This window comes from Trichoderma ghanense (assembly GCF_004382785.1).
Source record: "Trichoderma ghanense strain CCMA-1212 chromosome Unknown scaffold_0, whole genome shotgun sequence".
Lineage (NCBI taxonomy): Eukaryota > Fungi > Ascomycota > Sordariomycetes > Hypocreales > Hypocreaceae > Trichoderma > Trichoderma ghanense.
This window is the reverse complement of record NW_027395663.1, coordinates 863,089-928,048: the sequence shown is the minus strand read 5'-3', so window position 1 is coordinate 928,048 and position 64,960 is coordinate 863,089. Positions and strand designations below refer to the sequence as shown.

Genomic DNA, 64,960 nt, shown 5'->3' with positions numbered 1-64,960 from the left:
TACCATTTCCCTCTTTTTCCATCTTACCTTGAGGCCGCTTCTGCTTTGACGTCCCTCCTCCTACCAACATCACCTGATTCTCTCACGCACGATTTCTTGTATCCGGAAACAATTGGAAATACCATTTCTGGAGAGCTTCCATCTGACGAACTCCAACGCCGCCTTCTTACATCTACACCAAAACGAAACGAGCAACAAGAGACAACGCATTAAGAACGAGATACGCCTCGGCTGCCAACAGCAAACCACCGCCAACAAACATCCGTTCCTCCTCTCGGTTACATACCTCGTGACGCAAACATGGGCCAGAGTCTCTTTGAGCGCATCCAGGCCAAGCTGGAGCTCTTCCGCCTTGAGCAACGCTACACCCGTCGCCGTAACCGTCGATCCACCTTCGTGTCCAATGCCGTCTACGTCGACGGCGAGTATGTCTACCAAACCCCCAACAGCACTGGCTCCTCGGCAGAGTCCAGCGCATCTCGCAACGACGCACTGCATGGGGACCGCGCCTCGCCTATCCCTCGGACTCCCTCGTACTCCACGACACCTGAGCCTCAGACTCCCACCATGGAGACCCTGCCAGAGCGCAAGAAGCTGAACCGCTTCAGCTCAATGCCCGGCTTTGGAGGACCTCGAGTAGACCAGCAGAGGACAGTCCAGCGCCGAACCAGCATGATACGGTAGAGTGCCTCCGAACAGCCATACAAGAATAAAAACGGAAAGAAAAAAAAAGCCTATTTGGTTCATTTTGGATGGTGTACGGTTTGGATTACAAGACGACGAGAAAGCGGATGATACCATATCGGGGAGCTCTTGGTTACGACCTACCACGGCAACCCGACATACATGTACGGAACTACACCGCGCGTCGTTCTCACGACTATCATTTGTATCTCTCCAAAGGAGCATACTCTTGTCTCACGCTCGTTCTCTTCCCGAGGCACTTTTGCTGCTTCACCCTGGCGGTTCTGGGGATCTAACCACGGGCGTGCCTGTCTGTCTGGAAAGATGTCCTGGGCGCCACTTCATTGCCACGTTTGAGCATCTTCTATTTTCCTTACACATTTTATCTACTCGTTTTAGTTTACGCAGCTGGGCGCAGCACATGTCATGCCTGCTATGACTCTTTGGGTTGAACATATTTCCTCAATACAGTCTTGTACATAGATGCCGGAATCATGAGATGATTTTACTTATTCAAGAACGCTGGTTTCCCTGCCTGACTGTGGCAGAGTAATTTTTGCCCTCGATGAAACCCCCTCTTTCTTGGAAACCCGCAACGGCTCTTCCGGGCATGCAAAAGGTGCGCATGTTCACATGATGGGCCGTTTTCTGTGCGAATGTTTTATTTCTAATCCGAATGTTCCGTGCCCCAGAATCTCCGTATAAGTCAGATCTATTACTGGACATTCACTCCCCCCTCCCCTCTTGCGATCATTACTCGTAAGACGATGGATGGCAAAAAAAAAGCAGCAAAATCATCGCCAGCGTCTTCTTGCCCATTCAATTGGTCCGATAACTGAGGACTTACTGTACGCCTGCGTCATGCGCGTTACGTATGTGCCGCTGCCCACCTCGTGCGTTGCCATGACATGGAGAGCGCGTAGCCGCCCAGCGCCATTTCAAGCCATCTTACACCGAAAAATGCCATGGGGATCCAATGGGATGCGGTGTTTAACAGGACGCCTCGGAAACCGAGAATTGGTTGTTGTCTTCTGTGTGCCTTGTTTGGACGCCACGGATCCAGGCCCTCACACATGGGGCACTTCTTGCACTTTGGCTCATTAGTGGATGTAAGAGAGGAATATAGGAGATGGAAGAAGATGGAAGGGGGGGGGGGGGGCTGGGGCTTCTGTCGGACGATGTTCCGATTTAGCCGCCGTTGAATGTTTGGGACATGCAGAATGATTTTGGATTGAGAACGTTGGGGTGTGAGAGGCCGTGTTTTGGGGAGGGGGAGGTTGGGAGGGGATGATTGGACTTTTTTATGCTGCGTGAGGGTGAGACTGGCATAAGGTAGAAGAAAATGTTGAGCTGTGAGTTTTGACAGAAAAAAAAAAAAAGAAATGGCAAAAAAAGATGGTGCCCCTGCCAGGAATCGAACCTGGATCTACAGTGAATCGTGTGATCCACAAACTGTTGTACTGACCGTTATACTACAGAAGCTGTTATTGGATGATGGGAGATTAGGCAAACTATTGCACTACATAAGGGATAATGTTAGAACAAAAACCTGATACCTGAACGTTTGTTCTGTGAAGCTGAGTGTAGGGTATTCGGGATATCGTAGCGGGCATTTGCCCAACAACAATCAAATAAGAATCCAGTAATTCTAATGTTCATGATGTTTTTTCCATCGTTCTTCATCAACCTCATGCTGGCTTGATGAGAAATAACGCTTCAGTGGATCTGGACATCGTCTCGTTCGGATCTCAGGAAGTCTAACCAACACCATCAATCGAAGACAGAAAAGCTCGATTCGGCACTGATTGTATATACACTCTGTATTCCACCCACTTTGTAAGACAACTCGCCTTCACACCACATTATGAACAAGGGCAAAGGCAGAAACAAAAACCCAAAGATGGCTCCATTCCCCAGAATCAGGTATATACGCCACCTACTATATGTCACTAAAAAGATAAGACAACAAGCAGAGTAAGACAACGCTCGACAGTAGAGGCTGCATGAGAAGCCATGCAAGGGGAAGGATCAATTGGTTGACTGTCTCGCTCGCTGTAAATGCGTCTTCAGGCCAAGGGGCAACATCTATGCAAACACAGATGCGCTCCTCCTCTGCCAGCTGTGAAAACAACTCCCAACGCCATACAATGCTCGTGCGGCCGCTCTGTTCAGGCAGTCGCCTCTTTCTGGTATCCAAATGCATGATGATACATGCACACACTTTATACGAAAAAAAAAAAAAAAACGCCGTCCATGACTCTTATGCCTCCGCCGCCAGTCCCTCGTATGCGCGGTCTACGGTTCGCCCGCCCATGCCGGGAATCGTCCGCAGCTGGGAGAGCTTCTCAATGTCGCCGCCGCCTTCGGAGCTCGCATGCTCCAGATAGTTTACCAGGTCTTGCGCCTTCTTTACGCCAAACCCCACGAGCCCCCGAATCTGGGTCGCATCTCGTGAGTTGACCACGTCGAGAAGTCGCTGCGTGCGCGGCGTGTTGTCATCGTCGTCCTCCGCAAGGATCGTCTGGGGAGCTCTCCTAGCCTTGAGCTTGGTCGCCTTAATCTTGGGCGTAGGGGCCTCGCATTCTTCCTCGCAATCCGCCTCGGCATCATCGGCGTCCACGTCGCTGACGGTCTTGCGTCTTGGCTTACGTTCCCTCTTTCTCTCCTTCCTCTCGGGGGATGTGCCCCCTGACGCTTCCAACCGTGCCTTCAAGCGCTCAATCTTGCCCAAAAGCTTTGGTTGGTTCGGAAAATATGGCAGAGCCATCTCGTAGGCTTTGAGGGCGGCAAAAGGATCCCCTCGCTCCTTGTGATGCCGTGCTGCCAGCAGATGCCGCAGGCCCTCGGACTTGGCGTCCTCCCTCCATTCTTCGTTTTCAATGCGTCGCTCCAACGCTTCTAGCCGTCGTTGGACTGCATCACTAGCCTCGGGGGAAGACTGGGTCCGCCGAATCGATTCCTCTGCTGCTTCTCTTGCTGCTAGTATCTCGCTGACTTTCTTCTCCACCAAGGCTTCAATCTCTGCCGCTGTCACGGTAATGGCATTCTGCGATGCTATCGGGATCAGTGAGTTCCGTGACGACTTCGTAGCCTCTGATGGTTGCGATGGCTGTGGGAGTTGTGTTGCTTGCGGCAGTGAAGTCCGATACGTCTTCGTGGCGTCTGATGGCCGTGAAGATTGTGTTACTTGCGGCTGCGAAGCAGACTGCTGGTGAAGGATTGGCCGAGCAAGCTTGCTGGGTCGAGAAGCAGTCTCGTGATGGTCGGATGATCGCTTCAGCGAAGAGCGCCGGGTCTGAGAGGAGGAGCGAGGCTGGCCGGCTCCTATAGAAGGACGCGCAATAGCCGACGCCTTGGCCTTGTCGGTGTATACGCTGAACGCCTTGACGGGCTTGGCCGCGTCGGTTGCCTTTGCCGCAGCGTTTCCGCTGGCGGCAATGTGAGTATTCACGGCATTGGCCAGAGGCTTCAACGGCTGCCGCTGAGTAGCTTGTGCCGAGTTTGCTCTGGGGACTTGCTTGAACACAACCTCATTCTCAATCTCGCGGACCTCGATGCGCTTGGCTCGAGAGCTGACGTTCAGACTGCTGAGAGTGTCGAGGTGATAGTTGCGCAGCGGCGACAAGTTGAGAATCATGACGGTGATGCCGTTGTTTTGGCCTAGAGATAGGATTCGAGTCATCTTGGACTCTCGGTACGGTATTCTCTTGGCGCCCTGGGAAATGGCGTCGATGCACTGACTGAGCACAAACAGGCTCTTGTTGATGGCCGCCGACTCCACCATCCGCTCCTTGCCGTTGTCTGTCCGGCGGTTGTCCTCGGAGCCGGCCAGATCGATGGCGGAAGCCGTGCTTTCGCGAACCATGTTACCGGTTGTCTGCGTTAGCTTGACCCGCAAGATGGCGTGGCTTCGACTGCTGTGAGCGTTGAGCTTGGTGGCCGCCGTTACGCGGTTGTTGTTGGCCTCGATGTACAGCTTTTCAAAGTCCTTGAGGTCCTCGCAAGCCCGCTCCGTCAAGCCCACGACAACAGTCTTGCCGTTGGCCTCTGCTCGGAGAGGCAGCCCCGTAGGCGTCCGCTTCTCGGGAGGCTCCATCAGGTCGTACACCTTGTCGTTGTAGATCTCGTAGTAGGACAGCGCCACGTCCACCGTCGTTTCTCCGTCCGTCTCCTTCATAATCTTCTTTCCTCTGCGGAAGATGCCGCTCAGCAATCGCGGAATCACGCCTCGTTCAGCCAGCTTCATGCCTCCTCGCATCGTGTGCGTCTTTCCCGTGCCGGTGACTCCATATGCAAAGATGGTAACGTCGAGGCCCTGAAACAGTGACTTGATATGCGGTGCCACTGCTCAGGTTAACACAGCTAGTCCCGTAAGACGCGTTAGGTGCGGAGAATGGCGGAGAAGAAGAAGCAAAGATGGAGGAAAAAAGAAGAAGCTGTTTCCCACCTTCAGAAGTAAACAAGGTCTCCTGCGTAGTCTCGGAGCCGTAGACGCCATTGAATGTGAAGGAAAACTCTTCGGCCTCGTTGCGAGGATTCGGGATCTTGACGATGGTTGGCGGCTTGTCGGGCTCGACGCTGTCGGTGCGGACGATGATGTCCTTCTCTAGCTCCTGGGCTAGAAGGGGCCGCAGCCTGGCGACGACGCGAACCGACATTGGAGGTCAATTGAGGATCAGGGCGAAGACGAGCGAGAGGCAGCAGCTGCCGTCGGCTGGCGATGGGAATTCGGGGCTCCTAGGCCTGCTTAGTGAGCATCCGGTCGAAGTTCGTCCTCGGAGCGTGAGATTGGATGTTAATTAATCGATATTGGGCGTGCTGTCTCACGGGGCTGGGCTGGACTGGGCTGGGCTGGGGGGGAGGCGCAAGGGTTGGTTCGAGAGGTACGGAGTACGGAGCACGGGGAGGACGGCGTCGGTTCATGCAGGGGCTTGAGGGGGGAACCTCCAACAAGTTTGTGCCTTGAGCGTCCAAAACTAGATATGACGTTGGCCCGGCAACGGCACGTGCAGCCAGCAAAAGCCGGGAAAGGCCGCAAAAGAGCCTTGACGCAACAGGTAGCGAGAATTGCCGGGAATTTAGCGTCCAGACGGAAACTTCAAGCTCACACTGCAGAGAAGCTCTTGGGACAAGGCTCGCGAGAGCTCGACAATCCGGCGCAATGACGGGCCCTTCGCCGCTGCTTCGGACGGCGCGTGTGCTGCGCAGCCAGAGACGGGCGCAGTTTGTCTGCTGGCAATGCCGCGGCATCCAGATCAGCGCAACGCCCAGCACGACCGCCGGAGCGGGAGATGCTTTTGGCGCAATCGACAGCCTGAGGGACACGGCTGGTAGGAGCATCTCACAGTAACCACGATGACTTGTTTGAGGCTGACAGGCTGTGGATGGATGGACAGACGCCCGATTCGAAGTCATTGGCTCGCCGTATTCGCTGCTCTCGGTCTCACTATCCGCATCACAGCGGCTTTATACACGGCGTGGGACGCTGGTCGCCGTGGCGGGGAACCCAGACAATGTGAGAGGAGGCCGATGATGCGACTGCGGCGATGGACCTGGAATATTAATGTGTGGTGGCTTTGCAGGCACAATCGACTCTATCACTACTCAATCCCCTCCCACGGGCGCCATTGGGCGTCCCCTTCATCTACCAGCGCATCTCCGCCACCTCGCCGATTACGGCGCTCATCTCGACCAAATCCCCCACGACGACGTTTACGATCCTGCACCTGGATGGCACGACCGACTGGATGGTGACCCAGCGCAATGCTCTGCTGGCTTGGACGGGCCATACACTGTCCCTCTCGTCGCGGATTCAGAGAAGGCTCTCAACGGCGCATTGGGGCAGCACGTTCGTCACCGGCCGTGGCTTGGTGGCTCTATCAGCGCCTGGGCAGATTTACCAGCTGCACCTCTCCGAGGGCGAGGACTTTGTCGCCCACCCCGGCAGCGTCGTTGCCTACTCTGTGACGAAGCACCAGCCTTTACCGTTCCGGTTCAAGAGCACCAGTCTACGACTTCAGATCCCGTCGCTCACGTCCTGGATCCCCGAACCAGAGTTCATGAAGAAGGTCCGCGATTCGCAAGTCTACAAATACCTTGCTCGCACTCTCTACAGCCTCCGGACAATGACTCGCCGGACCATCTGGGGTGATCGACTGTTCCTACATTTCAAGGGCCCGAGCACCATTATCATGTCCAGCCGAGGCGTGCGCGTTGTCGATAGCCTCACCAACGAGCAGGTTAACGAAATCGCCGACGCACAAGCTGGTACGCTGGCGTCCGCTCTGGAGTTGGCCAATAAGCCGCATGATGCACAGCCCGTGCAAGCTGATGATGTCGCGCCCGGGATTGTCGTGGAACCGACGAACAAGGATGGAAAAGTAACGTTTGAAGACAAGAAGAACTTGAAAGAATTCATTCAATGATGGAAACCAGGATGAACCGAAAAGGAAGGATGGCGGATAGAGAAAAATAAAATGCTTGCGGATCAAGCATGCGTGATGTACATTACCCGAAACTACGAAGTTGCGCGGCTCATGACTCCTCGCACAACTTACACTAAAATCTTGGCTGCGGGAAGCGGCTAGCATTCGATTCTCTCTGATGGGCTTTCCAGGGGTTGAGACTGCGGACCTTATTGCGATCCATGCATTTGTGAGACAGTTGGTCCGACGACGGGCTTGCTCTGGCCGTGAAGCCGAATGGCGATGAGCACAGACGGCAGAGGAGAACAAGGACTGGAGAGGACTGAAGTAAAATCGCGGCGGATGTTCTTCTCAAGCTTACCTGCCATCATGCACTCCGATGGTATGTATATAGATGAAACGATGACCCAAGGAGGAGAGCTCTGAGGAGTAGCAATGTCCAAGCGTTGTCTCTCATCCATCACTACCACGGCCTTGATAAAGCCGTTGAACAACCACCGCTGCTCCCGAGTCCGTGCCCGTCGAGAACCATCACATCGTTTCCTCGCCTTCATTTGATCCGTGCCATCAGCTCGCGGCATCATGGGGGACTAACAGGGCAGCAGCCTTTGCTATTGTAGCCGAACGACCCGCGTATTGTCGACGCAGGGTACTTTATCTTTTCTTCTTTCCTTTTTCTATCTCTAAACCGTTTTTTCCGATGTTGTTGGACGCCAGCTGGACTAACGCGGGAATTGTGGTTATACAATGCCTTGGACGGATAGGACGGACAACGCAAAACGTTCGGGTGATGGTTGGAGGAGGAAGAGACAACGACTACATCGGACGATGCCATACGCCAACTCAGGAACGGGTGAGAATCCAGGGGGTTTTTGCGGTTGTGGCTCAGTGGTGTGCCTGGGAGTAGAATCGACGGATCTTGGCGGTTCGTCTCATCGAGTGTTGACGGAGGAGGCAATGTGCCGAACTTGGTCTGTGTTGGTGATGGGGTATCATACAACATCGCCGAGTGTTGATATACCGCCTGACGGAATCGATCCGTAGCTGGCTTGTATTTGATTCTAGTATATGCCATTGAGCCTGCTCCATTCGGTCTTGTCCCCCCTTTTGCCTCTGCGGAGAGAGAGCATAGAAGAGCACATCAGTCCTTTGGCCTCACCACCACATGACCATGACAACCATCTCCAAGCACACAATGACATCCTCCATCTCCTCGGCCACCACTGCCGTAGAAAACGACTTTTTCGACTCCAAAGAAGACCTCGTCTTCTACGCCGTCGAAAGCGAAACCTCGTCAGAAACAGCATCAACAGACAAGATCGTCTCGCTGCGGAACATCGACGTCGAAGCCGGCGGCGACAAGGCTCTTCCCCCTGCTTCCGCGGACGACTACCCCGATGGCGGACTGGAGGCCTGGCTCGCTGTTCTGGGAGGCTGGTGTGCCATGTTTTGCACTTTTGGCATGATTAACTGCGTGGGCGTGTTTGAGCAGTATTACGTGAATGGGCCGTTGAAGCAGTATGATGAGTCTGCCGTGAGCTGGGTTCTCTCGGTGCTCGTCTTTTTGATGATCTTTTGCGGGTCGATTGTGAGTTACGCATGATCTCAAGTCTTGGGACCCGGGCGTGTGAATATGTGTACCAAGGTGCTAATACATGGCTGTCCAGTTTGGCCTGTTATACGACAACTACGGACCGCGCTGGATCCTCATCGGAGGCTCCATCACCTACATCCTCGGCCTGATGATGATCTCCCTCTCCACGGAATACTACCAATTCTTCCTCGCCCAGTCCATCCTATCGTCCGTCGGCTCCAGCGCCGTCTTCAACGCCTGCATGTCCTCCATTGTCAGCTGGTTCTCCAAAAACCGCGCCGCCGCGTACGGCATCATGACCTCGGGCTCCTCCATCGCAGGCGTCGTCCTGCCCATCATGATGAACAAGCTGATCCTCAAGATTGGGTTCCCCTGGATGATGCGCACCGTGGCCTTCATCTTCACCGTGCTGCTGGCCATCTCGTGTCTGACGGTCAAGTCGAAGCTGCCACCGCGTCCGCGGACATTCGTGCTAAGGGAGTATGTGGACAATCTCAAGGACTTTCGGCTGCTTGCTACCGCCGTCGCGGCCTTCTTCTTCGTCATGGGCATGTTTCTGCCGTTCAACTACGTGATCCTCCAGGCCCAGCAGGCAGGCTTCTCGCCGGCCCTGGTGCCGTACCTGCTGCCCATCCTCAACGCCGCAGGGACCCTGGGGCGGATCCTGCCGGGCGTTGCGGCGGACAAGATTGGTAGGTTCAACGTCGTGGTCGTCATCACGTTCTTGTCCTCCCTCTTCTGTCTTGCCGTCTGGGTCCCCGTGAAGAACATGGCGGGCATCATAGCTTTCGTCGCCATGTTCGGCTTCTCTTCCGGAGGCGTCATATCCCTCGGGCCGACGCTGGTTGCCCAGATCTCGGACATGAGCCAGATTGGCACCCGAGTTGGGACGGTGTTTGCGCTGCAGTCGTTTGGGGCGCTGGTAGGGAGTCCGATTGGCGGCGCCATTGTGGCTGCTCAACGGGGTGAGTATGTGGGCTTGCAGGTGTTTTGTGGTTGTGCCATGATGATGGGATGTTTGACGTTTTTGCTGGCGAGAGCAACGCAGGTTGGTTTCAGATGGGCCAAGGTGTGATGTGTTCGCCTGCAGGCCATGATTATGATTCGGCATTGCATTCCTCCTGCTAGTTGCAAGGTTGAAATTTCTACACACGAGGCGTTGGAAGCGATTTGTTTCACTCTGAGGATTCACGACTGGATTAATCAATGAACATGTTGGAGCGTACTGTTTGGGCTCGTATATGAACCTGGACCTCGTCCATGAGTGACGGTATAGCGAGGTTGGGCCTGCTTTATACCGTAGAGCAGACGTATGCCTGTTCGATGTCATCTCAATGTATCTCCCTGATCGAACCTCGTTCTCATGTCGCAAACTTGCCCTGTGATCCAGCTTTTCTGCATTTCTGTTCGATCAGGGTATCCCAACGCTGCTGCTGCTGCAGGGCCTTCTTCAGGTAGTAGATTCTGAATCTGGACGCCTTGCGATCCATCTCTGAGCATGATTGTTGCCATCTCTCGTCCCTTGAGAGGGATGGAACCCATGATACATTTAGCTCAGAGGTCCAGGCAGATGACCTAAGAAAGGACTTACCTTATACTGAGGTCCAGAAGGACCAAAGCCCAGTTGTCAAGATTGTTCATACCACCGGCGACCAACAAGTTCTGCGTCATTCGGAGAAATATTGAGCAAAAAAGAAAAGGGCTTTCCTACTGCAGACTTTATCTTCTGTTATGTCCCCGGTGAGCCAAGCGGGGAGTTTTTGCCTTTTACATCTCCCCGAGTGTCACCAGGCACCATCGTTATTGCCTCTTTTATATCTCTCCGATTCACGCAAACTCTACCGGTGCCTTTATGTGTTGAGACTCGTTTTAGTTGAGTCCTCATCGTCAACCTCACGTTGATGAACCTTCTTGTGTACCTACATGTCGGTACCATAGCTTCTTTAGTGGGCAGGCGGCAGCGGCCAGTTGCTCTTGCCGCCGTCTTCGCGGCAACTTTATTCTGCCTCCTCCCAGTATATAATCTATTCGCAGGCCTCTCTCATTCTCCCTCTTCAACTCTTTCTCTTCTCTCTTCGACGTTCAAAGCTTGAGTCGAACACGATTCTCTCCAGAGTTTCATACCAGGACGGCTCTTCTCCAAGCTACAAATCAATCGCTCTTGTCAAAACCGCAGATTAATCTCTCGCCTCCCGTCCCTCTCCAACGCAACAATGATTGCTGTCGAGCAAATCGGCAATTTCGCGATTCCGCTTCTGGCGCTTCTTTATCCTTTGCTGCCACCGTACGCAGCCCATCGTATGATCTCCGGGCTCGGAGGCTTGTGCCACGTCATCTACATGTTGAAGTTCTGCCAATGGTTCGCAGGGCAGCCCTTCCCGCACCCATCCCTCTGGAATGTGGTCCTGAATTGTTTTGTCGAGAGAATTGGCTCTCTCGGAGGAAAGACGCCTTCATTCCGCCATTTGCAGCCAGAAGATGCATGGAAGGATGCTTCCTTGCTGATCGGTGAATGCCTTCTCGGCTGGGGGCCATATTTCGTCCTTTTCATACCCTGCCTCTCGGGCCTCGACTCTGAATTGAGGGAGTTCAGCATTTGGTGCTCCATATTCTGCTTCGTTTCGTTTGCGCTTTCGATACCGACCTACTCTCGGATCTTCACCAGGCCGCTCGCGGTTGTCTTGTCACGCCTGGCCGCGCGTCGCGTCCGCTGGCTCTTTCGATTTTGGCAAGAGGATATTGAAGCCAACGCGGAGCTTCAAGGGGATCTTTCTATGATAGTTGCATCTGAATCGGAACGAGTTGACGAAAATGAGGAGAGCGATGTACCAAGGTTGATGATGGAGGAGAAAGGCAATCTGTTGTGAACTTTGGAGGAGAGCTCTCCGATTCTGCTAGAGAAATCATGCATCAAACATACACTGGTTCACCTTTGCTGTTCTCTGCGTCTGCTCTCTGAATTGACCATGACAATGTGGGCAATCGCAGGCAGAGCCACTGCCAGAAGAATGCAATACATAGGGATCCGTTTCTGTGGAACAAGACGGGCGATGGTGCAAATACATCAGGCTGATTGATGGCTGGGCGTGCATCGATGCTGCCGGGACGAGATGTGACATGTATGAGGTGAGTCTCTCTATGGCCTCAGTTGGCTTCGGTTCGTTTCCCCAGTTAACAGATACAATAGATGATATCACCGTGAAGCTGTGCGAGTACTTTATCTTGGAACATGTCACCAACGGGTGTTGACACAAAGACGTCCGTCTATACCTACCTAACCCACACATACCCATACGGAGTGCCCGCCATCCTCCCGAATACACCGCCACATTTCGACAAACCAAATGAGGGGGTCACGCTCTCGGGATTGGCTGCTTGGGTGTTTTGTTTGCTCGGGAACCTAATATGTTCGAATATGGACATGACAATCGCATGGTGCCCCATACAGCAGAAGGGGCTGCATTCCTGCCGCATCCCGATGCCGCGACATCATAGGCCGCCAATCCCCCCTTCGCGGGCATACGTGGCAGTGCGATATTGGGGGCTGTGTTCCCCATGCTATAAGCCACTCTTGTCAACGCAGGGGAGTGGAGATGGATGGGCCAGCTACCGGTAGCTTGCTTCCGACTTGTGAGTGTCGTTCATCTTACAAAAGTGCGCCTCGTCCCGCCTGTGGTTTTCTAGAACTTGGGACAACTTCGAAACCGATTTTCCTCGTTCTTCCATCACGAACCGTCCTTTTGACTCTTTTCTCACTCTTCCAATTCATCATGAGCGGCTACGGCTACCAGGGCGGCGACTACGGTCACCACGGCGGTGACTACGGCCAGCACAACAACCAATATCCTCCTCAACACAACCAGCAGTACCCCCCTCAGCACAACGACCAATACCCTCCTCAGCAGGGCCACCAATATCCCCCTCAGCAGGGCCACCCCGGCGGCTCCGCCAGCGCCTACTACGAGAGCGCCTCGGCCGAGCAGCAGCAGCAGTACCACACGCTATACCAGCAGCCGCCGCCGCCGTACCCCAGCGATGGCCCGGGCTACGGAGCCCCCGGCGGCTACGGCGGCGGCGGACCGCAGGAGGGCGACCGAGGCCTGATGGGCGCTCTGGCCGGAGGTGCGGCGGGAGCCTTTGGCGGCGCCAAGCTGGGCGGTCAGGCGACGGGGCACGCGAAGACGAGCGGCGTCGTCGGGGCCATTGTCGGGGCCATTGCCGGGTCGAAGCTGCAGGACGGGGTGTCTGACTGGCGGCACGAGCGCAAGGAGGAGAAGCACGAGGCGCACATGTACAAGGAGGAGAAGTACAAGGAGGAGAAGAAGGAGAAGAAGCACAAGAAGCACAAGGACGAGCACCGCAGCCGCTCCCGCTCGAGCAGCAGCAGCTCCAGCAGTTCCAGCAGCAGCAGTGGCTCGTCCAAGCACCACCACCGGCGCCGCTCGCGCTCTCGGTCCGGATCTAGGTCGCGCGGGCACGGCGGCACGGTGACCGTGCAGCAGGGGGATACGCTGCGGGGGATTGCGGCGCGGTACGGCACTTCGTTTGAGGAGATTGCGAGGCATAACGGGATTCAGAACCCGGATATGATTTACCCGGGGCAGGTTCTGCGGGTTCCTGGTTGGCACTGAGGGGATTGACGTGACGGAGGCGGGGAGGAGAGATGCGCCTAATGAGCAACAAAGGATACGATTTCGAGGATTCGGGCTTCGACTTGTGAATGTGCTTGTGGGGTGCGAGAAGTCATCGAGCAGCAGGAAGGCCATGTGTAGGAATTCAAGCAAACGTTGATCATGTTTTCTGCGTCAGCAAAACCATTGTCATGCCAAATACGGGCGGATTATATACAGGTCAATTCGTGCGTGTATGATCAGGACACAATCCGATAATGTCAAACGAAAACGCTTCAATGACCTTTCTCCGTGACCTCATCTATTACATGTATAAGGTATGTTGCACTACATTACCCAATGCTACCTGATCCAGCTATGATCCTTGCGTTGTGATTAAGCCTAGATTTCGAGCAAATCAAGATCCGCAGTTTAGAACCGGGATTCACCGTCCCAAGACAGCGGTAGATCGGTGGATCGCCACATTAATGCTGAATGAGAGTCTCATGAAGCGATAAGTCAGATGTAATAGACAAACCGTTAACAAAACCTTGGAATCTTTGAATATATATCACTGTGTACAATTCCAGCACGACCACCGCCATTATTACCTGGGGCCTAAAAGACAGAAACATTTGCCATTCCAACTCCACATTGTCCAATTTCTCTCTCTATTGACCATCTCGCTTCCACGTCCACTTGGTCAGATACTCTGGGTCCATGCCATTCTCAAACGCCTCGTTGCGAGCTTCAATCTGGGCATTCAGCATGGCCTGTCGAGCAGCGGCGCCCTTGTTATGCAGATGCGGCATGCGGTCAATGGCATCAATGGCCAAGCTGAACCGATCCGTCTGGTTGCGGATGGCCAGCTCCAGAGGCGTGTCGATGTTGCCCTTCTCCTTGTATCCGCGGACGTGGATGTTGTGGTTTCCCGGTCGCTTGTACGTCAAGCGGTGCACCATCCAGGGGTAGCTGTGGAAGTTGAAGATGATGGGCGTGTCTGCCGTGAAGAGGCTGATCCACTCGTTGTCGCTCAGACCGTGCGGGTGCTCGCTTGGGTGGATCAGCTTGAACAGGTCCACGACGTTGACGTAGCGGATCTTGAGCTCTGGGAAGTGCTGGAGCAGCAGGTCGATGGCTGCAAGTGACTCGTGAGTGCTAATGTCACCGCACGAGGCCATGATGAGATCGGGCTCCTGTCCAATATCCGTGCAGAACTTTGGCCAGATGCCAATGCCCTTTGTGCAGTGAGCAATGGCGGCGTCCATGTCGAGATATTGAAGGTGCTCCTGCTTATCGGACACGACGACATTGACGTAGTTGGAGGAGCGGAGGCAGTGGTCCATGACTACAATGAGTTATTAGCAACGAACTAGCCTACCAGTGAGTTAGTTGACAATCCTTACCAGAGAGCAGACAGTTTCCATCGGGGGGAAGGTAGATTCGAACAACTTCGGGACTCTTGTTGGCAACAACATCCAGGAAACCAGGGTCTTGGTGAGTGAAGCCGTTGTGGTCCTGTCTCCACACAACGGATGTCAAGAGAATGTTGAGAGAGGCAATCCTGACACGCCACTCCACCTCGAGACACTTTTCCAGCCACTTGCAGTGCTATCCATTGTGTTAGTGATCATCATGCTGGTTATTGTGATGGTTCCAAACTCACCTGGTTGACCATGGAGTCGATAATGTGAATGAACGGTTCGTAGCTGTTCAGCAAGCCGTGACGGCCACTGAGAATGTAGCCCTCCAGCCACCCCTCGCAGGTGTGCTCTGAAAGCATCTCCATAACCCTGCCGGCTGGGGCAAGGTTGCCGCCATTTTCGTCCTCCTCAAAGTACTCGGCCATCCAGACTTTCTTGCCCGCTTGGTACACAGCAGCCAGTTTGTTTGATTCGGTCTCGTCGGGGCCAAAGAGTCGGAAGTTGCGCGGATTTCTAGCAACAACATCTCGCAAAAAGACTCCCAGCTTCTGCATGCTAGCATCCATGACAGCGCCAGGGTGCTCAACGGCGACGCCGTACTTCTTGAAGTCGGGCAGATGCAGGGGCTTTCTGAGAAGACCGCCGTTGGTGACGGGATTGGCACTCATGCGGCGGTTGCCCGTCGGGGGCAGCGCGGTCAATGAAGCAATAGGCTTTCCGCTCTCGTCAAAGAGCCTGTCGGGCTCGTAGCTGCGCATCCAGTTCTCGAGAATCTTGAGGTGCTCGAGGTTTGTGTTGGGGTCGGTGATGGGAACCTGGTGTGCCCTCCAGAAGCCTCCGAGATAGTTGCCGTCCACCTTGCGGGGTGCAGTCCAGCCCTTTGGTGTTCGCAGGACAATCATGGGCCACAATGGCCGGGTGGCCTTTCCGGATTCGCGAGCCTCTTTCTGGTAGCGCCTGATTTCATTGACGCAGTGCTCGAGCGTGGCGGCCATGGCCTGGTGCATGGTGTCGATATCATCTCCCTCGACAAAGTAAGGAGTCCATCCATAGCCGTGGAAGAGGGCCTCGAGCTCCTCGTGTGGGACTCTGGCGAGGATCGTGGGGTTGTTGATCTTGTAACCGTTGAGATGAAGCACAGGGAGGACAGCACCGTCGGTGATGGGGTTGAGGAACTTGTTGCTGTGCCAGGCAGTGGCTAGTGGTCCGGTCTCTGCCTCACCATCACCCACCATGGTCAGGGCGATGAGATCGGGGTAGTCATAGACGGAGCCGAAGGCATGTGACAGAGAGTATCCGAGCTCTCCTCCTTCATGGATGGAGCCGGGGGTTTCGGGAGTTGCATGGGATCCAACGCCGCCTGGGAAAGAAAAGTACTTGAAGAATCGTTGGAGGCCCTCAGCATCCTGTGACTTGTCGGGGTAGACTTCTGTGTAAACGCCCTCGAGGTAGGATTGCGAAAGGACGGCCGGAGCACCGTGGCCGGGGCCGGAGACGAAATAGGCATCCAGATCGTACTTTTTGATCAGACGGTTGAAGTGCATATATGTGAAGATTTGACCGGGAGCGGAACCAAAGTGGCCGAGCAGACGAGCCTTCAGATGCTCCTTCTTGAGGGGCTCGCGAAGGAGGGGGTTCTCTCGCAGGTAGATCATACCAAGAGCCAGGTAGCAGCTGGCCTTGAAGTAGTCATTGTACTGCTTGATTTCCTCGGGGGTCAGGGGATTGCCCTTGACGGTCGAGCGAGCCACGCCGAATGCCCGAAGAGATTGGACGTCGGCCATTATGGTATAGGTTGAATAACTGTGAGTGTTTGAAGGTGGGAGTTGTCCTGAGACAAAAGGGCCAGAAGGTCACTAATACGAAGCGTGCCTCTTCCGTTATATAACAAGACCAGAGCGGCAGCTAGTGAGACAGCGTCCGCCGACACGGAAGTCTGTTAAAGGGCCGGTGTCAGGGCGATCTGCAGACAATGCGATAGCTTGCCACTTGCTTGAAGCTCCGGTGGATGCTTCGGATGCCGTCTAGAGTGAGACGGGAGGCTCTTTTGCCCGCAGTCGACGAAGCTTGGGACCAAGTGCAAGGCAGGCCGAGCCCGATCCAGCTTAGCTATCGGCAAAACGAAGACGGCAGGGTACGATCAAAGGGCAGACAGCGTGTAGAGTCGAGCTGATCAGGCGATGTTGCAATCGAACGAGCTCAGCAGGACGGCACCAGGATGGATGCAGATGCAGATGCAGACGCAGCTTGCCAGACCCAGGCCCGGACCCGGGGACTCGACCCGGAACCTTGGACGCATAGCATGTGCGAGAATGGCTCTGGGGAACGCGGCAGGCAGCTCGGATTCCATGACGTCCCTGCGGGATCCTGCGAGATTGGCGACGCTGATTCGACGGGGAGCAGCTGCTGGAGAGGCCTGGTGCGAGGACGAGGTTGGCTGATGGTCGAGCTGGGCGCACCCTCGCATCACCGTCTGGCGTGATCGATACGTCACCGCTCGGACCACCGCGCCCAGAAAAGGCCCGGAAGCTGCAGCTGCAGCGCCTGCCAGCGGCGGGGGCGGGGTTCCGAACGGCGAGGGCTTACAGGGGGGCTTGAGGGGACTTTGAGGCGTCGCTGGGTGCAGGTGATGCTTCGCTAGCATGTGGCAGGCCTGTCGAGGTGTGAGTCTGTTAAGGTGGCATCGGCGATGGCACTCCATGTTCGGTCTATCTATCTAGTGCCGTATAGTCTGGATTGCTTGAGAAGGAATATAGTATGCGTCAAATCAATAACTATGTAGGTAGTTGTCGTGTGTTATTGACCGGTTCAGTTCACATGTGAGACCGGCCCGGTGGCAGCTACTAGCTACCTCTACTGTAGTAGGTAGGTATTGATAGCTTCACCAATACGAGCAGCCTAGCAAAACAGAGGCTGCCTCAGTTGCACGTTATATTTAGCTGACACCATCATGTCCGATGATACCCAGCATTCCTCGCTCAAATCCTCAAGCCGAGGCCGGCGACGTCACACAAGTAGCCTCGATGTACTGCACAGTAGGCAGTCCTCTCGGAAAGCCGTCACGGACCATCTTAGTAGAAAGGCAAAAGGCCATTGCTACTATAATAGTAGCTTTCAGTCTTCTCCCCGTCCTGTTGCTAACGCGAACTCAAGTGTCTGCTGCTAACCTGCGTGGCGTCTCTGTTGCCTCCCAAGCTAAGTATTCTCCCCCCCAATTGTCCTCTCACAGAGACGCGCGCACATGTTCCGTTTGGCTCATTGTCCACGGCTTGTCCAACCGGCTGCGGGCAGACGCACAGATGCTACACAAATGCTACTTCCTGACGTAACGATGCTCATCACGAGGACAGTCGCCTGTGCCACGGCAAATGTCCCGCGAAAGAGCTTGAAAAAGGCTTGATGGGGGCATTGTCAGTTCCCTCCTCTTCCGTTTCCATCCTGACGATAGCCATCAATCGTTGCCAACAATCACGTCTGCCTCATCTGCAGCAAGCCACCGATTCGATCGAAAAGTGTCCAGCAAGGACGGAAAAGGCAATACTCAAATTCCATATCGAAGCATCGACCCTCGGACTCGTAGAGCGCAAAGATGCCGCAGCACCGGCCAGAGACGCCACAGCCAGAAGCGCCTCGTCCCAGCGAGCCTGATACCACCGAGGGCGACGGCACCGCGGATTACTGAGGGGCAGTTCGAGCCAGATTCTGATGAACGGCAGAGCCGCTCGGGATGCGATGATGAGAATGAGTGAGTCTCGGTAGAACATGTGCGCGATCTCGACATGCTGATTGCCAAAGATGACGGTGGAACGATATCGAGTGAAGCTGAGTGATGACAACGCACGCTCAGGGACGATGCACTGAGGAAGGGTTATGCGACGACTTTTTTTTCTTTCTACCTACTATTCTTACGGACGATGACACGATGCGTCGACCAGTTCGAAGCACAATACTGTGGCAAGTTTTCTTCAGAATGAACAAGCACGTGGAATTTAGCATGCGATGTACAGTTATGGAATCTGTTTTCTAGATTGAGCATTTCAACTCTGTTTGAATCGGCTTTCCAGCCTCCTTTTCGATGTTTGTGGTACGTGATTGAGCTGCCGAGAGCTGTTCAGTTCAATGAGTGCAGGGTATCCCTGTGCTAAGCAACGGGCAAGGAGATGAACGTCCTTCAAGCTCGACAAGCATAAGATCCGTTGTTTCCAGTGCTGATGCATGTCTTGAAAGAAGTAGTCAACATTCGGTATTTGTTGCATTTAAAAGTTCTTCATGATTTTCATTTCGCCATCTCAGATTGCCGAGTCAACTCCAGCATTTGTCGTGAGAGAGGCTGTACAAAGTACATACCTCAGACGTCATCGCTCAACGTGCACCTTCGGAGCTCGGCATCTCAACTTGATTTGCGAAAGCTGAGCATCGCCAATACCCGAGTCTTCTTCATCTCTCTCTCCAGCTCTTCAAAAAGGACTCGATAATCCCAAACAACTGTCTCATTTCCTATTCATTCCTCCACAATTTGATACCACGCTCGTTAGCACACATCCTCCAAGAACATGGACGCCTCCCAGCAACCGTCAGGCAGTCGAGCTGCCGGAGTACCCCCGAGCATCACGCCGGAACTCATCGCATTTGCCGGCCAAATGTACGATTCTGCTAGAAAGGGAGAAATTGCCGTGTTTCAGCAGGCACTTCCAGCCGGCCTACCTCCAAACTTGACAAACGAAAAGGGAGATACATTGGTGAGGACCGACCGAAACAAGCACTGCTTTACCAACTGCGCCTCCGGCAGCTCCTCACTTATGTTTCTTATGACTTACATATCTGGTTCCTGAAGCTCATGCTCGCCGCATACCACGGACATGCAGATCTCGTCAGGCTGCTGATACAGCACGGCGCTGATCCGAACCGGCTCAACGACCGAGGACAGAGTCCCCTTGCTGGCGCCGTGTTTAAGAAGGAAGATGCCGTTATTGAGGTGGGCACATGATTCTCTCTTCCAACTATCCCTTCTCGTCTAAACGATCATCTACTAACGGGGTGTATCATAATAGGCGTTGTTGGAAGGTGGTGCAGACCCCGACTATGGCAGCCCGACGGCCATGGAGTGCGTCTCCATGTTTAAGCAGGAAGATACATGGAAGGCCAAGTTTGAATCTGCGCCTGGAAGAGGAAAGGCACGACCGCCGAGTCAGCAGTGAAATGGCGGTATTTTGCGTCAACTTATTCATAGTCGTATCATTGTTTATACCGTAAATTGTCATGTCGTCCGAGGTTGGTGCTTTGATAGGGCAACAGCTCAGTTGCAATGTGTATTGAAGCTATCTCGTTCATTGTTGATACCCAACTTCAAACTGCTATACATCGTTCACCACGACGTAAAGTCTCATCTATCATCAAGACTTGAATAAAGCATCAATCGTTTCAAAGAGCACAATATATTGCCCCAAGCTATCGATTCCTCCTTCTTGGTCAGCATGTAATCGACGTCTTCTTGTCTATGGCGGGGTCGTAGACGCTTCTAGTGCCCAAAGGGGTTCCAATGGAGGGGCTCTCTCTCTCTCTCAAGTCAACAGTCACAGTCCCTGAGAGCTGGTCCGTGCGCCCAAGCCCGTCGTCAAGGCTGCAACAATTTTCCGGAGCTCGAACAAGCAGCTTCGCACGCAGACGAAAAGACGTCCGCAGTGCCCCCTTTTGCATCTGCAATCCGCCCCGCGAAAACAAAGCCTCCAGCCTCGCCCTCCCGGGAAGCTTCGTCTTTTTCCTTTCGTTTCTTACCGTCAAGGGCAATCGTTCGAGAAAAAAGAAGCACCGCCAAAATGTCGTTTGGAGGCCAGACCCCGACCATCATCGTCCTGAAAGAAGGTCCGATATTTTACCCCTCCGCCCACCGCTGCCACCATCGCGGGCCATCGAGACAAGACACGAGACAGCAGCTGACCGAGCATCCTCGCACTTGTAGGGACCGACACCTCGCAGGGCAAAGGCCAGATCGTCTCCAACATCAATGCCTGTCTGGCGGTCCAGGCCACCATCAAGTCGACGCTGGGCCCCTACGGCGGCGACCTGCTGATGGTCGATCAGAATGGCAAGCAGACGATTACAAATGACGGCGCGACGGTCATGAAGGTACGGTCCAGACATCAAGACTGACGATCCACACACACGCACACACACACATCTACACTCTCCTCTACTACATGACAGCACGCCAACTAAATTGCCATCGATGCAGCTCCTCGACATCGTCCACCCCGCCGCCCGCATCCTCGTCGACATCGCACGGTCACAAGACGCAGAGGTCGGCGACGGAACCACGTCCGTCGTCGTCCTCGCGGGAGAGATCCTCAAGGAGGTCAAGGAGCACGTCGAACAGGGTGTCAGCTCACAGATCATCATCAAGGGCCTGAGGAGGGCGGTCCAGATGGCCGTCAACAAGATCAAGGAGATTGCCGTCAGCACCGAGGACGGCAGCCAGCGCGATACCCTGAGCAAGCTCGCCGCCACCGCCATGACGAGCAAGCTGATCAAGCGGAACACCGAGTTCTTCACAAAGAGTAGGGACTATCCGAGGCTACATGACGCCGGAGACCGGATGATGTGGATGACTGGTTCAGTGCTGACAACGTGTCACAGTGGTGGTTGACGCCGTCCTATCCCTCGACCAAAACGACCTCAACGAGAAGTTGATCGGCATCAAGAAGATCCCCGGCGGCTCCCTGACCGAGTCACGCTTCGTCAACGGCGTTGCCTTCAAGAAGACGTTCGCCTACGCCGGTTTCGAGCAGCAGCCCAAGTCCTTCGAGAAGCCCAAGATTGTGTGCCTCAACGTCGAGCTGGAGCTCAAGGCCGAAAAGGACAACGCCGAGGTCCGCGTCGAGCAGGTGTCAGAATACCAGGCCATTGTCGACGCCGAGTGGCAGATCATCTACCAGAAGCTCGAGGCCATCTCCAAGACGGGCGCCAAGGTGGTGCTCAGCAAGCTGCCCATCGGCGACCTGGCCACGCAGTACTTTGCCGACCGGGACGTCTTCTGCGCCGGCCGCGTTGCCTCGGAGGACATGGAGCGCGTCACCCAGGCCACCGGCGCCGTGGTCCAGTCAACGTGCTCGGACATCCTGCCGGAGCACCTGGGCACCTGCGAGCACTTTGAGGAGAGGCAGATTGGCGGCGAGCGGTACAACTTCTTCGAGGGCTGCCCCGAGGCCAAGACGTGCACCCTGGTGCTGCGTGGCGGCGCCGAGCAGTTCATTGCCGAGGTCGAGCGGTCGCTGCACGACGCCATCATGATCGTCAAGCGGGCCGTCAAGAACAAGACCATTGTCGGCGGCGGCGGCGCCGTCGAGATGGAGGTCTCGGCCTACCTGCACCAGTACGCCGACAAGAACATCCCGCACAAGCAGCAGGCCATCATCAAGTCCTTTGCCAAGGCGCTGGAGATTATCCCGCGCCAGCTGTGCGACAACGCCGGCTTCGACGCCACGGACATCCTCAACAAGCTGCGCGTCGAGCACCGCAAGGGCAACACGTGGGCCGGCGTCGACTTTATCAACGAGGGCACCGCCGACATGCTGGAGCGCTTCGTGTGGGAGCCGGCGCTGGTCAAGGTCAACGCGCTGCAGGCGGCCACCGAGGCGGCGTGCCTGATCCTGGGCGTCGACGAGACGATCCGGAACGAGGAGAGCGCCCAGCCGCAGGCGCCGGGACAGCTCCCGCCCGGGGCGGCGCAGAGGGCGCTCAGAGGCAGAGGACGGGGCATGCCTCGACGGTAGATTCGGGGAGGAGGATGAATGTGGGTTTGAGGGGGGAGATTTGAAGCATTTGATAACAGAAAAGGAAGAATGAAGATATGGATTGGAGGTTTTGAGGATCTGTAAGATACCTAGAAATGGCCTCTGTTATCTACTAGAACTTGATATGAAACTTTTTCCGACGATCCTGATGTCGACACATGTAGGTCCAGGGCTTTCTTCAATATTCTTCATCTGTAAATGTTTGTAGATGAAGAGGTTTGTCTGATGCAGGACCGACTAAGTGTATCATCTTAGCGTGCAGAGAGAAATATAGAGAGTGCAGAGAGAAATAAACAGAGAGAGAGAGAGAGAGAAATGTAATTTTGTCCCTGTTGCTTGCATGAAAAGAAAAAAAAAAAAATCTATATGGCCGTCTATCATCAACTCCCGCCCAATGTCCGCATTCGCACCAACTTCAGTGGAAACTCAGTATATCACAATATATATACACACAGCAACACACACTTTCATTGCAATTCATCGCCATGATTCCAAATCCGTCATCATCCCATCATCGTCATCGTCGTTTCAATCAACTCCCGACTCGCTTCCCCCCTTGTTTTTCACATCCCTTGAAAACAGGCAGGTTGTGGAAGAAGAAAAAAAAAAAAAAAACACCGGACTGGCTGACACTGAATTTGGTGCCTTTTGTATGGCGATCTGTCCGGTGATTTTCTTTCCACCGCCTGAACAAGCAAGCTTTTTTTTCTTCCTTATTTTTTCTCTTTTTCTTTTTTCTCCTTTCTTGGATATTTCTTCTTCTTCTTCTTCTTTTTATTCTTTTTTTATTTTTTTTTATTCTTTCTTTACTTTTTCTTACGCCAACTCCGGAAGCAGACGACAAAAACTCCCCCAACTCTCAAACGATGCAATGTGAATCGAAAGAATGAACACACCGAAAGCAAGCAAAAATGCCACCCCAAACAATGCAGAAAGTGTAAAAAAACAACAAGATGGCTGGAGGGATGGGAAAGACATGGTGGAAATGAGGGAGAGGACCCCGCGGGGGGGAACTCCGAAATTTGTTTATCCAGCAGGACTGCCGAAATTAACGTCGTATATCCCCCTCCCATCTCTGTGCCCTATCCTCCTCATGACCTGCGGTCCTCCCCCGCCAAGGCCATCAACCATGACGTCCTCGTCCATGACGTGATCGGCTTGTCCCACGACGTGGTCGTCGTCGTCGTCCACGGCATCGTGCTCAATGAGCATCTCCAGGTCCGTATCCACAACAGACGGCGCGACGGAATCATCGGCTTGCGTGGGGACGTCTTCGGCAGCACCGAGCAAGGCCTGGAAATCGGAATGGGGATGGTAGTGCTCAAAGGCGGCCATGTCGTGGTGCGCCTGCGGGTGGTGGTGGTGGTGGTTTATGATTTGCGGGTCGATGGGCTGGTAGACGTGCGCGTCGTGCTGGTTCGGCTGGTCCTGCAGCATGGGGTTGTGGTGGTGGTGGTGGTGCTGCGGCGGCGGCGCGTGGTGGACGACGCCCGGGTGGTGTAGCGGAGACTGTTGTTGTTGCTGTTGCTGCTGCTGATGCTGTTGCTGTTGTTGTTGCTGTTGGTGATGATGGTGCAGCGCCGCCTGCAGGTGGTGATGGTGGTGGTGGTGCGCTGCTGCTTCGGGAGGTAGGCCGTGGTGGAGATGCTGTTGCTGCTGCGGCGGCGGCTGCTGCTGCTGCGGGTGGTGATGCAGAGCCTGCGCGGGCTGGAACGTCTGCGAGGGCGGGATGACGGAGATGTCGCTCGGGTTCGCGTACGCGCCGGGGCTCGGGCTGGAGCTCGGCGAGAGGGACAGCATCGACTCGTGGCTCTGCAGCGCCAGGATCCGGCCCGTGGTGCCCATGCCCGGCGGCAGCGCGTGGTTCCGCGGCGGGCCGTTGCTCGGCAGGATGGGCGTCGGCGTGGACGTCGTCGTCGTCGTCGTCGTCGCTACCAGGGGGGAAGCGGCAGTCATGACGGAGACGGGCACCGGAGCCGGAGTCGGCGCCGACGAAGGAGCGCCCGAAGCGGCGGCGGCGGCGGCGGAGGACGAAGCAGAAGAGGAAGAAGAAGAAGAAGCAGATGCCCCGACAGCGGCAGCGGCAGCGGCAGCAGCAGCGGCAGCAGCGGCAGCCGTCTTCTTGGTGCCGCCCGGGTTGGGCGTCTTGCCCAGCTCCTTGCACTCGGCGCAGGCGCGGATGACGTCGCTGACCGTCTCCTTGATGCGGCTCCAGTGGTACTTCTCGGCGATGGTGGCGGTGGTCTTGTTGATGCCGCCGTGGTGCATGACGTGGACGCTGCGGGCAATGTCGTACTGGCGCTGGGGGTCCGAGATGACCTCCTTGTCCTTGAGCATGAGCTTGTCGCCGTCGAGCAGCTTGTAGTGGGTGGCGGCGCTGCGCAGGCGGCTCTTCTCGGCGCGGTCGGCGCCGTTGGGGTACTTGCCGTACTTGAGGTAGTACTTGATCTTGTCGAAGCGCTCCTCGCTGACCAGCTCCTCCGTCTCGCCGGGGGCCAGGTCGCGGCCGTAGATGATGGCGTCGATGAGGCGGTCCGGGTAGCTCTTGAGGTTGCCGCAGCCCTTGACGCGGCCGATGCGCTTGAAGCCCAGCGCGTCCCAGATCTTGCACGACGCCACGTTGGTCTCGTAGACGAGGTTGAAGACGCTGTACGTGTAGCCCAGCCGCGGCGCCCAGTCGATGTAGGCCTCGCCCATGAGCCGCCCGGCGCCGCGGTTGCGCGACGCGTCCGTGACGAGGAAGCCGCCGTTGCACACGTGGCTGCTGCGGCCCGGGTAGTTGGGCCGGATGTAGAAGCTGCCCAGGCACTCGCGCGCCCAGTCGGCGCCGTCGGGCACCTGGTCGGCGCTCTCGATGTGGCCCAGCAGCATGACGGCGCCAAAGTTCTGGAACCAGAAGTCGGCAAAGGCGTCGGCCGTGAAGCCGTCCATCAGCGGGTACGTGTCGCCGCCGTCAATCTCCTTGTTGATCTGCGCGCACAGGTACGCCGCCAGCGACGCCGGCACCTGGTGCCGCGACGCCAGCGGCACAATCGTCGCCACCGTCTGCCGGTCCCTCAGCGTCACCTGCCGAGGCACAATGTCCGCCGGCAGCACCGGGTTGTTCGGGTCCGGGAACGGCGGCTGCCCGGAGACCCGATGGATGGTGGGGCTGGCCGGGTCATCGACGGCGGCCGGCATCGTTTTCGGAGCTGAGCCGGAGGATGGGCGACCGACGGGTTTAAGGGGGAAAAAAGGAGAGGGAGCAGTAGCGTGTGCGTCGACCTTATTTTAGGATATAAGACAAAAAAAGGGGGGGCGAGAGGAAAAAGGAAAGCCGTTGGTCACCCGGAGATGCTCTGTGCATTTGCCCGGATTTGATAATCAGCCACAAGGCCCGCTTAAACAACTCCAGAAAGCCCGGCGAGAGAATCACGACCCTCTTTCACCACCATGGGCTACGTCATTGGGAGCAAGGGGGGGAGACGAGACGAAGGAGGATGATGGAGAAGAATGGGAAGAGGAAGTTAGTTGGGAGGGGGAAAGTGGGAAGGGAAAGGGGGGGAAACCAATTGTGGGATGAGGTAGTGTGGAAAAAAGACCATTTGTCGTCGGGCAAAAAGGGGGAGAACAGAAGAGAAGGAAGAAGGAGGTGAAGAAAAAAAAAGATCACATACCATGGGGCTTCAGATGGCCGAGGACGTCCTTGAAGAAACGAAACGACACCCTCCAAAACGGGAAACAATGCGGAAATATTCCTCTGCAGCAAGCAAGCAAGCAAGCAAGCAGAAACACCAAACCGAGCGAAATCAGCCGCAGGAAATCGAAATTAAAAACCCAAGTGTCCCCCAATGGACCGGCCCAGCCAAAGTGCCGTGCAGACGACCAACCCCCCTAACAGGCTGCAGGGCGGGAAGACAAAGGAAAGCGCAGAAAAGGCAATGAGGTAAGGTAGCCTTGAAGGAGAAGAAGAGAAAGGCGGCTAGGGGTTTTTTTTTCCATAAGGTATGTATGTGGTCCTGTCAGAAAGGAACGTCCCGCCAGCGCATCTGTAGCGCGGCAAAGGGGGGAGAAAAATATGCAGCCCCAGCAACAAGGTCCCCAAAAAAAGAATGAGAGAAAAAAAAAAAAAAAAAAAAAGCCGAGGACAAAAAAAGAGAAATCGAAAACAAACAAAAAAGGTAAAAGAGCAAGAAAACCAGAGTGTCCTTCAGCTCAACTCTGCTTCTGCTGCGTCCTCACTGCTTTTCTGGCCTCGTCTTCAGCTTCGTACTTCCCGTTCCCGTCACACCAAGAAAGCTTGGGGTTAAAATTGCCGATAAGGAGCTTTCCCAATAGGCTTGCTCGATTCCTCCCGAAAGTGGCGGCTTCAGATTTCTGTGTGCGTCTCGCTACCTAATTTTTTTTTTTTGTTTTTTTTATCTGCGCTTGGGTTCGTTTGGTAGGTATAAAGAAAAAGGTATTCGTGCTGAAAAATTCGTCGTGCGACGTTCTGCTCGGACCAAAGATAAAAAAAAAAAAAAAAAAAAAAGAGCTTCGGTTCTTAAGCGGGATGGCGTTTCTGTTGCTGGTGTTGGCGTGGCGTGACTTTTGACGAGACTTGAGGTTTGCGTTGTGCGGCGGCGGGTAGAAAGGTATTTGTCGGTACCTTGGCTTTGCTTTTGGGGGGGGGGGGGGGTTCGGAAGGACGGTTTCTCCGCTGCTTTCAATTGCCGCGCTGGGAGCTTGGGCTTGGGCTTGGGCTTGTAGGTTAAGCTGGTGGGTAGAGGGGAGAGAATGAAGGGTCACAACATGATTGAATATGTACAGAAGATTTGGAAAAAAAAAAAGGAAGAGTCCTTCCATCTAGACTGAGTGTTACTTAGTGCTCAAATTCTCAATGTTGTGTGTTTCAACTCTCCTTGTTTCCTAGCCATTCATCTCAGGCTTGTCCTGGAATCTCGAGCATAATCACTGAGCCGATATATAAGACAACCATGCACTGCCAGCGACGAACCTACAATTCTGCCACTTTGAGAAGAGAGTACAAACCATTAAAACAACTCTCAAAGAGTTCTACAGTATCTAGGTAGGTAGGTAGTAGGCAGGAAGCCATGTGCAAGTATTCTTCTCATTGCATCATGCATATACATCTATTATACAGGTTCTTATACCCACCTCTCTTCCCCCTTTTTCCCACCCGTCTGGCGCTTATATGCCTCCAGGAAAGACGTCGTTTCTTCATACACTTGCCTTCACAGCCTTCTCAATCTCAGCAGCACTCTCCTGCACACTCCTCAGCTGCGCCTCAATGCTGCCCAGCTGCATGCCCAGCGCCCACTCCGTCGACGCCGCCCGCTCCGACGAAGCCTCCCCCTCTCCTGCAGCCGTCTGTCCCATCAGGTTGATCAGGTCGTCCTCAGAAACCTCCTCCTGCTGCTCTCCCAGATATTGGGACCTCAGCAACTTCATCTCATCATCGGTGAAGCCCTGGATGTTGGACTGCATCTGGCCCATGACTTCCTTTCGTTTGGTGACGGCGGCCTGGACTTCCTTCCTCATATGTCGGCTGAGTTCTGGTGAGGTTTCCCATGAGATTTCGCCTCTGGCGGCATCTTGGAGTCGTCGCTTCTGGCCAGCTTCTCCGGCGCGACCAAGTACTCCTGCAACCAGAGCCATTGAGCGAAGACTGGTGACGATAGCATTAGCAAGATGAATCTGACAGCAATTGGATCCTAGGTTGGTAGCTCACCTGTCGTCGTTTGCTGGAATCGTATACGTGACCCATGACGGATCGGCGTTTGTATCAATGACGCCAATCGTGGGAATGTTCTTCAACCCGCACTCGTACAGCAGCGTATAGTTCTCCAACGGGTTCAGGCACACCACCAGGTCGGGCAGCAGCGGCCTCGCCGTGCCCTTGAACATGTCGAAGCCATCAAGCTCCCTGTCCAAGTGATCCACCACCCTCGTGCCCTGCGTCCTGAGAATGACATCTCGATTCGTAATGGCGCCAGGGGTCCACTTCGTAAACAAATGGTATGCCCCCGCCAGCTCAGACGCCTTGGTCACAATCTCCATCTGGCCCTTCCGCGTACCGACAAAGAGAATAATGCCGCCCCTGTACGCCACCTCCTCGACGACCCTCGCCGCCCGTCGAAGATGCGCCGCCGTCGTCTCCAGCGAGATGATGTGAATCCCCTGCCTCACGCCGTAGATGTACCGCGAGTTGGCCGGATTCCATAGCGATGTGTTGTGTCCCATGTGCGTCTGCGATGCCATCAGCAGCTCCAGCGTAACGTCCTCCGGCCGCGGCGGATTGCTAACGATCTCCGTGGGAACGTAGCGCTTCTCGACGTCCGAACCGAGGCTCCTCGTGTTGCGCTGGATTCGCAAGAACTCGGCATACTGCTGCGCGGGCGTCAGGGTTTGGTTGCCCTTCTGGTGAGGTTTCGTCCACGCGACTCCGTGGTGCTCCTGCGACGAGTTGGCTCCCAGGGTCATGATGACCTCCTCAACGATCTTTTGCTTCTTCTTGGCTGACGAGACGATTTTGGGCGGTGCGGGTGCGGCCTGCGGAGACGGCCATGCCTGGTTCTGGCCATTTGAGGCTGTGGGCGTCGCTGTCGTTGTCTTTATTTCGGTTGAGAGATGTCGCAGAACGGCTCTGGGCAGAGGAGATGACAGTGCGCGGCGGCCTATGAAACCCATGAGCATGCCTTCTTCCGCCTCCCGATTCCCTCCGCCTTTTGTGATCACCGGTCGTCTTCTTCGGGCTTCCAATTGGACTTACCGTGCCGCGCAGCAGCGCTCTGGACATTCATGACGGCTCGAATCGTTGCGCTGCTGCTGCCGTCAGACCTTCGATGCTCTGCCGACGTCCAAATTTTGGATCACGCCGCTATCGATGGAGCCTCGACCGGCGGCGCACATTTTCCGGTTCCGCTGCGCTTTTGTCCTGTATGAGCTGCTGACCCCCGCCAACCCGCCATGCCAGCGCAGTTTACCCCACGTCGCGGATTGTGATTACATAACACACCATCTTGCATCGTCGAGCCTTCATATTCTGATCTAGCATTCAATAGAAGGGAATCATGGCAATGATGATGCACAACTACTCAAAGCAGGCAATCAACGAACAATGAGGAATAAAAGGGGGGACGAATTCAATACAAAAGAAGAGGAAGAGAGAGAGAAGAAGCCCTAAATCTATGACGGTTTGTCTGTGCTCGAGAAGTCTACAGTTACCAATGCCAACCAACTTTTCTTCATAAGGTCATGATGAAACAAATCCCACGCAAAGGGGGGACACGTTGCTCTCTTTTACCGGCTAGTCGCTCTGGCAATAGTAAAAACACCAATTATAACCACCGCAAGGGTAACAATGGCTCCGGGCAGCAGCAGGTCGTTGGGCACGCCGGCAATGAGCTGCTCCTGGTGGACAATCGTCCTCGACCTCCGCTTTCGGTGTGCAGGGCGCTCCTCCTCCTCCTCGGATTCCTCCTCCTCGCTCTCGGACTCTTCCTCCTCGTAGGTGGTCCTCCGTCGCTCGCGAAGACCGGTGGATGACGAAGCGGGGGTGGGCAGGGCGTCCACTGAGGGCGCCGAGGGCGGCTTCTCTGAGTCGTGAACGAAGAGGTCGACCTTTTCGAGATGTGCTTGGCGGGCGAGGAGAATGGCCTCGAGGAGGTCGTTGTCGGTGGTGATGGACACGGTGTCGCCCTCGTTGTCCATGTAGCTGAGGGCAAATCCACCGCCCTCGATCCTGCCCTCGAAAACCTCGGGCATGCCTCCGATGCTCTCCACCTCGTGGCCTAGCTTGGATGCAACGGCATGCACAAACGCCTCGATGCCCTGCGAGGCAACCACTTGTAACCGATGGACACGTCCCGAAGGCGCCTTGAATTTGAAGGCAAACGGAACATCGGCGGGCATCACGTCGGGGGCGACGGACCGAGGGGGTGAGTCCATTCCTATATGGGATGCGGAATCGTTGGGCGCGACGCTGTCCCCAAGACGGTTCGCCTCGGGCGACATCATACGAGACCCGAGGTGGTGGTGATGGTGGCTGTGGCTGCCGTCGCCAGACAGCATCGACTCCGTCTCGTGGTCGATGGAGAGCCAGAACTTGTTCCACGCCGGGCCCTCACCATTGTCACTCGACATGGTGTTGATTTGCTCCAGCGTGGCATAGGTCAGCTTGAGCACGTCCACCATCCCCACAATTTCGCCGCCATCGTTCATGACGGGAAGGTTGAGATAATGGCCATCTGAAACGCGACTGTTAGGCACATGCTTGACCATGATTTTGCGGTTCGTGGGGGGTACGAAAAGGGAGAAAAGAAAAGCCATGAACAAGGGCTAGGATGAGAGCAGTAAGGGCGAGGATGGGGACGGGGGAGATGCTGTAGAAATGCTTACCATGCATCTTCCGCAGGGCGGCCTGAATGGTCATGTCCATTGGGGCAAAATCGGGGTGAGGGGTCATGACACGCACGACGCTGCAATTGGCCGGGTCGAGGCCTGGAGCAATGACACGAAGAACGACGTCCTTGCTGGTAAAAATGCCCGTAATGGCCCCCTGGTCCTGCACCAGCACCGCCGTGGTGTGGTTCTCCTTCATCATGGCCGCAGCCTCCTTGACCGAGGTCCGGACGCTGACCGTCGTCGGCGGGATGCCGTTCAAGACGGACTCGAGGGTGGGCCCCGACATTTTGGATCGGAGAGCCTCGACGTACTGGATGATCTGCTGCGGCTGGCTGGCGCCCAGCTCCGACTGCACGCCCTCGAGGGCGTCGTACAGCTTCCGCGAGGAGGAGTATGCGCGCTCCAGCTTCTCCATGGCGTCGTAGAAGCACTTTGTAATGTCCAGCACACCCGAGATGTCCTGGTTCTCGTCCATGACGGGCAGGTGGCGGAAGCCCTTGCGGACCATCAGGTCCAGCGCATCCGTCGCGCTGGTGTCGGTCCGGGCACAGAGGGGGTTCTTGGTCATGATCTCGGCAATGGTGACGTTGGCGGCCTTGAGCCCGGCGCCGACGACGCGGAAGGCGAGATCCTTGGCCGTGAAGATGCCGGCAATGCGGTCCTCGTCGTCGGTGACCAGCACGCAGTCCTCCCTCTTGGCAGCCATCAGCTGAGCGGCCTCGGAGACGGTGGTGGCCGGCTTGATCTGGAGGGCCTGGCTCGGCTTGAGGGCAAGCACAGTCCCGGGAGGGGCCCTGCGAATCTGTCGTGACCGGCCCGTGAGAGTCTTCTTCTTGGAGAGATCATTTTCCATTTTCCTGCGAATCGCCTACACGATGCGCGCGTTAGCTAGGACAACGCCCACTGCGGCTGAGGGGGGGTTGTTGAGCAGCTCTCTCTCCCCCCCTCCCCTCTTTCTCCATCCTCCGCAAGACTCAAGGGCGAAGCTGCAGCAAAGACGGCCAACGTACCTCATCGCGCTTGGACTGCTTCTGCCTGCTCGCGCTCAGACTGGCCGAGCTCTGCTCACTGGGCTGCTGGGTCTCGAGGACGGGACGAGGGATGCCGGACGTCGCGATGGCAGGGCCGGCATTGTTGAACGGGGTGGTGCTCCGGGGCTGATTCCGGCTCGGGGCGTTGCCTCGGGAGGCGTTGACCATCGACATGGCTGCGGTCCGCGACTCGGCGTCAGGAGATTACTGGCGAAGGAGAACCAAAAAACAAGGATTGCGTCGTCGCTGAGCAGAGAAAGCAATAAGGTAGAGAAGAAAAAGAAGGCGAAAACGGACTTGAATTCCTTGGAAGCAGATTTTCCCGAGTCAGGCAAGAGGGCAGCCAATGACAGTGGAGGGAGGGATTTTCAAGGGTGACGAAATGAAGTCGAAAGGTCCAGCGGTCACCAGATATCGAGCCCTGGCCAGGTGGCTCACCCCTGCACTTCTTCCAGTGAGTGCTACTGGACCTGATTTTTTGACGCTTTTTTCACTGGCTCAGGCAGCAGGACGAACCACCTCAGGTGCAGGTGAGTCCACCCGACCCTTTGGGTTGGCGCGGGTGACTGGCGTTGGCCAGCAGCACAGCTTACAGGCGGCTTTAGCGGCCTGTGGCGCCTGTAGCGCCCGACACACACCCGGGAATTCCCATCGTGGGCCGCTGGAAAGGAACCAGACATTGATCGGAAAAGTTGAGCGCAGCAGCCGGTCAGCCTAGTGCTGCAGTCGCTCAGCACAGGGCTGGTTCGTGAGCTTGCATCGGCTGTAGGAGGATGGAGTCGCTCTTCAAGAATCCAGCTGTCTGGAATCTCGGCGCATATGTAGGTGTAGGTATGCTTTACAGGTCGCGCGAGGGATCTGCCATGGAGGTTCATCAAGAGCGTCCAGTGGCTAACTAGCATTGCTGCATGTAATTCAGCTATCCAGCGTCCCAACAAGTGCAGATAGCACTTTAGTTTCGCTGGAAGCTTCATCTCTGGTCAAGAGACTACGTTACATAGAGGCTAGCTTTTTACTTGATCTTCATGGACTTGATGGATAGTCGCTGCCTTGATCAACAGATACGTTAAGACGTCAAGCACATGTTTTGTAGCACCAGAGGTTAGTACCTACCTAGTATCTTGCAGCAGCTCAGAGGCTGGATGATTGCTCATCTTCATCCGAGGATCCGAGGACGGGATGCGAAGCAATCACCGTTCTGAAGAAGGGCGGTGCTTGTCTGGCGGTCATGACTCACACGTTGCTTTCCGATAGTCAAACCAAGGCAATAGACCGCATGATGCCGTGCCTCATCATGTGAGTCCAAGTGTTCCGTACAGTACATGCATGATTCATGTTTGTCTTTGAGCTTCCGCAACTCGTGATGATACAAGCACGAACGAGCGTACCTATGCGAGCTCTGTAGATCAAGTTGCCCGAGGCGTCCGCGGTGAGTCTTGGAACCCATGTCGACCGCTGCCTTGTAAATGAGATACATCATTTCCTAAACCTTGAGAAGCACGCACTTTAAGCAGCTTGAAGCCCTGTGGAGTCCTTTCATGCCTTCCCTCCCTTCGGTGACGATGTCATGCTCAAGCTCTCAAGCTAAGGTAGACCTTGCTCCAGGACCGGGATACTCCATATTTTCTCCTGCAGCCCGATGCAGCAACATGGGAGCCATCAATGCTGCTTGACATGTTGCAGTAGTAGCACTTTCCCATCCTCTATGCACTCTGTATGTAGCCTATGTGCAGTAATTGATAGCACGCGCCAGCCCAGGTGGTATGTTGGAAGCAACGCTATCGTGCCTCAATCTTACATGCTGCCCATTTACACGTTGGTGGACAAGCGGGGACAACACGGTCCAGGACTAGATGGCTCACCTCACCTCTCATCAGCACCAATCTCGCACATGCAGCAATGGAGGCCGGCAGTGGCTTCACAGTGGCGTGTTCCAGCCCATGCAGCCACTCGCTCCCGTCCCGCGCGGATGGCTTTTGCCTTTCCCTTTTCCCTGTTCTCTTTCTCTGCGCCATCTCAACCAACGACATCCCTCCAATCTCCCTCTATCAGGTAGTATCGTCGTCCACGTCTGTTGACAGCTTCAAATCAGCCGCTCCGCCCTCCTACTGGCTCTTGTCAACATATCGTCATGTTTACATTTTCTCCCTCTTTCTCTCTCCTTGCCCATGCCCCCTTCCTCTGAGCACCGCCCACTTAGACTGGGCGCTTCTTCTGACCGTGTTTTTTTCTTTGTTATTGTGCTGATAATCAGTTCAGCCCCCGAGACGAAATTACTCGCTGGGCAATTTCCGCTTTTGGACATCGCACACCTTTTTTTGACCGTATGGTGACGTCGATAAATATTACTAGATAGAGCAGTAGTCGCGGCAGATGTTTATGACAAGGGGGGAGAGAGAGTAGCAGGGGATGGAAGATCCAATCGCTGCCGAATCTGCGTTGCCATGGTGCACGTCAGCTACCATTGAGTCGCAAGGCCTTGTTTCCAGCTAAGAACGATAAGCTGTTGCATGTTTTTCTAGTACTGTCGCCGAGAGGGAAACGGAGACGCCGGGGGTGTGAGATGGGAAATGTCCTGAAGCAATAGCGTCGGCTAGGTAGGTAGGCGGCTATCTTTGCATCTTGATACGTTCGGCGACAAGCAAAATATCAGCACCGAGGCTTTTTGGGGGTTCTCCTTCACTAAGGGGAAACAATTGGTTGGCAGAGTCCTTCACAGTGATGCATGGGGAGAGAAAAAAAAAAAAAACCAGATGCAGACACTCTTCCTATAGTGCAGGTGAGAGTGAGATATCAATCTCTGCGTGAGACATGGTTTCACCCAGTTGTCCTGCCAAGGGTGTCGATCCGTCCGTCTCACGCTTCCCTACGGCGCGAATACCTAGTACTTGTATGCCACAAGATGTGCCTCAGCACGGCGCTCATTGAGCATGCGGATATGCTGATCTACAGCGTGTTGATCACTTCATAGAAGCATGTACATAACGTCTTCATCACATGCTTCACCTCGAATACACCGGATAAACGCGAACAATGCACATACAGAATGCATGGAGAGCTCCGCAGGATTCGGCAGCATCAGCATGCGAGGCCCGTGGCAGGCCGACAACTCACCCGGCCTCACGGGCAATGCCCAATTGCGGATCTCTCTCAGAATCAACACCCGTCTTTGTTCCTGGCCGTCGTCTCGAGACATCGCCCGGGGTTGTTTGAAGCTGCCACATCCCAAGCCGATAGGCGCGGGCCATTGGTGGAGACGTTTGCGCTGGCCCGTTGCCCTGGCGACCGCATCTCATCCCAGACATGGGCTCCTGGCGACCATTACTGCAGCTCAGCCGGCCCTGGGAAACTTGGATCCGGAAATTCCCATTCAATCCCCAATTCATTCTTCCCCCAGCTTCGCCGTCTTGTCAAGTCAATAGAGCATCTCTCGCCTCTGGTATCATGTTTGATGAAGCGCGACAGCAAGCCGAGCCGAGCCTCTCAGCTGCTACCGGCACATCCTGCCCCAGCGCCTTTGCAAGCGACAAGCCCTTGGGCGCCGTACCCATGCAGACATCGCACTATATGAATATGAACATGAGCAGCGTCAAGTATGAATCAGCTAAGTTACCGGGGCGCATTGAGAGTGTTACTGCTGATGAATGGATGCTTCACCCAATGACAAAGCTAGAAGGACCGCAGATGAGGTCGCCCGCCGCCGGCGGATATGCGGCCCAGTCGTCGTCGCAACCTCGGCTTCAGCACGGCTACGGCGCGCAGGATTCTCCTGCCGATCGCCCTCATCGCCATCGCCGCACCGAGTCTGCAGCCAGCATTGCCAGCGCGGCCAGCATCGCCGATATCAACATCGATGAGACGCGAACCGAGACGGGCGTCACCGTCGAGGAGATTGCCCAGTACATCCAGGGACCAGAGACGACAGACGGCAAATGGACGTGCCTGTTTGAGGACTGCGGGAAGCAGTTTGGGCGTAAAGAGAACATCAAGTCCCACGTCCAGACCCATCTCAACGACCGCCAGTACCAATGCCCTGCCTGCATGAAGTGCTTTGTACGGCAGCACGACCTCAAGAGGCACGCCAAGATTCACACCGGAATCAAACCCTATCCTTGCGACTGCGGCAACAAGTTTGCGCGACACGATGCCCTCACAAGGCATCGCCAACGGGGCATGTGCGTGGGCGCCTTTGACGGCATCGTGAGGAAGACGGTGAAGCGCGGGCGCCCCAAGAAGAACCGCCCGGAGATGGACGCGCGTCTCGAGAAATCGTCAAGGACCAGGAAGAAGAACATGTCCATCAGCTCCATCTCTTCCTTTTCGGGCTATTCGGATATCTCCAACACAAACTCCCCGAACTATGAGCTCGACGTGCTGAACGAGGTGCTGGATGTGGAAATTGGCGGCGAAACCGAGCCGCTGCGCTCCATTTCATCGGCGCCGATGCCCAGTCTGCCCAACCCAACAGTCAACAGCAGCCGCAGCAACCCCAGCAACCCCAGCATTGTCGCCTCTCCCTCAGAAGCCAGCGTCAGCTCATACATCTCCCCGGAAGCAATCATGGACAGGGCCTCACATCCTTCTTCTCCTGGCAAGAGCACGCCGGGCCATTACAACACTCCACCCGGCCTCTCTCAGTCATCATCATCGCCGCCGTCCTCGCACTTCTTCGAGCTGGATCCCGCCACGTCGGCAGCGGCAGAGGACGTCGTCAATTACTCTGCCGGCGGCATGATGATGAACATGTCGTCCATGGGCGCCCCCCTGCCCTTGAGCATCAGCGAGCAGGAGGACGATCTCCTTCGCCAGTTCACCAACGACGACAGCTTCGTTCCGCTGGATCGCGACCAGAGCTTGCTCATGATGCCAAAATTCGACGAGTTCAACGGTGTAGCCGTCGGCATGCTCAACGACAACGGCTACTACTTCTGATGAAATATTGCATGCGTCTGGATTCTATTGCGCTGCGAGTCAATCCGAACTTTGTCTTATATCTGCCGAGTCGACTTTACGATGACACCTTAATATGGAACCGGGTCTATTGATCGGGATAATGTTTCTTTCTTTTGTCATTTTTCCTTGGGTTATAGGACTTCTGTTGGACATCTCCTCGGCCTCGCACTGTTGTGTACACCACAGCAAGGTCATGGTGGAAATCGGGTGTCAGTTTCTTGTACAATACGGGGGAGGAAAGGGATTGGGGATAAAAGGGATCGATTGTTGTTTATTCTTTCATTTGTCTGGAAATGCAGTCATGTCACAAACGCCTTTGATGTTTGGAAACGAGCCTTGTCGACGGGAATCCGCCACCGGTCCCCTCATGGCAGTCTATTGTTGTTTTCGGAGTTTCGAGGATATCGCCTGGACGCACTGAAGTACGAATGAGAGCTGGATATTGACGGGGTGTCATTGCTGTGCCTGTTGTCTGTGATGTTGAATCTATGTCGTCAAGCCTTGGTGCCGCATTTTGGTGCGGACCTTCCGACTGGCCGGTATTGCGAAAAGAGCTGAATCGTCAATGAGTAGGTCTGTCAGTGACATGTATGCGCTGGATCGTGCTCAGGTTCTTGTGTCGTCGTGGTGTCGGAATCCATATAAAGTAATGCATACTAGGTAGTACTTGATGTTTCGTCCAAGTCTTGCCTCTCCATCTCCTGTGGCTTGCCTTCATTTTTCTGCCGGCGGTGTGATGAGAGTGACGTCTTCTAAGCTGCGCTCATGGCAGGCGCGGCTCCTTCAGTTTCAAACCGCTGCCTTCCTCACGCTGTTGGATCTCTCCTCTCTCGACATTATTTACTCTCTATCCATGCGATTTCTCCTTCTTTGAACCTTTTCATCTCGCAGACAATCCATACCAAACAGCTTCTGTCGTGGCTATTGGCGCTGCAAATCGTACAGCTCCTCTGCATCGCACATCATATTCGTCTTCATATCCGATCCCCCTTATTCAGCCCTTCGATACACTTCGACAAGTGGAAATGCTGACCCCAACTACTCTGCACCGATTCCACTGGTTTCATGCCTTCGGAAACGCGCCTGCTATCAACTTGGCTCGAAGCATTCCTCATGGCCAGGACGCCAGCGTCTTGTCACTTGGCCGCGGCGATTTGAGCAGCATTCTGTACACCTCCTATGTCCAGCAAGGGCTGCGTAAGTCTTTCTCTGCCATTGTATGACAACTATACGCCGGCTGATGCTTCCTTTCTACGTCAGCTGGTAGAAAGCTTGACTTCACATGCTGCAATGACGATGAGAATATCACCGGTGAGTCTATAAATATTGGCGTCGTTCAGGTCCTATAGACTGTAAATCGCTGATACAGGCCACTCGTTAGCACGAAACTTGGTCCTTTTGACGATGATATTGGCCGAGGAAGAAGAGACATCCAATCAAGTACTATGGGACCTATACTACCACATGTATCTGGATAAGCAGACGACAGAGATCGTTATCCGCCACGTCCGAAACGTTATCCCTATGCTGGAATCGCTTGAAACCTTCAATAACGGCCCGTACGGCTCGATTTTAAAGATCTGCGATGAGAATACCCTGTGTGATGTCCGAGGGGCTCTTCAGCGCATTCTCGGCGCAGCACATGAAGAAAGCAGAGACGAGCAAGCTACCAAGTTGGCAAGGATGTTGAAGAGAAGGGCATAGGAGTCCTCTCTTGACCTAGCGGCTGTACGAGCAGCTTCTCCCCTTGCTTTGGCTCGCTCTTGTGCAAGACCTCCGCATTCCCACCACTATTGGAACGAAGTGGTCGCGATGATCAACGGAAAAAACGCCAGAGCGCCAAATCCTCTGTTGGCTGGTCTCGTTTCGGACTGGAAGATTCTTCATTGCGGAAGTGACCCCGTACTCAGTTTCCATCTCGCCGCTGCATTCACCAATCTAACGGCAAACTCTCCTCTGAGGCACGATGGGGATGACGAGGAACGCAGAGTCGTGGCAGCTGCTCGGTCCCAATTCGTTGCATGGGTTCGTGCTTTCAAGAGCGCAAGAGACACCATGTGTGTCCGCTTCGTCGTTTCAGACCCGTTCGCACTCAGTCATACCCTTCAGTATGCTGATGCGGCTGGCCAGCTATCGGCAAACTGGTACAGACGTCAATGGGACTCGAGAGTCCTTCGCTTGGACGAGGTCTCATATGGACATGGCGGTAGGGCGCCGACCAGCTTTGACGCTATCGACACGTCCAACTTGTCCGAAGACTTTGGACTCCTCAATGTCCTTGTTTCCGCAGGGCCATTACTCGCGGCCAGACCCTGGGCAACCTTGTTAACTGAGAACTCCATGTCCAATTGCAGCTCAGAGAAGCAGCCCTTTGAACAGCTATTACACGGCTCATCATCCTCACTGTCTCTGTTGTTGGGTCTCGTACCCTTGCAATGTTGGACAAATGTTCAAGCTGAATCACCCCTACGCGAGATGGTTACTTTGACCGTGCCCCCTCAGCTAGCCCGACTCGGTTTCCCGTGTGCCTGTCGTGGAAGCGCGATGACCAGCTTGGTGACTACAATGTGGAGCGACCCAAGGTACATATGAACGCCAAAGAGGTCATCGAGATGTTATTTCAGATCTATCTTGACATGTTTGAAGCCGAGATTGACAAGAGTGTCGCCAGCCAGTCCGAAAACAAGTCTCAGAACCAACCTCGTTTCCATTGCGGAAGCTTCATGGCCTTGCTCAAACTCATCCAGAGTCGGGTTAAGACTGACTGGAACGCAGTGATTGACGGGTTGCTGAGGAGAATAGAGGAAGAACGAACTTTGTCTATGGCGGAAAGACAGGCACAGGATCTCCGCTTACAGATTGCGCTTGTCAACATCCGTACCATGGGGGAGACGGGTACAGTGCAAATACCCAGTCTCCTGTGCCGATGGAAACATGTTCCGCCAGTAGTCGCCGTGACCCTAGTTGTGCCTCGAGATGCACTCCGCGTCTTCTTCCCTGAACCATACCCGACATGGCCCGTTCCGACGGTGGTTGGCACGTTGAAGTCTAGCGGCATCATGTCAAAAAGGAGATATAGTGTTTTCGACGATGTTCACGTCGCGTTCGGCCGAGTGACGACAACGGGCGACCTTGCCTCGGGAGATGCCACCGTGGGCATAGAACAAGATGAACTCTGCTGGTCGGGGACATCTCCTTTGGTTGCGACGTTCTTGGTGCCAACTTCTGCGTTGGCGGGACAGCCCGTGACAGACGTGGTTGGCCTGGATCTAAGTATGGCCTCTCCTAGTACCACTTTTTTTTACCGAAGTGCTAGGCGTGTCTCATCGAACGGTGTATGAGACTACCACCTCAGACATCACAAGCGTTTTCATAACCAAACTGATGCCAGGAACCACTGCACACAAGATCACAAGTGGTGGGGTGAGGCCATTGAAAGATGAGGTGACCGGAGGGGACAATGAGGCCCGAATGATATTGATGGCCGAGCTGTGCCCAGATGAACGAGGTATTGCAGCCTTGAGTGCGCTCATCCAAGTTTCCTCAGAGAGCTGCAAGAAGGATTCGCAGAACAAGCCGCCCTTTGAACTGTATCAAAACAACCCCTTCTCTACCAGCATCAGACTCGGCAAGAAGTCGTTCATCTGCCCGTTTAGATACCCAGTGCCTCTGGCGAGCGTTGTCAGCGAGACTGGCTGGAGTGGCGTTGGTCGTACGTCTGCATATATCAAGGTGGTTGCCTCTCTGGCAGATCCGAGGCAAAGCAGCGTCCTGAAAGACTGCCTTTCGCCTACTATGATTTCCCCCAGCGGTCTTCCCGTGGCTGTTAACCTGCCACACCTCAATCTCGATAATCTCCCAGTGATTGAACTGAGTCAGCCTGAGCGCCTGGCATGGCTAAGTACATTGACGTCTCTGCAAGTTCCTCGACATCAAGGGGGGAACACAAAAGACGTGCGCGCCAAATTCACCGAAACCCTGTCCGCCATGTTCAGGGCTTGCTCTGGCACACGAAAAAGCCAGACATGCATATTTTCACTCAGTGGACGGCGACGGGGCGATATTCAGGCCATGATCTTCGCCTCGGCGGTGCGGCTGGATGGCGACACCGCATCGGTAGTATTGGATGCCGCCATCTTGGCGCTTACGTCTCGGTTCTTGACCACTGGGGAATCTGCTGAGTTCCTGAAGGAAATGAAATTGCTGGACGTCTTGGCACTGAAAGTGGATGACGAAGAGATGGCTCTCTGGAAGAAGACGATCCCATCCTTGATAGAGCGATGCCGTACTTGGAACCATCGTCCGAGCTGTGAGTACACAAAGCAAGGGGCCACTGTACCGCTGAGCCTTGAGCCAGAACGACCGTGGATTTGCTCGTGCGGTAATGGTCGAATGCCGGACGACTTTATCGCGGTACCCTTATGGGACGTGGCCGCAAAGCATGCGGTGCGGATTGCAATCAGCCCCATGTACTATGCTCCCCGGGTCGAACCAGCGGCCAATGGAGTCGGACTGGAGACGAGTGATTCTTTGAGCACGGCTTAATGAAGTGATGGTATCGGCGCCCAGAATGCTTTACGAGTTGGTCGGCAGCAGCAGTGATTATCTTCAGGCTTATGTTGAGGTGAATCTTGATCTGTAGGTATGCTTGAGTGTGTACTACTACAGAAGCAAAAGGGGGGCGATTGATGGGGGCAGTTGAGATGATACAGACATGTTTGGTGGGGAAGTGGTTGGAATCGAGGATCAACTCTGAAAACCACTGTGAGCCAACAAATCGTCAACTTTTACTTAGCGTCGATCTCAGTGCAGGATCTTTGCTATTCTTTGTGATTCAGGCTTGGAACCTGCTCTTGCTTGCCCATTGTGTGTGTGTTAAGGTTGAGGTGCCGCGGGGAGTACGTACCTTCTTACACAGCGTCCCCCTCCACACCGCCTTTGAGCAGCGCGGCAGAAAAAAGAACCCCAGCCCACCTTCTGGCTGCGGGTCGGAGCCAGGCAGAGGGAAGCTTGTCGAAAGCACGACACTTGCCCGACACGAAGCCCACGAGATTGATAATCGAACCGGCAAGCTCAGAGCCATCACAGAATGTCAGCGGCACAACTTCTCAACCCAAAGGCCGAGTCCCGAGTGCGTGTCCCTGCCGTCCGTCTATCCTGCGTGAGCTGCTGGCGTCTAACCAGGTGCAGAGGAGGGGTGAAGCTCTGAGGGTCAACATCAGTGCCGGCGAGGGCCTGCAAGATGTGCTCAAGTCCAACCTCGGGCCGCGAGGCACCATCAAGATGTAAGGACACATGGACAGCTGCATGACTGTGTCTCGCGAGTGCTAACCGACTGCAATGTCCAGGCTTGTCGACGGCGCCGGACAGGTACGCGAATGCCCAACCATGTACCCCTCAATGGCCGAGACCCCCTATTCCTAACCGCAACCCGCTCGCCACAGATCAAACTGACCAAGGACGGAAACGTGCTGCTGAGGGAGATGCAAATCCAAAACCCGACCGCCGTCATGATTGCCCGAGCGGCGACTGCGCAGGACGACATTTGCGGCGACGGCACGACGTCGGTGGTGCTGCTGGTGGGCGAGCTGTTGAAGCAGGCAGACCGATACATCTCGGAGGGACTGCACCCGCGCATCATCACCGACGGCTTCGAGATTGCCAAGGCTGAGGCTCTCAAGGTAACAGGAGGCTACTAATCGAATTTGCCTTATGGATGTGTCTCGGCTGACTGTCTGCTTCGCTAGTTCCTCGACTCCTTCAAGCTGGCCAAGGAGGTCGACCGTGAACTGCTGCTCAACGTTGCCCGAACATCCCTCGCCACGAAGCTCAACCCCACACTGGCTGCGAAGCTGACCCCCGATATCGTCGATGCCGTGCTGTCCATCTACCAGCCCCCTGCCAAGCCCGACCTGCACATGGTGGAGATTATGAAGATGCAGCACCGCACCGCATCAGACACGCAGCTCATCCGAGGACTGGCGTTGGATCACGGCGCTAGGCATCCCGACATGCCCAAGAGGCTGGAGAACTGCTACATCCTGACAATGAACGTCAGCTTGGAGTACGAGAAGACCGAGATCAACTCTGGCTTCTTCTACTCTAGCGCTGAGCAGCGAGACAAGCTTGTCGAGAGTGAGCGCCGGTTCATCGACGCCAAGCTCAAGAAGATTGTGGAGCTGAAGAAGCAGGTGTGCGGTGACGACGGAAAGAAGAGTTTCGTCATCATCAACCAGAAGGGCATCGATCCTCTTTCCCTCGATGTCCTGGCCAAGAACGGCATCCTCGCTCTGCGGAGAGCGAAGCGGAGGAACATGGAGAGGCTGCAGCTCATCTGCGGCGGTACTGCCCAGAACACTGTGGATGACCTGACGCCCGACGTCCTCGGCTGGGCCGGCCTTGTCTACGAGCAGACTCTGGGCGAGGAGAAGTACACCTTCATCGAGGAGGTCAAGGACCCCAAGTCTGTCACCATCCTGATCAAGGGCCCCAACCAGCACACCATTGCCCAAGTCACAGATGCTGTCCGAGATGGTCTCAGAAGCGTCTACAACATGATTGTCGATAAGAGCGTTGTCCCTGGTGCCGGTGCCTTCCAGGTTGCCTGCGCTGCCCACCTCAAGAGCGATGCCTTTGCGAAGACTGTTAAGGGCAAGGCCAAGTGGGGCGTGGAGGCGTTTGCTGATGCTCTTCTCATTATCCCCAAGACCCTTGCTGCCAATGCTGGTCATGATGTTCAGGATGCTCGTAAGTTTGGCACCACGAAGGACCTGCCCCTGATTGGATATGCTTTGCTAACGCCACAAACACAGTTGCCGCCCTGCAAGACGAGCACGCTGAAGGCCAGACTGTTGGACTGAACCTGGAGACCGGAGAGCCGATGGATCCCGAGCTGGAGGGTGTCTTTGACTCCTTCAGGGTGCTGAGAAACTGCATTGCCTCAAGCTCAGGGATTGCGTCCAACCTGCTCCTCTGCGACGAGCTGCTCAAGGCTCGACAGATGGGCAGAGCTGCTGGGCCGGGCCCGGGAATGGACGGCCCCGAGGATCACATGTAAATACGTGAAGCTGTTGTTTAGACTTGTAGTAGACAAAAATCATCCGGAGCATCCTCAAACATTGCATTGACAGCTCTCTAATGCTGCAAATTTATCGAATCATTGATTGTGTGTTGTGAGAAATTCTTGGTTCCTCATAATGTTGAACGCAGGAGGAAATGTAATGGTTGTAACTGATGCTTGGATCTGTCAGGGGACCAGCCGATAAGCCCCGCAGCCAAAGATTATCTTCCACCTACAAAAAAAATCTTGACCCCACCATCGTCGACTTACATACAGCATCACAATCCATCCAGTCGTGCGACAATGGCAGACTACGCTTCAGACTCGTCAGAGGGCGAATTCACAGAAACAAATGTCCTTCTTGGATATGCCTCCAAGGAGGCCGAAGAAGACACGATAAGCAAACTGGGAGGCACTCCGGTAAGTCACATTTCCGCCTTTGTTCTCTTCGATCTTCTCTTCCATGGCGATGACTTGCGCCTCGAACACGTACGATAGCATCGTGTGCTGATTCCATGCTTGATGATGTATTTAGGACTGGCTCGACGCAGATAAACCTCCCTCAGCGGCACTGGCGAGATGCAAAGTCTGCAAAGACCTCATGGCGCTGCTGCTGCAGCTCAACGGCGAGCTCCCCGAGAAATTCCCTTCCCACGAGCGGCGGCTGTACGTGTTCGCCTGCCGCAGGGCGACATGTCGGAGAAAGGCTGGGAGCGTCCGTGCGCTGCGAGGCGTGAGGGCATGGAAAGACGGTGCCGAGACGACGTTCGAGGTCGAGAAGAAGAAGAAGAAGCCTGAGCCGGAGGAGGAGAAGAAGAAGAAGGAGGAGGAGGATGGGCCTGGGCTCGGGGAGTCGCTGTTTGGGGCCAAGCCTTTGGGACAGGCAGGCGGGAATCCGTTTTCGAGCGGCGCCAATCCTTTCAGCTCGGGGTCGAGCAATCCTTTCAGCACCTCTTCGTCCAACCCGTTTTCGAGCCAGCCGGCCAAGCCTGCTGCAGCTCCAGTCGAGAAGCCTGCTGCTTCTGCCTCAGCAGCGTCAGCGAACCTCTCCAAGACCTTTGCGGAAACGCTTGCCCTGAACACCACGCCCGCGGGCCCTCCTCCTCCTCCCGAGCCGTGGCCGGAAAAGTCGGCCCAGCCAGCCCCTTACCCGACGCTCTACCTCGCCGATGCCGACTACGAGACGCTGGATCCCACATCGACCAAGCTGCCGGCCAACGTGACCATTGCCGACTCGGATGCCCCAGAACCGTCTGCGCTTGACCGCGAGGCCTTTGAATCCGCCATGGACGCCACCTTCCAAAAGTTCGCCGACCGGATGGCCCAGAACCCGGAGCAGTGCATCCGGTACGAGTTCGGCGGCGCCCCGCTGCTGTACTCCAAGTCGGACGCGGTGGGCGAGCTGCTGACGAAGCGCACGATGCCCGGGTGCCCGAACTGCGGCGGCCGGAGGACGTTTGAGGTGCAGCTCACGCCCAACGCCATCACGGAGCTGGAGGAAGGGGATCTGAGCCTGGACGGCATGGAGTGGGGGACGATTATCGTGGGGGTTTGCGAGAGGGATTGTTTGGCGAGAGGGACGGGCGTTGAGGAGGCGTGTTATTTGGAGGAGTGGGCTGGTGTGCAGTGGGAGGAGCTGTCCAAGGGAAAATAATGGATCGATGTGACAATGAGGTGAAGAGGATACATATGAGGTAGCCTCGACGGGTTTATGATATCAAAAGCATGGAAACGCGAATAGAGCATTGTGGATAAGATGGCCATACTAAAGAATAAGCCCTGATCTATAGTCGTATCTATAAGACTGGATCTTGTATCGCTTTTCTTCCAAATGAAGAGTTCAAAGGGTTATTTTATTCCTATCAAACGCCTGAGCTTTTTCGGACCCCGCACCAATGCCAGTAAATCTGTTTGAAAAGTCCCATTCCGCATCACGGGGTTTCCGTCGACATTATCCATCTTGTCAAAAAGAGCTCTTCTCCCTGTATATAAGCAAATACTTTGGTGAATCAACGCCTTCCCCTCATCTCTCCATCTGCCTTCATGTAGTTTCGCCTCATCTCTCTTCCTCTCCTCTCGCTCTTGAAAGTGGTCTATACAGTCTCCTCCCACGCCCGTCGGATCACCCTCGCAAACTGGTCGACGTTGACATCCTCGCGAATCTCCGACTTCTTGGCCTCGTTATCCGGGTTCGAAGGGATCTTGACGACGCCGTCGTCCTCAATTGTCCAGCCGGCCACCTCAGTGATGAACTTGCGGGTCTTGTCCTCGTTGACGCCGAGCCAGGAAACCAGGTGAGAGAGCTGGATCTCGCGGAAGGCCTGCGCGACGAGCGAGGCGATGCGCTCGCGGACGGTGTCCTCGAAGCCGGAGATGTCGGCGATGAGGTCGGCGCAGAGGTCGTCGCCGTCGAGGTCGGCCCAGAAGTCGGCGTACTGGGCGCCCTGGAGCTGGGAGTTGAGGGAGCGCAGCTTGGTGATTGCCTCGTGCAGCTCGCCGGAGGAGGCGGCGGAGGGGTTGATGAGGTGCAGGGCGAGGGTGAACTGGGACGAGGGGAAGTTGGTCATTGCCTTGACGAGGATGTTGGTGACGACTTCGTCCTTCATGCGGTCGGGGTTGAGCTGGTAGCTAGAGTTTTGGCGCAGTTTTTCTTTGATTAGCCCTGCTGTGCTTTGCTTGCGTGCGCTGATGATTGATAGATTGCAGAGGTAGCATGATATGCCTTTCGCTCTTCTTCTTTTTTCAGACACCACTAAAGTTGACTTCAAATGACAAGGGCTGTTTAGACCCCGTCTCAGGTAATAGGAAACGTTTACAAAAACGGTCATCATGTAGGTAACAGAACGCAGCAAAACAAAGACCGCATAGATCCTTCCACACATCGCCAAGACAAGGCCACTCACAGCTTCAACAGCGTCCGGTTCGCATTGCAGTCGCTAAACTTCTGCTCGCACTGCTCCTGGAGGTAGGTCTCGAGGGTGCTGACGGCCTCGGGGTTGTAGCGCTCGAGGCCATTGATCACGGTGGTGATGTAGTCGGGCCGTTCCGCGGGGTCTTCGCCGTTCATCTTGGGCTGTGATATTCTGTGAAGTAGAAGAAGAGGAGGAGGAGGGAGAAAGAGGAGGGGAAGGAGAGAAAAAAGGGGTTGTTTGAGTCTGGGTGAGTGAGTGAGAGGGGAATGAATAGTTTCGATGTTTGAAGTTCGAGATGGTGGGGCTGAAGGGGAAAGATTTCGCATAATTGCGGGTTGCTGGTTGTGCGGCATCGAGGGGCCCAAAGCGGCTTAGCGGGGCGAGAGACGGACGGGGTCTTGGAGGCTTGAGGCGCGGTCACGTGCGCTCGTGTTGGAGTGCGTCATGGACGACGTGAGGGATGAGACTGAAGCACGACAACTTGACCGTTGCTTGGATGTGACGCGTTTGTGCGACAGTGATGGCGTGGAGGTGCATCTCACATGATTATCCTGTCTTATGAGCGACTGCTCTTTACGTTGGGAAGGGGAGAAGCCTCGGAGATGCTTGCTGGAGGATGATTCGAAGGACACAAACGACACACAGACATCATCATGTCTAGCCCGGCCAAGACGAGGAAGCTCAACAATGGCAAGAAGCAGCCAGCAGCTCAGTCAAAGGGACTGGAGTACTTTTTCTCCAAGCAGAAGCAGCCTGAGACTCCAAGTCCATCCACCGGCCAAAATGGCGCTCCGAGCAGCTCCTCCGCTGCACTCTCAGACGAGGAACTGGCGCGCAAGCTACAGGCAGAATGGGATCAGGAGGTAGAAAGTCACCGTCATACCCCCTCTGAAGGCCAAAGTTCGACACCCAAGGACTCGAATGTTGGAGCCATCTCAAAGGAAGAAGAGGGCGATTCTGCGCCTGCTTCCGTCAGCCAGTCGGCGCAACCAACTGCTGATGCGACTCCGAAGAAGCAAGACATCAAGAAGACGCTCTCTCTGCAGTCTACCGGGATGGTGGATGACGCAGTTACAAACTCCATCCCTCTGGATGAATCTCCCCTCACCTTTGAGCCGTCCAAGTACGTAAAACTACTACAAGAGTGCTGGGCTTCTGAAAAGGGGGACGCAACGTATGCTCTCCTTACTAGATGCTTTGTCCTTGTTAGCGCAACGACAAGCCGCATCAAAATCGTCGATACCCTAGTCAATTGCCTGCGGATCTTGATCGAAGGGGACCCTTCCAGTCTTTTACCAGCTGTAAGTGTGCGACATCACTACCATCATCTCGCAATGCTCATCATCCTAGGTCTGGCTGGCCACAAACTCCATATCACCTCCATACATATCCATGGAGCTCGGGCTCGGTGGCTCTGCCATTTCCAAAGCACTTCGCCAAGTCTGTGGTCTGGATAATCGGTCTCTCAAGGCCATATATGACAAGTACGGGGACCCGGGCGATGTTGCTTTCGAAGCCAAGAAGAAGCAGAGCTTCACATTGAGAAAGCCAAAGCCCCTCACCATAAAGGGGGTCTATCAGGCCTTGGTGAAGATTGCCACCACACATGGACAGGGAAGTGGTGAGGTCAAGCAGCGCATTGTCGATCGGCTATTGCAAGACGCGCGCGGAGGAGAGGAGAGTCGTTTCATCGTTCGAACGGTCTCGCAATATGTGCGTATCAACCCGCTCCACCATCCCCCTATGTGGTACCGACTTCACAGCTAATGCTATATAGCTCCGCATTGGTGCCGTCAAGACTACTATGCTTATTGCGTTGTCCAGGGCATTCTTACTGTCCAAGGCCCCTGGCTCTGAATACAGCACAAAGGATGTTACAGAACTAAGTAAGCTGAAGAAGGAAGAGCTGGCAGAAGTCTGGAGCAAGGCGGAAGAGATTGTCAAAGCCAGCTTTGCGAGACACCCCAACTACAATGATCTTATCCCTGCGCTCCTCGACGTCGGTGTGTGCGAAGAGCTGCTTCTGCGATGCGGCTTGACGCTCCACGTACCGCTGCGCCCCATGCTGGGAAGCATAACCAGAGACCTCTCAGAGATGCTCACCAAGCTCCAGGGGAGAGATTTTGCATGCGAGTACAAGTATGACGGACAGCGCGCACAAGTCCACTGCGACGAGAAAGGCAAAGTTTCCATATTTTCCAGACACTTGGAGCTCATGACTGAAAAGTATCCTGACCTCGTGGAGCTTGTGCCCAAGATCAGAGGAGAGGGCATCGGAAGCTTCATCATGGAGGGAGAAGTGGTGGCTCTTGATCGAGAGACGGGCGAGCTGAAGAACTTCCAGACTCTCACCAATCGTGCGCGGAAGGACGTTGCGATTGGGGACATCAAGATCGACGTCTGTCTTTTCGCGTTCGACCTCATGTATCTCAACGGGCAATCTCTCCTGAACCGACCATTTCGGGAACGGCGAGAGCTTCTTCGGTCGCTTTTCACCGAGGTGCCGCATCACTTTACTTGGGTCAAAAGCCTGGACGCTACTTCCGGAGACTCTGAAGCAGTTCTCGAGTTTTTCAAGTCTGCACTGGAGAATAAATGTGAAGGCATCATGGTGAAGATTTTGGACAATATACCCGATCCACCTTTGGTGGAGGGCGATGTTGAGCAGCCGCAGCCCCCGGAAGATACGGAAAAGCTGTCACTACCCAAGACTAGATCCAAAGGCAAAGCGAAGCCGAAGAGTTCTACAAAGGTTGATGGCGAAGAGAAAGCAACAAAGTCTCGAAGGAAGCCGCTCTTGGCGACCTATGAACCAGATAAGCGGCTAGACTCCTGGCTCAAGGTGAAGAAGGACTACAACTCGAGTTTCGACACGCTGGACATGATCCCCGTGGCTGGATGGCATGGGCAAGGTCGAAAAGCCAAGTGGTGGTCTCCCATCTTGATGGCGGTGCGGAACGAAGAAAGCGGCATGCTCGAGGTGGTCTGCAAGTGCATCTCAGGATTCACGGATACATTCTACAAGGCGAACAAGGCGTTTTACGACGATGGCGAAGAGAGCGGAGAACCAAAGAACACCAAGCTGCAGAAGCCGAGTTTTATAGAATACCACGGTCCGGCGCCAGATGTTTGGTTCGAGCCGCAGGAGGTGTGGGAAATGGCCTTTGCAGACATTACGCTGAGCCCGGTGTATACGGCTGCCATTGGGCTTGTGAGCGACGAGCGAGGCCTGAGTCTGCGATTCCCGCGGTTTTTGAAGAAGAGAGAGGACAAGAGCATTGATGAAGCGAGTACGAATGAGTTTCTTGCTAATCTATGGAGAAAGCAGGAGGCAAAGGCGGCATCAACGGCAAAGGATGGTGAGGTTGAGATGGCAGATGTCTTGGATGGTGAGGAAGAGGACTGAATGTCAATGGACGTTGGTTCTGTGAGGCGAATCTTGAAAGTGACAAAGCCGGCTTGAATAGTGGTGTCTTGCATCAACAACTGGCGGCATGTCCCACATTGCTTCATTTTCTAGCGTTGAGTCTTTGTGCAATCAAACTAAAGACTGCCACCGACCCCATGAACAGAACAGCGTGATAGAACTGGCATTAGTCAGAAACGAACCGTTTAGCAATGGCATGTGATGGATACGTACGGCTGTTCGGGAAATGTTCCTCTCTTCGTCTTCTGTCCGGGCCTCGATGAACAGCCTCCTGAGGTTGGGAAAGCTTGCCTGCGACATGTTGGCTTAGCAGACAAGGAAGCCTTGTAGAATCATTCTTGGATGGCGCTTTTGTTCAGCGTGGGATGAGTTACCATGTCGGCGGAACAAAAGGAGGGAAGAGAAGGCTCAGGCAGAGGCTGAGAAGGGTGAACGAGCTAGAAGAATTTGAGTTTATGGCGTCGATGGCTGTGGTTTGGCCTGGAGGAAGAGGTCCGTGCGGGTGGGATTTGGAGTGGCTTTTTCTTCTCGTTCTGAGAGGTTAATGGAGTTATTGATGGCGTATTTGAATGTCGCTATATGACGATTGTGATGGATATAGTTGGATGTTGATGGATCGTTGATATCGTGTGAGTTGGAGGTTGGATGACTAAGGTAAGTTGTAGAGGTGAGGCTCGTCAAGGTGCTGAATTGGAGTGCTGCAGGTGGATGTGGATCATGCTTTATCTTTACATGTACTTGAATTGCTCTTTAGCAAGGAAGTGTAGCATTGAGACTAAACTGAGGGAACAGATAGAACTATTGTAGATTCTATCATTCATCCAATCGAAGCAGTGTTCCTCAGAGATATAGCAATGCTGACTTCTTCACTCTGTCTGGTTGATGCATTCGCTGTTGGATGATGACTCAGCGTCGATTGGCCTGCGGTGCCTTAACTCGTAGGGAGGCTGTCGAGCAACCGCCTGCTAAGCTCATGCCTGGCCTGTAATAATCCGCAACATAACCTGCAACTCTTCCACCCCTCGACAGCCTGACTCGCAATTCCAGAGGCCACGACACGGAGCCGTTGCTGGAGGCTCTGCCGCTAGCGATTCCCTCGACAGCCTCTGCTATTCGTTTCCATCACCTCCCATAGCTGCTGTCCTCGACAACTCGCAGACGCCTCCGGACACCGAGACAGCGTCAACCCCCCCAAAAGACCCCGGGACCAACACCCTCGTGCCCCTCCTCCTCCTCCTCCTCCTCCTCCCACAAGCTCCTCGACGATGGCGGTGAATCGCATCCGGGGCGCCTTCGCCGCGCCTCGGAAGGGAGAGACATTTGAGCTGCGGGCCGGCCTGGTGTCGCAGTATGCCTACGAGCGGAAGGAGTCCATCCAGAAGACCATCATGGCCATGACGCTGGGCAAGGACGTGTCTGCCCTGTTCCCGGACGTCTTGAAGAACATTGCCACGTCCGACCTGGACCAGAAGAAGCTGGTCTATCTCTATCTCATGTATGTGGCTGCCGACAATGGCCAGTCAATTCACACACAGAGTGGAAAGACGAGATGGCTGTCCGACGAGCTGGTGCAGTGCTAACGGGATGTCGTGATTCAGGAACTACGCAAAGACACACCCAGACCTCTGCATTCTCGCCGTCAACACGTTCGTGCAAGACTCGGAAGACCCGAACCCGCTGGTGCGAGCGCTGGCCATCCGCACAATGGGCTGCATCCGGGTGGACAAGATGGTCGACTACATGGAGGAGCCGCTGAGGAAGACGCTGCGGGACGAGTCGCCGTACGTGCGCAAGACGGCGGCCATCTGCGTGGCCAAGCTGTTCGACCTGAACCCGGCCATGTGCATCGAGAACGGCTTCATCGAGACGCTGCAGGAGATGATTGGCGACCCGAACCCCATGGTGGTCGCAAACTCGGTCCAGGCGCTGGCCGAGATCAGCGAGACGGCGCCCGAGACGAGGGCGCTGCTGGTGACGCCCCCCGTGCTCAAGAAGCTGCTCATGGCCATGAACGAATGCACCGAATGGGGTAGAATCACCATTCTGACCGTGCTGGCAGACTACGCTGCCACCGACGTCAAGGAGTCGGAGCACATCTGCGAGAGGGTCATTCCCCAGTTCCAGCACGTCAACCCTAGCGTGGTCCTGGCTGCTGTCAAGGTGGTCTTTATCCATATGAAGTCGATCAACCCGGAGCTCGTGCGGTCATACCTTAAGAAGATGGCGCCTCCACTCGGTGTGTCCCCGATCCTGTCCTCGATCTGAAGAGACAATGATGCTAACACTGCGGACTTGAACACAGTCACATTGGTTGCATCTGCGCCAGAGGTTCAATACGTCGCCCTCAGAAACATTGATCTGCTCCTTCAAGCCAAGCCCGACATCCTGAGCAAAGAGTTGAGAGTCTTCTTCTGCAAATACAACGACCCGCCGTACGTCAAGATGCAGAAGCTGGAAATCATGGTCAGGATAGCAAACGAGAAGAACTACGAGCAGCTCTTGTCTGAGCTCAAGGAATACGCCCTGGAAGTGGACATGGACTTTGTGCGCCGAGCCATCAAGGCCATCGGCCAGGTGGCCATCAAGATCGAGGAGGCCAGTGGCAAGTGCGTCCAGGCGCTGGAAGATCTTCTCGCTACCAAGGTCAACTACGTGGTGCAAGAGGTTGTCGTGGTCATCAAGGATATCCTGCGAAAGTACCCCGGCTACGAGGGCGTGATTCCCTCGCTCTGCAACTACATTGACGAGCTCGACGAGGCCAATGCCCGCGGATCGCTCATCTGGATCGTGGGAGAGTACGCGGAGAAGATTAGCAATGCCGAGGAGATTTTGGAAGGTTTCGTAGACACTTTTTTGGAGGAGTTCACTCAGGTATGTCGAAAAGTTGTTGGAAATGGGGGATGCGGGCTAACAGAACTGTAGACACAACTCCAGATCCTGACGGCTGTTGTGAAGCTGTTTTTGAAGAAGCCGAGTGGCGCGCAGGGCCTCGTCCAGAAGGTGCTGCAGGAGGCGACGACCAACAACGACAACCCCGATATCCGCGACAGAGCATACGTCTACTGGCGGTTGCTATCAGGAGACTTGGAGGTGGCCAAGGTAGGAGCCCATTTGGGTCATTGTATGAAAGCTGCGCATACTGACGGGTCCCTAGACCATTGTCCTGTCACAGAAGCCGACCATTTCGACAACAATGACAAGCCTGCCGGCTACGCTATTGGAGCAGCTGCTGTCGGAGCTGTCCACTCTGGCGTCGGTATACCACAAGCCTCCGGAAGCCTTTGTCGGCAAGGGCCGGTTCGGTGCCGACGAGATCCAACGAGCCGCCATTCAGGAACAGCGCCAAAACGCCGCGGAAAACCCCATCGCCGCCTCTGTGGCTGCCGCTGCCGCCAATGGCTCCTCCTCGGTCTCGCAAAACAACATTGAGAACCTGCTCGACATTGACTTTGACGGCGCAGCGCCGGCCTCTCAGGAGCAGAACAGCGCGGCGGGAACCCCTGACCGGGTGTCAAGCCCAGCCACGGGCGGCATGGCTGACATGATGAGCATGTTTGATGCGCCTCCGGCTGGCAGCTCCGGCGGTGCTCCGTCTGGCGGCATGAACGATTTAATGAACGGATTCGAGGGGCTCAACTTTGGAGCTACGAGCACGAGCCAGCCGTTGCCGGCGGCGATGCAGCTGCACAATGCGCAAGGCGGTTCTCAGCCAAAGAAGGATAGCGATGATCTTTTGGGTTTGTTGTAAATGTGCGACTTTGTTGCAAGCGGCGAGTTCAAAGGGGAGGAGAGAAAAGATGAGGAAAAGGGCTGGATTGTTGAAAGGGGGGCGGCTTGGGATGATGGGAATATATAGTTAATAAGTGATGCATGTTTGATGTCTGTGGTATATACAAAGTTATGGGGTGTATCTTTGAGTTGTCCATGTCCTTTTCGTAGATTTTCCGAGTTGATGTCAACGGCATCGGCTTAACCCGTGGAGCGTCCATGGTTAATTTCTCTTGGTTGATACTGTTGTCGGCTCGCCTTGCGGTATGATATCTTGCCTCTGCGTCCGTTATCCTTTTGGGTCGTTCCTCTTCCCATGTCCCCAACCCCAGCAGCAAATCCCGCCTAAACCCCGTCATGCTTCAAGAAAGAACCGACATAGTTTCCCTCATCTCTTTCTGTTGTAATAATCACCACTGAGCCCGCTTCGGTAAACCCTGGAAGTATGTATTTCCAGTTTTGTCTGTCCCCCCCTCTCTCTCTCTCTCTCCCTCTCTCTCTCTCCCTCTTACTCCCTCGTCCCCTCAACATGCCCCTCCACGGTCCCCTCCATCGACGGCCCCGGGGCGGCGGCGCCCACGCTCCCGCCTCCCTCGGCCTCCCACTCCTGCGGCGTCTGGCACTTGGCGGTCCAGGCGTGGATGGCGGCGATTTCGTCCTTGAGGGCCGTGTTGACGAGGCGGTGCCGCTTGAGGCTCTTGAGGTCTTGGAATTGGGGGGATACGATGAGGGCTGTGAAGGCTTGGCCGCAGCCTCCTGTTACGCGAAGGGGTTAGCAAAGCTTGAAGGGGGAGGTTTGCGGGAGGGGTGGAGGGTCTTGGAGAGGGGGAGTACGGTGGTTAGAGGAGGGAGGGAGGGAAGGGGGGGGGGAAGAAGCGTACCGGACATGTCTGTGACTTGGACGTGGGTTGCGCCGAGACGCTGGGTGATTGCCTCGCGGAGGGAGGCTTCCGTTATTGAGGCCATTGCTTGCGTATAACTCTCTGTTGACGGGTCCTGTGTTTGTAGGACCGGTGCAAGGGGCAAGAGATGTGACGAATGCGACGGGGTGGGAAGTGGGAAAGAAGAAGATGAGGCTCGATCTGATTGATTAGATAGATCGTGGTGTCAGACACACACACACACACACACAGACTATACATAGGTAATCACACAGTCTCTGTGGGCGAATACATACGGTATGAGCTCATTGGGAGGATGGGGATTGGTGGAGAGATGGGAAAAAGAGGTACATAAGCTTAGCTTTAGATGGAGGCTGAATTGAATACCCTTAGATCAGATCGAACTTGTTCTACTAACATAATACTCGATTCTAGCCATCACTCGACTTTTTGTACTTGCAGCCCCAAGCATTTTCTGTCTGTCTGTCTGTCTGTTTTTTTTTTTTTTTTTTTTTTTTTTTTTTTTTTTTTTCTTTTTCTTCCCCGTCTTGTCCTGAGGCAGTGTGACATGCTATTGGCAAGACGCCTTGATCGAGGTCTACCGTCGGCACGCAGAGCAGCAACAGCAGCGTCTTTGCGCCTTGTGGCAGCGGCGGCTTCTTCTCCGCGCCCGGTTCGAGGTCCCCTCTCCCCTCTTTGCCCTCGATCGCGAAACGGCAGCATTTCTACCACGAGCAAACGACTCAACGACAGCAACAACAGCCGCAGCAGCATGGCCGAATACCTAGACGGCGTGGGCGCATGGGGCGCATGGCAGGTCGAGCCGTCCAAGTTTACGCAGCTCGTCGTCGACTCCATGCGGACGCTGTACGTTTCTACCTTGCCACTCGACTTGGTGCATGATCACCATCAATTGCTTCGATTCAGTATGGCTAACTAGTGATGGGAAAATACAGGTACCCCGAAGAACTGGCCGATCGAAAATGGGACAATGTCGGCCTGCTCGTCGGCAATTCTGAAAGCGACGCAAAGAAGCTCCAGCCAACCGTCATGGTGACCAACGACCTCACCTTTCAGGTCGCCGTGGATGCCATCGGCCAGGGCGTCAGTGTCATTGTCAGCTACCGTGGGTGATGTCGTTGACTGTCTAGCTACCATCGCCCCCATGCTGACGACTCCTCCGTGTTTAAACCCCCCAGACCCCTTCATCTTCTCCGGCTTCAAGTCCGTGACAAACGACGACCCCCAGCAAGCCACGCTGCTGCAGCTGGCCAAGGCTGGCATCGCCGTCTACTGCCCGCACACAGCCGTCGACGCTGCTCCCAAGGGCCTCAACACTTGGCTCGCCAACATTGTCGCCGGCCCGCACAAGAACACCCAATCGGTCGCCATCCCGTGCGCCTCGGCTCCCGAATCCCACTCGCCGGCTGGTTACGGTGCCATCGGGCGCTTCACCAACGGCGCAGCCGTGCCGCTAGCCGAGATCATCAAGCGATTGGCTCTCAAGCTGGGCGGGCTGAAACACATCATGATTGCCTCTCCCGTTGGCGCCGACATCAGGACCACGGTAGTGCGCAGCTTTGGCGTCTGCGCGGGAAGCGGATATGACGTTCTCAAGTCGGCCGACGTGGACCTGCTCGTCACGGGCGAGACGAGCCATCACTCTGCCCTGCGGGCCATCCAGCAGGGCAGGACGCTCATCCAAGTGTTCCACAGCAACTCGGAGAGAGGCTACCTCCGAGAGGTACTAAGGCCCAGTCTGGAGAAGCTGCTCAGGGAGACCCAACCGGAAGCAGAGGTGATACTGAGCGAGTACGACTCCGATCCGTTTAAGGTACTGGACGTGAGTACCCTGCAGGAGGACTGAGGGCGATACACGGGCGTCGGGTAGACTCGACTTGTTGCATACACGAGAAACAAGGCCGGGCGGTCATTGCTTCATGGCGGGCGGCGTAGGGGAGACCAATGCGCCGTATCGCCCATCCCTTGACGCTTCGGGTGCCGGTGATCTGCTCCGCGTCAGGGCAATGGCTGCGTCGCCTTGATCGATGCACGCCTGCACGTCGTCTCCGCCCACTCCCTTTTGTTTCCAGACCTCCAGCAGCTTTCTGGGCATCTCCCACTGTCTCCTCGCCTCCTCGAACCGGCCCTCCCTGACGAGAGCTTGCAGCCGCTCTGGTGTCGCCAGAACCTCAATGGCCAGCTGCCTTGTGCGTTGGCGTCGCTGTTGTGCTTCTCGTGCTTTGCCCTCTTCTGAATCCGGGGCGGGAACTGATTTTCGTAATGACTCCTGTATGGCGGAAGCCTGGCTGTAGATGTGTGCAATGGCTGGATCGAGCGTCGTGGCCATGGGATTTAGGGGGTCCATATTCGCTCGCATCTATAGAAAATTAGAGAGCATCACGAATTAGCAGCTGTACAACCATGTCCTGTCACCGATCCAAGGCCATTAGCGAGAGCTTTCCGTACTTTCCGAATAGTCTCCGTCGCGGTAATGAGCTTGCTGTAGTTGTCGTAGACGAGTGCCTTCTTCTCCGCATCCAGGGCTCTGACCTCCCCCAGCACCCTCGTGTACAGCTTCAACAGCTCCTGCAGGCTGCTCTCCGCCACAACCTTCTGGAGATAGTCGTCGAGGTTGAAGTCGGGCGCGTCGATCTCGCTGGCGGGGACCTCGGAGTCGGGCGCCTCGACGATGCGCGGCGTGGACGGCGTCGAGGCGGAGGCAGACGCTGCGGCGGCGCGGAGGTTGTAGTATTCGCGCAGAGCGGCGCGGTTGTTGGAGCGCTTGCTGGAGCCCGTTGTTGTTGTTGTTGTTGCGGGCTGGGAGGCGGAGAGGACGGGGGATGTGACTGCGGAGCGGGAGACGTCGAAGGAGGGCCGGGCGGAGGAGGTTGGCGTTCCGGAGGGGGTGCGGCGGAGGGGGGCCGGGGGATTGCGGGAGGAGGCGATGGTGGACATTGTGAGGGATGGGGGGGGCGGATGAGTGGTGATGAGTTGAGGAGGAGAGGAGAGGATGAAGCTGGAAGTTGTGGGAGTGGTTTACACGGCGACAGTGACAGATATGAGGATGGGGCTGGGCTGGGCTGGCAGCCTTGCCAGGTGAGGCTACAGGGGGTGTGTGTTGGCGCTGGGGCCACTGAGCTACAGCGCCCCTGGTCCCCTGAGGTTATCGCGCGTTATCGCCTGTAGCAGGACAAGCTTTGCAGTACCCGACGTCATTTGTGCCGACAGAAAAAGAGAGCTTAGGTCGATAGCTTCGATCTTCAACTTGACACAAAAGCAACAGCATCAAACACAAAATGGACCTCATAAACCAACTCCGACGCTCCATCCTCTCCCTCTCCCTGCCCCCTCCCTCCTCCACCCTCCTCACAACCCTCACAACGTCCCGCTCGCCGCCTCCGCCCATCCAATCCCTCGTCGCAACCGCAAAGGCCCGCCTCCTCGCCTCGGACCTGACGAGCTCGTCCCTCGTCGACCCATCCATGCCGACGCTTCCGCCAGACATTGACTCCGCAGCCGTGGCGGAGACGAAGCTTGCGCAGAATGTGCACGTGCAGGTCTTGGATGTTGAGAATCTGAGCGCGAGTCGGTGGGAGCAGGTCGAGGAGCTGGAGGCCATTGAGAGGGGGGAGAGGACGAGGGGGAGGCAGGTGATTCGGGTTACGGCTGAGGAGGATGGGGAGAACGAGGCGGGCGATTCTTCTTTTACGATGCAGGCTTCTACTCGTGCTGCTACTACTGGTGGTGCTGGTGGTGGTACGACGTCTTCAGGGGGCGGTGCAAATGCAGTTCATCGATTGGTTCTGCAGGACAGACAGGGGAAGAGAGTGTACGCGGTCGAGTTGAAGCGCGTGCAGGGCATTGCCGTGGGCAAAACGCTCATCGGGGAGAAGATGATGCTGAGGGCGGGCGCGGTGGTGGCGAGGGGGACGGTGCTGCTTGCGCCGGAGACGTGTGTTTTGCTGGGGGGCAAGGTGGATGCGTGGCATGAGGCTTGGTTGGAGGGGAGGCTGGCGAGGTTGAGGGAGAGTGTGGGCGCGGATCGGCCGAGGTGATGGTGGTCTGTGGGAGAGGTGTGGGAGAGGCGAGGTGCTGTGATACCCCTTTGCATGTCATTTATGTGTACTCTACTCCGTACTAGTCAGCTTCGTTGTCCTCTCTCTACATAGAGCTGTTCATTCTTCGTCGTGGAATAGAGACGAACACGGTAAGTCTGTGTTTGCTCGAACACTTCCTTTCCCTTGATATCTTTTTGTCATCATAGTAACCATCCCTTCATGTACATACACAGGTCATTGTTCTTCATTACCCATCCGTATATCCTACCCTCACATACCCTCCACACTAACCTCCAAAGCATTCCACCCAGATCCCTCCCAAGGAGCCAAGAATGCCGCTCTCTGCGCATCCGCAACTCTGCCCGTACCGGCATACGCCTTGGCCAGATCCTGCGCTTCCAGCGTCCCCCGCGGCGGAATGCCCCTGGCCGCGACCCTGAGCGACACCTCGGCCGGGTAGTCGCCGTCTTGGCCCGCCGTTTCCGCAAGCGATGACCAGCCGTGCGGGAGGTAAGGATAGAGCATAATGTCCGTCTGCACCTGCGAGATGATGTCCTGCTCTGTCTTGCCTTCGCCGAGGGCGGCCACGGCTCTCAGGACTTGGCCGATGCGAGACTGCTCTTTGGCTGTCACCCTGTCGTTTGTTCGGAGCCCTTGGAGCTCTTCTACCACGGCTTCCAGGCTTGCCTCGTCTTGGTCAAGCAGGGCGATGACTCCGAGGAGCAGCACGCTCTGTACGTGATCTGGCTGCTTCTCAATGACCTCAAAGAGGGCATTGCGAGCCCGTTCCCTTGCGGCTTCTGTGCCCTGGGCCCATAACACCTGAGCGAGCAGACATGTCGCGTCAGGGTTGTTGTCGGATTCTTCCAACGCGGATTCAAAGCACTTCTCCGCCTCGTCATATGCCTTGAGATAGTACTGCGCAAGCCCAACGGTCAAGTGCGCCGACAGCCGGGCCTTCTTGCGCTGTTCACTCGTCAACTCGCTTTCACTCTCGTCGCCGCTCAATTCTAGCGCCATCTCGCCGCACTCGACGGCCTGCTCGTACGATCCAGAGGCCAGATACGCCCGCGCAAGGTCTGTCCGAGCCAGCGTGAACCTGGCGAGGTCATCAGCGGACTCGGTCTTTTCGTAGTTGGCCTCGAGCTTTTCGCAAATCTTCTCCAGGGTGGCGACGGCGCGAGAGCTTTCGCCCGTGCGCTCCTGCAGGAGGGTTCCGAGATGCACAAATGTCAAATCATCAGGCCGCAGGCTTTGAATCTGGTTTACGGCAAAGAGCGGCTGGATCAGCGATGCCACGTTCAGGTTGAGCGGTGCCGTCAATATGTGGTCGAAAAGCGAAGACGAGTAATGACGGCGTGCAGGCAGCGACGACGATTCCGATATTTCCATGGCATGTGTAAAGAGACTCCTGGCCTCCTTCGTCTCGCCAAGCAAGAGTGCCACGAAGCCCTGGCCCAGCCAGGCATGCGCATAATCCGGGTCGTTGGACTGGGCCCTCGTAAAGGCCTCGTTGGCGACCTTGAAGTCTCCAGACAGCAGTGCCAATGTCCCAAGATTAGTCCAAGACACGGGACTGCGCTCGTTCAAGTGCAGGCTTCTGACAAAGGCATGCTGCGCTATGGCAGGGTTGATTTCGCTCGTCACCACTCCCAGGGAGTTCCAGAAATCTGCATTGCTGGCTTCCAGTTCGATGGATCGCTTGAACGCTCTTACGGCAGCCCTCAGATAGGGACTCGGCTTCTTCCGGAGCTGTGAGGGCAGGCATGTATGAGCGCGATATTCGGCCCATCCCAGGTTGTAATACGCAACGGCCTGTGCGTGTACATCACCACTCGACACGTGGATTGCCTGCTTGTAGCTCAAGATTGTTGCGTGAAGACACGCCGCGATCTCGAGGCCAAAATGTGCGTTTGTTTCGGCCTTTTGATAAACGACATCGGGGCCAATCTTGTCAACGTTGGCGAGGATGTCGAAAGCCTCCTGTGGCCGAGACTCCAGCAGCGGCTTGATGGAGTCGATAGGGAAGTCTGTCGTTCGACTCTGAACCGTGGTAAAGATAGAGCAAGCTTCGGCGATGCTCTTCCAGAAATTGAAAGTGTCCAAGACGCTGCCGCTCCTTTTCGTGGCAAAATTGATGGCATCAATGGCAAGATGAGCCGCCTTTCCAAACAGGCCTCTATCCACGCTCGTGACGGCATTGTCCACCATGGTCTGCATCAGTGCGAGAACCACGCCCTCCTCTTCGGCATGTGTCTCAAGAACGGTTTGGTAGAGTGTGATGGCCTCGTCAAATTCGCCCAGTTCCCGCTTGATATTAGCAAGCATGTAGTTGGTGAACCAAGTGTCGGCAGACACGTCCACCTTGGACTCCTCCTCCAACTTCTTGGCGTTGAGGATGGCCTTGGTCGCCGCAATGTATCGTCCGGAGCTGTGGTAGCTCTCACCGAGCCCGACCCAGGAGTGGTAATCATTCGGGGAGATTCTGAGGGCGGCTTGGAACGACACGATGGACTTGTGGAAATCTTGCTTGTTCAGTTCCGCAACGCCCAGAGCCGCAAATGGCCAGCTGATGCCCTTTCTCTTGGAGCCAGGCGGAGGCTTCACCTTGCCAGAGTCGATGATGCGCTGAGCAACCAGTTCCACTCGATCCCAGTCGCCATCGTCCGCAAATGAGCGGGCCAACCGTTCAGCCGCCGTCACTTCCGACGATGACAGCTCCAAAGCTTTTGTGAAGCACCGCCTCGACCGCTTCTTGTCCGATGCGTAGTCGGCGTAGAAGATGCCCAGGCTGGTGTACGTCGGAGCATGGTTCAAGGAGTTGTTGAGAGCCTTGAGCCAGTAAGCATAGGCACACTCGCCCTTCTTCCGCTTCCGAGACTGTCGATCCGTCTCCAGGTTCCAGATGCACATTCCAATTCGGTACTGGGTATCGGCCAACAACTCTTTGGCTGCTTCTCCTTGCTTTTCCAATGGCTCCACACACTCCTGCAACTCTCCCAGAGCAGTCTGCCAACCCCCCCTAAGCGCCTTGACCCAGGCAGCTTCAGATTTCACACGCAGGTTTGTACTGTCTCGAGCCAATGCGCGAGTGAGAAAGTCAATCGCCTCTTCGTAATCTTCCTCCTCCTCGAAGATCAGGCCTACGCCAATCATGGCAGGCGTTGAAGTCGCATCATGTTCCAAGACTTTGTCGAACAGACGTTTAGCCTCCTGGTGGTGTCTCGGCGACTGATAGTAGATGAGCGCCGTCGCAAGAGAGATGGAATACGCATCCTCTGTGTTTTGGTACGACAAGCCAATCTTTTGCTTTTGCTTGGCAAGGAAAGGCATGGCCTTGCGCATCAACTCCACCGTGGACTCATACTCCCCAGATCGCAGCAAGTACTCTCCCACAAGTCTGTAGCCAAAGACGGATTCCGAGGTTGAGATGCCATCAGTCATCATAATCAACCGGTCTTCCTCGGTCAAGGGGACCACAAAGGTTGGTGCGCCGCCATCCTCCTCGTCGCTATCCTCCGAGGTCTCAGTGTCGGGGGAGGCGGCCTGTTTGGGTTCTGGCGGCGGTGCTGGGAAAGGAGAAAAGTGGCTTGTCAGGAATCCCGTGATGATCTTGTACAGATCGGTTTCCGGGAAGAAGCTGCAGTAGTTCCTCAGTAGATCCACGTCATAGTCACGAATCTCCTTCTTGTCCTGCCAATTGATGGCAATCTCCCAGGCAAGCCGGAAGGGATGCTTGATGATGACCATGTCATTCGCCAGTCCGAGAACCTTTTGCTGTTCAGCTGTCTTTTGCGGCCCCGCTGGCGCGACAGCAACGCGGTCGTAGCAGTACTGAATCAATTTCTCTTCGTAGTTCCTCCTTACATCGTCGTCGGTCGTCCAGTTGATGAGTTGCCGGTAATAGTGCTCCAGGTTGCTCTTTTGGTAAACTTCTCGCTTCACCTCCAGGGTCACGTCGGTCAATGTCGCACCCAGCCTCGTCCGCCGCTCTCCGATTAGCGTGTTGATGGTCTTTTTCTCATACGCCTCGAGGATGAGAACAATGCTTTCGTAAGTCTTGGCGGGATGGGGGAAGCGGCCCTCGAGTATCGGAAACAGAGGGCTCTCGGGAAGCCTGATCCGCAAGGCGTCGACATACTGTAACTGATCACCGTGGGCTCGGGCAAAGTCGACAAACTTGTCGACAACATCTTGGCACTTGTACATTTCTTCCGCCTTGTGAAAGACTTGGGCCAGGCGGACCGCGGCTCTGTGATACTCCTGCAGCTTCTTGGCACCTTGCTTCTCATACAGCTTGATGAGGCCCTGCCAAGCCGGTGCATCTTCAGGGCGCAGCTTAGCTGCTGCTTCGTAGACGGCCTCGGCCTCATCAAGCTTATTCTTCTGATCCAACGCAAACCCCAAGAAGATATGCCTGGAACGTCGGATCAGCTTTCTGCACATGAGTTGCACCTGAGATGCAACCAACAACCAACATACGCCTGGTAGTGCTTAGGGTCCTTTTTCAGAAAGTCTCGAGCTTTCTGTATAGCATCGTCATAATTTTTCTCTCGCACGGCATCGTTGATGCTTTTGAGAGCTGCCTTGGTCGACATGATGCCTGATGTCTCGGGGAAGCCCTACAGCGGGAGGGAGTGTGCGTGGAGCACCGCAGGAGGTGAAAAGCAGCCCAAACCAAAGAATGAACAATGAAATTTCTCTTCGGAGGGTTTTATGTCATGATAATGTGTGCCTTCTTCATCGGTAGATATCTTGGAGCAAGGCTGGCGTATCTGGTGGATCTCGAGCGAATGACTGGTGATGGATGAGGCAGGCCTGAGATTCAGTGAGGCAAGCGACCCATGAGCTCTCCACCAGCAGTCAACACGCTGGGCCGAAGATTTTCCGACATGTGCCTGAACTTGCCAATGACGCCAAACACTTTGAAGTCATCATGAATCAACAACTTGATTCTCAGATATTCGTACAATCATCCACTATTCTTTCAACACGCATCGTTCGGACGGGGCCAGTTTTCTTCAACAGAATGCCAATAGGTTCAACTCAGAGGGTCTAAAGACGTTCGAGAAAGGCCTGCATCCAGATTCAATGCTAACACAAATGGCTCTCTAGCCGGATCGCCAACAGCAGACGTCAAGATCAAGAAACAACATGAAGACCACAGTGTCAGAAGGCAAAATGCTTGAGTGGCTCACGCAACGAGCCCCACAACAAGGGTCGAGGCGTCTTTCATACCGATGAGCAACTCCAATGAAAAACAGCAGACGGCGCGTAATGCTTTCATCCTCCACGTCGTCTTGTCGCTCCTGCAGAGACCAGACAGCAGTGGTCTCCATGGACGACTAACATGTACCGTTGCCATCCAGAAAGCACGGGAACAACGTACTACCGGATTCGGCAGCTTGCCGGAACAGATCAACTGATCTCAGCCAACCGTTGCTCTACCACTTCTCGATGACATTCGATAAGTGGGCTACAGCAAACCCCGGCTGGACAAACAAGCAAACAAACAGTTCCCATGCAGGTGACTTGCCTCGTGGCCATACTAGTGCAAATCCTCAACGTCTAGAGACTCTTGATATTGCTTGACTAACAGTCCATGGTCACCATGGTTCCAATCAAGGCGATCCATTCGAATGGAAGTTCGAAACTTGAAGGCTACCAGCTGAGACAGCCATCACGCTTCGTGTTCCCGGGCCCGAATGAATGGCATTGAACACTCCAGCTTTGGCCAAGATCGGTTCCTTTCTCCAACCAACAAAGCTTTACCCCAGCTCCATTCCACAGTACAAGTGCCGCAGCTTCGTCTCTTCTATGTCGTTTTTGAACAAGCATCTGCTTCCATGGACGACGACGGCCTGACTGGATATTGAACCATCAAATTGTATCAAGCCTGATTTCGAACAGTCCATTGTTCCTTTTCCCTTGGCAGCTTTCTTTGTACACAGAGCA

At 55.1% G+C, this 64,960-nt stretch overlaps 25 protein-coding genes across 25 annotated transcripts; 15 read left to right on the top strand and 10 right to left on the bottom strand.

Annotated features, from left to right (window-relative positions):
• Positions 1 to 300: 300 nt before the first annotated feature.
• On the top strand, positions 301 to 684 carry CCMA1212_000329 (uncharacterized protein; the record flags this gene model as incomplete). The annotated part of the gene is made up of 1 exon (XM_073697801.1): positions 301 to 684. One exon carries the CDS (start codon positions 301 to 303, stop codon positions 682 to 684), a length of 384 nt encoding a protein of 127 aa, XP_073563986.1.
• A 162-nt stretch (positions 685 to 846) lies between these two features.
• CCMA1212_000328 (uncharacterized protein) lies at positions 847 to 1,041 on the top strand (the record flags this gene model as incomplete). The annotated part of the gene is made up of 1 exon (XM_073697800.1): positions 847 to 1,041. The coding sequence occupies one exon, from the start codon at positions 847 to 849 to the stop codon at positions 1,039 to 1,041; it is 195 nt and encodes a 64-aa protein (XP_073563627.1).
• Positions 1,042 to 2,944: 1,903 nt separating this feature from the next.
• CCMA1212_000326 (Kinesin-like protein) lies at positions 2,945 to 5,342 on the bottom strand (the record flags this gene model as incomplete). The annotated part of the gene is made up of 2 exons (XM_073697799.1): positions 2,945 to 5,028; positions 5,132 to 5,342. 2 exons carry the CDS (start codon positions 5,340 to 5,342, stop codon positions 2,945 to 2,947), a joined length of 2,295 nt encoding a protein of 764 aa, XP_073563521.1.
• A 503-nt stretch (positions 5,343 to 5,845) lies between these two features.
• Positions 5,846 to 7,109, top strand: CCMA1212_000325 (Altered inheritance of mitochondria protein 24; the record flags this gene model as incomplete). Its single annotated transcript, XM_073697798.1, has 3 exons — positions 5,846 to 6,014; positions 6,081 to 6,199; positions 6,267 to 7,109. The coding sequence occupies 3 exons, from the start codon at positions 5,846 to 5,848 to the stop codon at positions 7,107 to 7,109; spliced, it is 1,131 nt and encodes a 376-aa protein (XP_073563518.1).
• A 1,195-nt stretch (positions 7,110 to 8,304) lies between these two features.
• On the top strand, positions 8,305 to 9,778 carry CCMA1212_000324 (Riboflavin transporter MCH5; the record flags this gene model as incomplete). The annotated part of the gene is made up of 2 exons (XM_073697797.1): positions 8,305 to 8,697; positions 8,777 to 9,778. The coding sequence occupies 2 exons, from the start codon at positions 8,305 to 8,307 to the stop codon at positions 9,776 to 9,778; spliced, it is 1,395 nt and encodes a 464-aa protein (XP_073563519.1).
• Positions 9,779 to 10,916: 1,138 nt separating this feature from the next.
• Positions 10,917 to 11,570, top strand: CCMA1212_000323 (uncharacterized protein; the record flags this gene model as incomplete). Its single annotated transcript, XM_073697796.1, has 1 exon — positions 10,917 to 11,570. The coding sequence occupies one exon, from the start codon at positions 10,917 to 10,919 to the stop codon at positions 11,568 to 11,570; it is 654 nt and encodes a 217-aa protein (XP_073563516.1).
• A 903-nt stretch (positions 11,571 to 12,473) lies between these two features.
• CCMA1212_000322 (uncharacterized protein) lies at positions 12,474 to 13,334 on the top strand (the record flags this gene model as incomplete). The annotated part of the gene is made up of 1 exon (XM_073697795.1): positions 12,474 to 13,334. The coding sequence occupies one exon, from the start codon at positions 12,474 to 12,476 to the stop codon at positions 13,332 to 13,334; it is 861 nt and encodes a 286-aa protein (XP_073563517.1).
• A 650-nt stretch (positions 13,335 to 13,984) lies between these two features.
• Positions 13,985 to 16,540, bottom strand: CCMA1212_000321 (putative phosphoketolase; the record flags this gene model as incomplete). The annotated part of the gene is made up of 3 exons (XM_073697794.1): positions 14,980 to 16,540; positions 14,720 to 14,924; positions 13,985 to 14,661 (listed from the first exon to the last, which is right to left on the bottom strand). Exons 1-3 carry the CDS (start codon positions 16,519 to 16,521, stop codon positions 13,985 to 13,987), a joined length of 2,424 nt encoding a protein of 807 aa, XP_073563514.1. The 5' UTR covers positions 16,522 to 16,540.
• Positions 16,541 to 16,910: 370 nt separating this feature from the next.
• CCMA1212_000320 (uncharacterized protein) lies at positions 16,911 to 18,773 on the bottom strand (the record flags this gene model as incomplete). Its single annotated transcript, XM_073697793.1, has 3 exons — positions 16,911 to 17,390; positions 18,235 to 18,594; positions 18,651 to 18,773. The coding sequence occupies 3 exons, from the start codon at positions 18,771 to 18,773 to the stop codon at positions 16,911 to 16,913; spliced, it is 963 nt and encodes a 320-aa protein (XP_073563515.1).
• Positions 18,774 to 19,290: 517 nt separating this feature from the next.
• CCMA1212_000319 (Putative ankyrin repeat protein) lies at positions 19,291 to 19,935 on the top strand (the record flags this gene model as incomplete). Its single annotated transcript, XM_073697792.1, has 3 exons — positions 19,291 to 19,476; positions 19,572 to 19,712; positions 19,789 to 19,935. The coding sequence occupies 3 exons, from the start codon at positions 19,291 to 19,293 to the stop codon at positions 19,933 to 19,935; spliced, it is 474 nt and encodes a 157-aa protein (XP_073563016.1).
• Positions 19,936 to 20,553: 618 nt separating this feature from the next.
• CCMA1212_000318 (putative T-complex protein 1 subunit eta) lies at positions 20,554 to 22,506 on the top strand (the record flags this gene model as incomplete). The annotated part of the gene is made up of 4 exons (XM_073697791.1): positions 20,554 to 20,599; positions 20,697 to 20,863; positions 20,970 to 21,291; positions 21,371 to 22,506. The coding sequence occupies 4 exons, from the start codon at positions 20,554 to 20,556 to the stop codon at positions 22,504 to 22,506; spliced, it is 1,671 nt and encodes a 556-aa protein (XP_073563015.1).
• A 1,047-nt stretch (positions 22,507 to 23,553) lies between these two features.
• Positions 23,554 to 25,707, bottom strand: CCMA1212_000317 (Protein SPT10; the record flags this gene model as incomplete). Its single annotated transcript, XM_073697790.1, has 1 exon — positions 23,554 to 25,707. The coding sequence occupies one exon, from the start codon at positions 25,705 to 25,707 to the stop codon at positions 23,554 to 23,556; it is 2,154 nt and encodes a 717-aa protein (XP_073562870.1).
• Positions 25,708 to 27,726: 2,019 nt separating this feature from the next.
• Positions 27,727 to 32,119, bottom strand: CCMA1212_000316 (uncharacterized protein; the record flags this gene model as incomplete). The annotated part of the gene is made up of 6 exons (XM_073697789.1): positions 31,923 to 32,119; positions 30,907 to 31,780; positions 29,813 to 30,755; positions 29,279 to 29,328; positions 28,238 to 29,231; positions 27,727 to 28,174 (listed from the first exon to the last, which is right to left on the bottom strand). Exons 1-6 carry the CDS (start codon positions 32,115 to 32,117, stop codon positions 27,727 to 27,729), a joined length of 3,504 nt encoding a protein of 1,167 aa, XP_073562869.1. The 5' UTR covers positions 32,118 to 32,119.
• A 3,268-nt stretch (positions 32,120 to 35,387) lies between these two features.
• Positions 35,388 to 36,875, top strand: CCMA1212_000315 (Metallothionein expression activator; the record flags this gene model as incomplete). Its single annotated transcript, XM_073697788.1, has 1 exon — positions 35,388 to 36,875. The coding sequence occupies one exon, from the start codon at positions 35,388 to 35,390 to the stop codon at positions 36,873 to 36,875; it is 1,488 nt and encodes a 495-aa protein (XP_073562868.1).
• A 746-nt stretch (positions 36,876 to 37,621) lies between these two features.
• Positions 37,622 to 41,441, top strand: CCMA1212_000313 (uncharacterized protein; the record flags this gene model as incomplete). Its single annotated transcript, XM_073697787.1, is given in 6 exon segments — positions 37,622 to 38,093; positions 38,157 to 38,207; positions 38,266 to 38,569; positions 38,669 to 39,333; positions 39,399 to 40,169; positions 40,186 to 41,441. The coding sequence occupies 6 exon segments, from the start codon at positions 37,922 to 37,924 to the stop codon at positions 41,439 to 41,441; spliced, it is 3,219 nt and encodes a 1,072-aa protein (XP_073563575.1). The 5' UTR covers positions 37,622 to 37,921.
• Positions 41,442 to 42,203: 762 nt separating this feature from the next.
• CCMA1212_000312 (T-complex protein 1 subunit zeta) lies at positions 42,204 to 45,610 on the top strand (the record flags this gene model as incomplete). The annotated part of the gene is made up of 6 exons (XM_073697786.1): positions 42,204 to 42,209; positions 42,341 to 42,577; positions 42,644 to 43,643; positions 43,709 to 43,949; positions 44,250 to 44,376; positions 44,492 to 45,610. 6 exons carry the CDS (start codon positions 42,204 to 42,206, stop codon positions 45,608 to 45,610), a joined length of 2,730 nt encoding a protein of 909 aa, XP_073563574.1.
• A 439-nt stretch (positions 45,611 to 46,049) lies between these two features.
• On the bottom strand, positions 46,050 to 47,039 carry CCMA1212_000311 (Eukaryotic translation initiation factor 3 subunit K; the record flags this gene model as incomplete). Its single annotated transcript, XM_073697785.1, has 2 exons — positions 46,860 to 47,039; positions 46,050 to 46,584 (listed from the first exon to the last, which is right to left on the bottom strand). The coding sequence occupies exons 1-2, from the start codon at positions 47,021 to 47,023 to the stop codon at positions 46,050 to 46,052; spliced, it is 699 nt and encodes a 232-aa protein (XP_073562872.1). The 5' UTR covers positions 47,024 to 47,039.
• A 482-nt stretch (positions 47,040 to 47,521) lies between these two features.
• CCMA1212_000310 (DNA ligase 3) lies at positions 47,522 to 50,274 on the top strand (the record flags this gene model as incomplete). The annotated part of the gene is made up of 3 exons (XM_073697784.1): positions 47,522 to 48,169; positions 48,219 to 48,581; positions 48,646 to 50,274. 3 exons carry the CDS (start codon positions 47,522 to 47,524, stop codon positions 50,272 to 50,274), a joined length of 2,640 nt encoding a protein of 879 aa, XP_073562871.1.
• A 103-nt stretch (positions 50,275 to 50,377) lies between these two features.
• CCMA1212_000309 (uncharacterized protein) lies at positions 50,378 to 50,595 on the bottom strand (the record flags this gene model as incomplete). Its single annotated transcript, XM_073697783.1, has 2 exons — positions 50,378 to 50,455; positions 50,509 to 50,595. 2 exons carry the CDS (start codon positions 50,593 to 50,595, stop codon positions 50,378 to 50,380), a joined length of 165 nt encoding a protein of 54 aa, XP_073563474.1.
• Positions 50,596 to 51,560: 965 nt separating this feature from the next.
• CCMA1212_000308 (AP-2 complex subunit beta) lies at positions 51,561 to 54,043 on the top strand (the record flags this gene model as incomplete). The annotated part of the gene is made up of 5 exons (XM_073697782.1): positions 51,561 to 51,790; positions 51,894 to 52,531; positions 52,598 to 53,166; positions 53,218 to 53,394; positions 53,450 to 54,043. The coding sequence occupies 5 exons, from the start codon at positions 51,561 to 51,563 to the stop codon at positions 54,041 to 54,043; spliced, it is 2,208 nt and encodes a 735-aa protein (XP_073563475.1).
• A 528-nt stretch (positions 54,044 to 54,571) lies between these two features.
• Positions 54,572 to 55,029, bottom strand: CCMA1212_000307 (uncharacterized protein; the record flags this gene model as incomplete). Its single annotated transcript, XM_073697781.1, has 2 exons — positions 54,572 to 54,819; positions 54,945 to 55,029. 2 exons carry the CDS (start codon positions 55,027 to 55,029, stop codon positions 54,572 to 54,574), a joined length of 333 nt encoding a protein of 110 aa, XP_073563461.1.
• A 687-nt stretch (positions 55,030 to 55,716) lies between these two features.
• CCMA1212_000306 (uncharacterized protein) lies at positions 55,717 to 56,811 on the top strand (the record flags this gene model as incomplete). Its single annotated transcript, XM_073697780.1, has 3 exons — positions 55,717 to 55,811; positions 55,901 to 56,070; positions 56,144 to 56,811. The coding sequence occupies 3 exons, from the start codon at positions 55,717 to 55,719 to the stop codon at positions 56,809 to 56,811; spliced, it is 933 nt and encodes a 310-aa protein (XP_073563436.1).
• A 63-nt stretch (positions 56,812 to 56,874) lies between these two features.
• On the bottom strand, positions 56,875 to 57,902 carry CCMA1212_000305 (Vacuolar protein sorting-associated; the record flags this gene model as incomplete). Its single annotated transcript, XM_073697779.1, has 2 exons — positions 56,875 to 57,324; positions 57,414 to 57,902. The coding sequence occupies 2 exons, from the start codon at positions 57,900 to 57,902 to the stop codon at positions 56,875 to 56,877; spliced, it is 939 nt and encodes a 312-aa protein (XP_073563462.1).
• Positions 57,903 to 58,243: 341 nt separating this feature from the next.
• CCMA1212_000304 (RecQ-mediated genome instability protein 1) lies at positions 58,244 to 59,002 on the top strand (the record flags this gene model as incomplete). Its single annotated transcript, XM_073697778.1, has 1 exon — positions 58,244 to 59,002. The coding sequence occupies one exon, from the start codon at positions 58,244 to 58,246 to the stop codon at positions 59,000 to 59,002; it is 759 nt and encodes a 252-aa protein (XP_073563463.1).
• A 273-nt stretch (positions 59,003 to 59,275) lies between these two features.
• CCMA1212_000303 (Superkiller protein 3) lies at positions 59,276 to 63,603 on the bottom strand (the record flags this gene model as incomplete). Its single annotated transcript, XM_073697777.1, has 2 exons — positions 59,276 to 63,422; positions 63,488 to 63,603. 2 exons carry the CDS (start codon positions 63,601 to 63,603, stop codon positions 59,276 to 59,278), a joined length of 4,263 nt encoding a protein of 1,420 aa, XP_073563464.1.
• Positions 63,604 to 64,960: the final 1,357 nt, after the last annotated feature.